The 56,409-nt window shown below is 38.7% G+C and overlaps 1 protein-coding gene across 1 annotated transcript; it reads left to right on the forward strand.

Moving 5' to 3' along the window:
- Nucleotides 1–21,888: 21,888 nt before the first annotated feature.
- On the forward strand, nt 21,889–41,709 carry LOC132001193 (vascular cell adhesion protein 1). The gene is made up of 9 exons (XM_059375517.1): nt 21,889–22,069; nt 22,597–22,872; nt 24,989–25,309; nt 26,826–27,092; nt 31,522–31,797; nt 33,590–33,910; nt 34,820–35,086; nt 36,562–36,828; nt 40,758–41,709. Exons 1-9 carry the CDS (start codon nt 22,006–22,008, stop codon nt 40,916–40,918), a joined length of 2,220 nt encoding a protein of 739 aa, XP_059231500.1. The 5' UTR covers nt 21,889–22,005; the 3' UTR covers nt 40,919–41,709.
- The last annotated feature ends 14,700 nt before the right edge of the window (nt 41,710–56,409 follow it).

A 56,409-nucleotide genomic window follows, 5' to 3' on the forward strand; every position in this document is an offset into this window, starting at 1 on the left:
CAACGGGTCCTGTCCCCGTGCTTTAATAAACCACCATTTTGCACCAATGACGTCTTAAGAATTCTTTCTTTAGTCGTCGGCTCCGAACCTCCTCACCCCACCGAACCTGACTTAGGTTCTGGGACTTCATCAAAGGGAAGGGGAAAGGGGGATTTCCCAGCGAGAAGATTCTGAATCTGGGATGGGGCTGGGGTCAAGGAAGAGGAACTTATGTAGCCCCCGTCACTGTTTTAACTCAGTTCTGCCTTTCACTAACACTGAGAAAAGACGCTTGGCAGAGGGAGATGCCTTGGGTATCTTCCAAGCAATTCCAACACTGAGACTCTTGTTATCTTCTTGTCTCCACTGCATACAGATTGTTCTTTCCTGCCTAGAAAGGGAGCAGGTTCCTGGAGGCTCTTGATAAATCAGAAAAGAACAGAGCCTGGATGATTCAGTTGGTTCCACCCCTGCTCAGAAAGGCCATTCCTTTGTTCGTGCATCAGGTTTCATTTTCTGCTCTCTGAGGAAACTCCAGGGCTGAGAGGAAAACGTTCCCATACGTTTCTTCGGAAACAGAGCGTTGTGTGGAGTGGTTGACTGTATGAGGCCTTTCTGGGCCATTCTTGGCTGCCATTGGCCGAAGACTCAGGAGCCGGACGCCTCATTGCATTTATGACACTGCAGTTGCTCTCACGCTCTGAGCTGCAATGAAAGCTGACTGCCTCTCGATTACTTCCTTATGCCCTCCACACCTCTTCAGGGATTAAGGAACTATTTCCTTCTCTAGTTATAACTCACTTCAGAGAGTTACTATTTGGTTAGAATGGTGAATGTTTTTTATGTATATCTTTCTGGGTAAATGTAGTGTTTTTTTGTTTTTTGGTTTTTCTTAACATTGGTGTCTGAAAGATACGAGTTCAACCAAAGTCTCCATAATTTCTTAACTGGGTGACTCTTGTCCAGTTCATGGCCTCTCTGACTTACAGTGCCATTGTCTCTACAATGGAGTTATCAGTACCTACGTCTTTGGGTGGTGAGAAATAATGGGGAAATATGTGTGTTCAGTGTACATGCATGACGGTATTATTTCACGGGTTGTTCTAATTTTTAGAACAGTACAGCTGAATGGATAGCCTTGCCACTGTAAGGATAAGAAAAACGACAATAATAACTTATAGAACATCACATTCTCCAAACACTTTGCATACATTTTAAATTTTAACCAAATAAATTCTTTTCTTTTTAAAAATTTTTAATTTAAATTCAATTTAGTTAACACACATCACCCAGTGACCCCATCCCCCACCCACCTCTCCTCCACCAACCCTCAGTTTGTTTCCTATAGTTAAGAGTCTCTTATGGTTTGCCTCCCTCTCTGTTTTTATTTTCTTTTTCCTTCCCTTTCCCTGTTCATCTGTTTTGTTTCTTAAATTCCACATGATCAAAATCACATGGTATTTGTCTTTCTCTCACTGACTTATTTCACTTAGCATAATACACTCTAGCTCCAGCTATGTTGTCGCAAATAGCAAGATTTCATTCTTTTTTTTTTTTTAAAGATTTTATTTATTTGACACAGAGAGATCACAAGTAGTCAGAGAGGCAAGGAGAGAGAGAGAGAGAGGAGGAAGCAGGCTCCCTGCCGAGAACATAGCCCGATGCGGGACTTGATCCCAGGACCCTGAGATCATGACCTGAGCTGAAGGCAGAGGCTTAACCCACTGAGCCACCCAGGTGCCCTGATTTCATTCTTTTTGATGGCTGAGTAATATTCCATTGTGTATATTTTCAAACTATTTACTTATTTATTATTTTGCTGACCTGGTGAGTTTGGCAAAGTAGGTATTTTTAAATCTCTACTTTAAAAATTAGAAGTTGAGAGAGAAGCAAATTTAAAACCTCCAGTAGGTTAGCTAGGTGTAGTATGTCCTATTTTTAAGAGGAGCATGCTGATGTTCAAAGATAAGCCCCTTGTTGAAAGGAGCAGGGCCAATAAATAGAGATAAGTAGAGATAAAAACTAGAACCCAATAGAAATGATATCATTTGGAATTGATATCAAATCCCATGCTCTTTTCATCACAGAAAGTTAATTATATTTAACCAGAATTTTCCGGGGGCTCCTGGGTGGCTCACTCAGTTGGGTGTGTCTGCCTTTGGGTCCTGGGTTCTGGCCTCGCATCAGAGAGCCTGCTTCTCCCTCTGCCTGCTGATCCCCCCTGCTTGTGCTCTCTCTCCCTCTTCCTCTCTGTCAAATAAATAAATAAAATATAAAAAAGAATTTTCTGCTTGTGTATCACTTTCTGGGAGGGAGTGTTAATATTTCCAGTTACGAATTGTGACTTCTTAAACTACTGTTCATCTTCTTGAATTATAAAACATCCCTTTTCAATTCTTATGATATTTTATTCTGATGCTAAAATTTCTACCCTGGTTTTCTTTTGATATATATTCTCCTTTTCTCTATTTATTTTAAACTCTCTTTATCATTTTTGAAGTAACTGTGTGATTCTTATAAACTACTTTCTCCTGGTCTTGGTTTTACAAACACAAACGGAGACTTTCCTCTTTGGGTCATTAAGTTTATCTATATATTCTTATTTTAATTACTCTTATATTACAACTTACTTCTAACCCATTTCATATCTTCCAATTATCATCTTTTCCCTAAAAGTAATCCCTTCCTGACTCTGTTTAGGTAGGCTAAATTCTGTTTTGGCCATCTAAAAGTTTTTATTCTATTTTTGGTTTTCGTGTGGCTTACTTACACACACTTATTTTTTCCTATCAATTTACTACCTTTTATATTTCCCCCCATGCAAGCAGACATGCATCAACCCATTTTCACATGCATCCCTTTAAAAAAAGAAAAAAATTCTCCTTTGTCCTCTATCTTTGGTTTCCCCCTACTTAAGGATCACTATTACTCACTCTCTGATTCCAGTGCCTCGGATTCCAGTGTCTATTACTCACTCTCTGATTCCAGTGTCATATATTTTGTCCAGTTTGCTTGTTTCAGATAAAAGAGTAAATCTGTTGCTTGTCACTCCATCTTTGTTGGAAGCACAAGTCCCTGCGGCTCAATCTTCCATCAGTAAATATTGATCCTTTGGACAAATAGAATGCCGTTGGAATGAAATTCCTGAAAGACAATTCTCCATGGATCTCTTGCATTTCATTATTTCTTCCAAACAGAGGCACTGACCACATTTGTCCTAGACTAATTTTTTAAAATTTAGATAGAGAGCATAGAGGGGAGAGGGAGGGGGAGAGGGAGAGAGAAAGAATCTCAAGTCAACTTCACGCTGAATGAGGAGCCCAATGTGGCACTTGATCCCAAGTGCATCCCAAGATCATGACCTGAGCCAAAATCAGGAGTTGGATGCTCAAATCACTTGTGCCACCCAGGCAAACCCCAGCCCCAAACCAAACTATTTTTTGAAGGGTGTTTGAATAATGAACCAACTTAGAAGATAGAAGAGTATTGTCTTCTGGAGGAAAGGGCAGGGGTATTTAAGGTCTTGGAGAGTAAGATAGCATCTCTCTCCGGAGCAAAGGACAAGAATGTTTCCTGTCCAGTAAAATCTATTTGAGTTTTTAAGCTCAGTGCTCTTCTGCAATACAACCCAGTGTGTAAGAAGTCGTCACTGTACCTCTTTGCATCACCCTGTGGGAACTGGAGCTCAAGGAGTCAGTGAAAGAAAAAGGTTTTTTCTCTGTCTATTGCTCTTGCTGCAAGTAATGAACTGTCTTTTGTCTCTGAGCCAGGAGTCTGGTGCCCCTGCCAATGATCCTGGAACTGTGGCAGCCTGACATGTTAGCTTGCAAGTAATGTGCAGTCTCATCCTCTTCATAGTTCTTGACAGACAAGATGGAACAGACTAGGTTAAAAAGCAATCCAACTTCTGTCTCACTTTCTCTCGAGGCAAATACCTCGGGAGTCCTAAGTCAATATGTTATTTGGCTACTTGAAAGCCACTTGGCTGCAAAGATCACCTGGAGTGTCTACATTACATTTGAGATACGGAAGGGGCTCCAACTGTTCCAATCCCCCGCTGAGTCTCCTTAGCCCAGATACCAGTCATACAAGGGACTGGGCTTTCAGATCATTCCTAACACCAGGTTTAGAGACATACAGCGAAGGAGACAGATAGAGCTGTCCCCGCAGCCCTGCCTAATTTGCAAATTAATGGTCAAAGAGATGCTACTGTTATTTTAAACCACTGAGTTTTGTGGAGACTAATCATGCAGGGCTGGATAACTGAAACACTGTTTATAACAACCTTCTGGATTTCTTGCTCTATTGGTTAGCATGCTTTTTCTGAAAGATGTTTAAAGAAATTCTTGTGTAGTGAATTTCTGAGATCTTATATGCCTAAGAAGATATTTTTCTATCACATTTAAATAATACTACCTGAGTTAGTTGTGAAAGTATAAACCTAAAATTCTTTTCCTTCAAAAAAGATCTATTGTTTTCTTGTATCCAGGTTACTGTTGTAAAATCTGACATTAGTTTTATACCTATTTTTTTAATGGGTGACCTGTAGTTTGTGCCAGCAATATTTGAGATTTTTTTGTGTTCTTTCATTTCTTTAGTATTTTATTATACTAAAAAAAAATACAAAAAACATATATATACAAAAAATATACAATATAGGATGTTTAAGTGCATGTTTTTCCTTATTTATATCTGTTTGTACTTTATGAGCCTTTTCATTTCAAGGTCTTATGCCTTTCTCTAATTCTGAGAAATTATCTTTATTCCCGCAAACATCCCTTTACTTTTTGTTTTTCTCTCTTATTCTGTGACTCTCATATAAATGTTGATTGTTCTAATTCTATCCATCGTGTCCCTTACTAATTTTTAAAAAACTGCTCTCCACATCTTTACTTCTTCTTAGTGCTCTCCTAGATTTCTTCACTCTCATCTTCCAGCTCAATAACTTGTTCCTTATCTGTATCTATTCTTTATTTTACCATGCACTGCGTCTTTTATTTCAAGTCTTATATTTTTATTACAATATTTCAAATTTTGCATTTCTACTACAGTATTTCCATGTGTTTATCACATATAACTGCTTGTTCTTTGTGTTATTAATATCTCCCTCATCTTTTTGAAGGTAATTCTAATACTTTAAATCATTTATCTCTCTGATTATTTTTAAGATATAGATCTTTCCGTTTGTTGCTTAATGCGAGTATCAGATGTCCTACAAGTGTGCCTGTGAGCTCATATTCTCCTGAGAGTATTAATCAACTTTCATGGAAAGGTGAAATTCTAGGTCAACTGTGATCTTTGCGGTACATTTCAGGAATAGGGGTTGGGTGGGAACATCATCCCAGGAGGTCTAACTGGAAATATGGGTAAATTAATTCTTAGAAATGTGGTTTATCCTGGGGCGCCTGGGTGGCTCAGTGGGTTAAGCCGCTGCCTTCGGCTCAGGTCATGATCTCAGGGTCCTGGGATCGAGTCCCGTATCGGGCTCTCTGCTCAGCAGGGATCCTGCTTCCTTCTCTCTCTCTCTGCCTGCCTCTCAGTGTACTTGTAATTTCTCTCTGTCAAATAAATAAATAAATAATCTTTAAAAAAAAAAAAAAAAGAAAGAAATGTGGTTTATCCTAGCCAAGCTGGCACGTTGCAAAGTCACCACGACCTCAGCTTATGGAAAGGGAGGAGCAGAAAGAGTAGAAGGAAGTCCCAGGAGGCCCTGTTCTGTCTGCATCTGTTGTTACTCATTTCTCTAGCTGGGCTCTGGCACTGCTCTCTTGTTTCTGGCCAGCACAGCATTGACCTGGCTGATTTTTTTGTCCTACATTGGCAATATAGCACACTGGAACAGCCCTTCTAATGCAACAAGGTGTGTGTGTGGGGGGGGAAGAACACGACTCCTAATGGCTCCCTCAGCTTCTTTCTCCCCACGTTTTCCAGCTTTCTTCAAGCCTTGATGGTTTCTCAATCTCTGCTCCTTATCATCTCCCTTAACTGCAACACAACTGCCTCCCAGTGGGGCCCTCACTCAGTTCTTACGCTAGTGTTTGGCTCCATCTTCTTCCCGATCACATGTGTGATGACATCAAGGCTGGTGGGGGAAAAGCTAGTGACCACGTGTTTGCCATCACATCAGCTGTAATAACATTTGAAATGTAGGTTTTGAATTTCCTTGTACAAAGTTATTAAAGTAATATGAAGAAATGATAAAAGAAACAATCAACTTTGTTTGTTATGTTGCTTAGTTTTACCAGAAAGCTGTTTACTATAGTTCTTTTCTGACAAATCTTTTTTAAGAGAAAGGGACAAACGGGATTTTGCTTTGAATTAGTAGAGTTTTTAGAGAATTGTATATTTTTGGCCCAGGTATCAGAGTAGAAATGCATTTAAGGAAAACTGTTTATCTCAATTGCTTCCAAAGATAATAAGGTAAGGGATACCATGACCAACACCTGCTCTTATTCTGCAATATTAGTCATCTAACTAATTCTTCCCTCTGGGTCCATAAATTGCAACAGTATTTCCTTAGAAACCAAAAGGAAAATAAATCCTTCCTGTATCTTTAATTTCTAATCTGGTCTTATGACTGGTTAGAATGCAGCATCCTGCTTGCCCAACACATTTCTGAGTGTGTTTGAGTTGGATTTTCCAGTGCCCCGAAATACTAAGCCACGTGAAATTTAGACAAATAATAGAGATGAAATTTTATTCTTATTTGACATCATAAGAGAATTTAAATTCCCTCAAATTACCAAAATTAAATTCAAGCACTTAACACAAAATGCCAGGATTAGAAGTGACTTCAAATTGTTTTTTTTTTTTAATTTAATTTTTTTTCAGTGTTCCATACTTCATCGTTTGCACATGCAGCTAACAACTCAGTATTTGGATCTTTCTCAGAAATCACAGAGCATGTGGGGCAAATAATTATTACAGAAATGCCCCTGAATCGATTAAAAAGAGAGGGAGAGAAAGAGTGAGAGGGAGGGAGAAGAGATGTCAATACTCTTACTTGTAAATCCTCTTATTATAATCTATTTTTGGAAGATAAACCTATTGAGGGCAGGCTGGATACTATGCTCCTTCGTTGCCTTAACACACCTGGAAGACTGAATCATCAAGATGGAGCAAAGGACAAGAAGAGCGTCCTAATACCTTAAACTTCACCGAGAAGTTATCAGGTAGAGGGGACAAAGGCAGTGACTGATCTTCCTGACAACATGACAGGGTCTTGACAATGGTTATGAAAGCTTGATGACCCTCAACATCTTGTGGAACAGAGGAGTCAGGAAAACACGGTGAAAATGTTAAAGGGGGAATATAAGAAACACAAAAGAAAGATGACAAGTTAAACATAATCCACAGAATAAGAAACGTCAGAAGCCTCCTCCGCAGTACACCTACAAACACCTGCCCTTTTGTTAATACATAAAAGAGAGCCTCTTGCTGTAACCCCTTCACGTCCTTGGTAGGGGGAATCCAGACACCTAGGCAGTGTGACATACTGTGGGGAGAAGATCTCACAGGACAGCGATCTGGACAATGCATCCAGCAAGCTGTGTTGGATCTTAATCAGTCTTTTATTTGTTATCCCCAAATCCTGGGGATAACTTTATTGCTCTACTTCAAAAGTCTCAAAGGCAATTAGTAGATTAAAGTAGACATATTCACTGAATGACCCATGTGTGTGCTGGGGAGGAATGCTGGGGGACCACCTTGACGTGAAAACGTCGACTCTGACCCAACTTGCAAAGAGAGAAAAAAAATAATCTGTCACTTATGAGATTCTTTTTTTAATCATATGAGATGTGATTCAAATTTTCAGTCTACACACACAGATCTCTGAAGACCTTTGATGTCTGTGACCTGCCTTCCATGAAGTACTCTCTATGGTCCCGAAGAGTTCACTCATTCATCTTGGCCTTAAATCCACTGTAAAGTGACGGGCCTTTTATTCAAGCATTTCTTTCTATCTAGGAGTATAATTGTATTCAGGTGAATAAGACAATGGGATACAAAAAACAATATGAAAGAGTTATTCATATTAGTTCTCTAATGGCAGAATTGCTCTTGTTGATGAATGAGGATCAGGGGAAAGGAGATTCCTCAAGGAGGAGTTGAAAGAAAGAGATAAAGAGTTTGAAGCAGACCTGAAACAAATTATACATTATCTGTTAACTAAAAAAAAAAAAAAAGAGTTTGGAGCAAGAGGGTAGCACTTACCTCAACAAACATCCTTTGTGTAATAATTGTTTTTCTTTTCCTGGATAGCAGATGCAAAAGATTGAATTAATGATTTCCTCCATTTATGGCATATGATCATCACTGGGCTAAGTAAGATTCCTCTTTTGTTTAAAAACTTGCTCCATTTTATTTCTATGCCTCATTCCTATTCCACCTTCCCACAGGTAGCCATTCTGATATATTAGATGTGTCTATGTTTTCCCCACATGTTCTTGCAGAATGGGTATTTTTTTGTATATTTAATTTACAAAAAATAACATCATGTTTTATATTTCTATTTAAAATTTTTCTTATACTCAGGATCATATACTTTAGATTTACCCATGTCACTTCGTATACATGTAGTGCTTTGATTCTAACCACCACACAATGTGTACATTTTCTCTATGATAAATTTACTTAACAATAAATAATTTTCCCTATGGACTCTCCCAGGTATGTGCATCCGGATTTCCTCTGGTTAGGTCACCCCAGGGGTTGCTGAAGTCCATATCCATGTAAATGACCCTTAAGGACCTGTGTGAGAATCTCTTTGGACTTTATAATTCTCTTCCAGCAGTAGAATTGTTTATGTTAAGGTTAGAGTATATTTGAAACACTCCTGGTTTTTTTGAGGAGGTGCCACTTTTTCTTGCAAATGAGGTTGGTAAGTAAATGGGGTGAGCAGACATTAAGAGAGATGCCAAAGTCACTAGTAAGAGCAGAACTTACTCTTCTGACTATAGGGATTTTCTCTGTTCTTTGCACCACATCACATTCCGTCCACAAACTTCTCCCGTCCTCACACTAGACAGTGGGTTAGAATCATTGTGTTATATTTTCTGTGAGCTGCCTAACCACTCTCTCCTTTGTGACTATAATGTAACTAGCAGCTCACAGAGCTATGTTAGTGATGTGGGATATACAAATTTCCTGTTGGCCAACAGCAATGCTTAGTGATCTCATTTAATTGTTTTCTGGTGTACTGGAAATAGTATTAAAATCAGGGACGATCAAATGCATACAACTTGCTGGCACAGGTCTTAGAGGTGAATTTCTAATAAGATGGCTGACTTTTCAAGATCTGCTAAGGATAAAAAGAACAGTGAAGCATTGAGTTAGTATCCTTTGTATGTGAAACACATGGAAAGCTTGACATCATGGGCTTGGTGAAAGAGAGACTGGTTTTAAATCTGCTGGGAAAAGAAATAGGGCAAAGCCAACTTACAATTGATTCCTCAAGATTAATTCATAAATACTTAATGATAAACAATCAGAGTGTTAGGGCAACTGTATTTTGTAATTCACTCAATTATGTATATATCGTTTTGTTTGTTTTTATGAGACTGACTCACTACCTACTGCGCTAACGAGGCACCTCATTTTGTTTGTTTTTAATGTTGTTTCACCCAATGCCCCCACATTCTTCTGTTACTGTCCCATGGCAGCTCCAATGACCACACTGCAGTACCTCTCTTATCAATGTGAAGTTCTCAGTCAAGAAAGCCTGATACAGTCATTCCAGACATTCTTACACAGACATTTCTATCTTTTACAGGGGCTTTGAACTTTGATGCTAAATCAGTGGCCTCTTACAAGGGAGAATGCATTCTATAATTCACAGTGGAAACTTACTCCACCAAGAGCAATGACCAAGGCTCAACTTGGGGGAAGGGAGAATGAGACTCCTCTTAGAGTCTCCTGGGATACAGGTACATGTTTGGGGAGTGGGAAGTTTTAAACACTGTAAGCCTTTACCTAGGAGATTCTCATCCCCCTCCCCCACCATTTTTGACCCATCTACTCACCACCTAACCTCATAACATTCAGGACAACTTTTTCCATGACTACTTGGACAATCACCCCCTTATAGACATAATGGTGCCATCGATCACTTGAGCAAATGTCTTTTGTCTGTAAGACAGGCATTAGGAAATTCGGTTAACTGATTGCCCAGATGATAATTTTTGAAGAAAAATTCTTTTATGTTCCTTCAGTTGCCGTGACATTTTTGTTTTTCAAAAAGTAGCACAGTATATTAATCCATTGGGAAACCCGCTAATTTTAGGCCAGAGGCCTGGGTATTAATTGTGCTCTCTGGTGCAAACAGCCTTATTTGGTAACATGATGGCTCTTTGAGGCTTTAGTTGGATTAGAGAAATGCCAAGATCTTGTCCAGTTCATAAGTTATTCAACTATTAAACCTATAGGAAAAGTAAACTACAACAGGAACTTAGAATATTATGACTCTTTTTTCCTTCATTTTTGAATTTTTTGGATCAAGAACACAAAGTACTCTTTCCTTTCATCTTAACACATTTTTCTGTGGTTAATCTTCTCCAAAACTATTAACTATTAACTATTAGCTCTATGCTAACAAGCAGTTGGCACAGCTATGTGTTTCTGGTCCCCTTTATTGGATAGCCTAAGCAGAAAAAGAGATCTCCTTGGGATAGTCTCTTTGGAGAGTAGTGGTTTTTATACTTTAGAGCATCAGAATCACACAGATTGCCTTTCCCCTCTGCCCTGCATTGTCACTAATTCAGTGGATATGGGGTGGGGTCTGAAAATTTGTATTTCTAACAAGTGTCCACCCAGGTGAAGTTGATGTTGCTGGTCAGGGACCATACTTGAAGAACCATTGTTCTAGAACACCATTTGCCCAGCATTGAGGCATTGATCTGAATCTCTCTCCATGTCAACCTCATACCCAGGTTGTAGTATGTGATGGGTAGCTTTGAGATGATGCCTCAACCTTTTGTTCTGGATTCCAGAAAATTCTGTTTTCCAAAAATAATCACCACACACACACATACACATCCCAGCAACACAGAAAATGGAGAGTGGGACAAACACATATAGCCACTCAATTTCTCTATTCTTCCTCTCTTCATGACCCAAACTGTAGACAGTCTGGTTCACATAATTGGTCTAAGATAATAAAAAGATCTGATGTTTTTTGAATGGTGCATCATCAGTTTTCAGCAGAATCCAATAGAGAAATATAATCAGAGTTCAGATATGATCTCCTTTTCTTTCTGGAAATCCGGTATTTGTATTGTTTACCATGAAATGTGTTATTCATTCTACCTGTGATCGCTCATGCAACCCTTGAGATAATCCCGTTGGGTAGGTAATACTTTTTATCCCCATTTTATAGATGGGGAAACCAAGACCTAGAGAGGCAAAGTAACTCACCTGAGGTTGCTCAAAAAAGACATGGTGGAATTAGTTTTCTGTTCTATACTGCCTCCAACTGTATAATACTGGAAAACCATGACACACTTTCTTTGCTGTTTACACAGTTTGTAAAATGGGCCTATCTCCCAGAGATAATGTGGAAATAAATAGGATAATAAATGTATTAAGTGCAACAGAGAAAGGATGTCTTGTGGCTGCTAGATACTAATTTTTGGAATATTTTAGATGTTACTTTCTTTTCCCCAAGAAATCAAGTTACATTATGTAAGTTTATTAACACCTGTTTTATTCTTTTGCATGTCTGATCCTTAAAGATTATTTTTACGCCCTTTCTCTCAAAATGGTCATGCATTTTGTTGCACTTCGGTGGCTTGGTGGGTTAGGTATCGGACTCTTGGTTTCTGCTCGGGTTATGATCTCTTGGATTGTGGGATCAAACCGGCTTGGAGTTCTGTGCTTCAACGAGAGTCTGCTTGGGGATTCTCACCCTCTGCCCCTCCCCCGAATTGCTCAGGTGCTTTCCCTTTCTCTCCCTCAACTAACTAACTAACTAAATTAATTAATTAATTAAATCTTTTTTTTAAATGGTCATGCATTCCTTTTTCCTGTTGACATTTAATGGAACAACTAAAAATTATTTTATTTTCCATATGTGACACTAAAGGCAGATGTTCTGATGTCATCAGCAGTTGGTGGAAAGAGAGGTCTCTCAGGATTTGAGTTCCAGCCCCAGCTCTGCAGCTACTCACCATGATTCTGGCAGTCCCTGAATCCTGCATTACATCTGATGGTGTTGGGTTTGATCAAAAGAACTTGAATTTTTCTCACCATAGTTTAGGATGGATGATGTTCACATTTACAGACCCAGGTAAGGGTGAAACCCATTAATACTTCACAGGGATGCAAAACAAAAATGATTGCAAACACTTTTTCCCCCCTAATTGCAACAACTAGAATAATTAGCACCATGTTGGTTATTTTACTCACCCTGTCCTAGCTGAGATAGACCAAGAGTTAGGAGCAATCCAAGGCAAGCTGGCTGTGATCCCACCTCTTTACTCCTAATCAGGAAAGCACTTCAGAATGTAAATGGGGAAGCAGGATGTGTTTGTCATGGGAATCACCTGCAATCTAATCTATTTTTTAAGAATAAATCATTTCCAAATGGCAACACATTATTATGAATGATTAATTACTGGTGTTAGCACTCGCACCTGCTCACCACTCTTCAGTTGAGAACCACAGGTTTAGATCATTTGCAGATCTCTTCCAGCATATACATGTCATTTATAGTCTTGGAACTTTCATCCAATAATAGACCGTCACAGTGGTCTTTCTGGATTCATTGCCTTGACGATGAGTTACACGGCACAATTACTTCTGAATTCTGTCCAGTTTGCTAATTCAAAAAAAAAAAAAAAAAAAAAGGAGGGGGGTGTTGTAGCAGTTCCTTGAAAAAAAAAAAAAAAAAATAAGAAAAGCCCTGAGAGGAAAATAAAATTTCTACCTGAATCATTTCTCCTGCAGAATCCTGAAAGTCATGGAAAATGTCAGGCTGCCCAGTGCCTGTTGGCTTCCGAAGATTCCTGTCGTCTGACACAAACAGGGCCTCAGCCTTGGAATGGAGGAAATATTGGAGTCCACTGACCTTAGGTGCCCAAATCCTCCTGATGGGAAATCTTTTAGGTCCATGCTGTCTACTTTTATTTTTACATTCAGCGTTTCTCCTCAATTATGTATTTATTCCCTTTGGGATTCATTAATTTTCCCTTTGGGAATTCCTGAAAGACTGCCTTGGGAATTTTTAGAAAGTGTTTTAATCTCCATAAGGACAATGCAATATTTGTGTTATAATTTCCCTTTTAAACATTCTAATCACTTCGTATTTACCCTATTTATCCTGGCACAAAGTCTTCAAAAACAGGATATTCTCCTCAAGTCCCATTTTAGTTATATTGTGGCAAATCACAAGCAAGCTTTTCTAATTTTTTTATATGGAAGTCTTGGAATTTCCACAGCTTGTGCTCTGAGCCAAAAATAATAGAGAGAGATCGAAAGCAGGGAATTTTTGAATTCAGCTGATTTACTTCAAATTACTTTTTGCAGATACATTTAGTTAACAGGGCTGTGAATTGTAAGTGTGATTAGGGAATGGAAAGTTTTGTGAAATCAAAAGAAAAAATGGTAAAAAATAGTTTGCATCTGACAATATCAATCCCAGGAAAAGGTGATGCCCAAGTTATTTACAAGATTCCCTGGACAACTACTAGATAGGAAGACCAAAAAAGGGCTGGGGTTGAGCTGAATTGAGACTGTTTTGAAACTAGGCAATGTGTTAGAGCAAAAAGAACACCATAGAATAAGGAAACTTAACTTCGAGCCCTGACTTTCCTATTACCTAGCTGTGTGATTTCAAGCAGATCAGCTAATCTCTCTGACCCTCAGTTTCCTTCTAGATCTAATGGGGGAAAAAATAAATAAATAAACTCGCCCTGTGTACTTAGAATTGTTAGGAAGCTCATGTGAGATATAGCATATTAAAGAATTTCAGAAATTATAGGAGCACTTGGATGGCTTGGTTGAGTGGCTGATGTCAGCTCAGGTCATGATCCCAGGGTCCTGGGATTGAACCTGGCATTGGGCTCCCTGCTCAGCGGGGAATCTGCTTCTCCCTCTGCTCCTCTCCCCTCCTTGTGTTCTTTTTCTCATTCAAATAAATAAAATATTTTTAAAAAAGAATTTTAGAAATTATAAAGTACTTTACAAATGTGACATGTCTTTATAACATCTTTCAACAATTCAGTTACTCTTTTGAACATGTGATATTTGAATTGGAAGAGATGATGAGATTAATGGGGCATTTTAGCAGGCCAGGACATGCTGTATTATCATCAGTACTTATACATACCCTCAGAAGTTTTTACAGACATCTCTCTTTGGAGCAGAGTCAGCAAATATTAATGATTCTTTTACAGGACTTCGGAGAAACCTACTGATTTCCTAGTATCCATTTCCAATGGATAGTGACCCCACATGCCACTGAGCCTGCAAGTTAGTTTAGGGGTCCTCCTTCTTCTCATTGCCAATTCCAAAACATAGCTCCGCTCTGCTACTGTCCAAAACCTGTCTTCTTTATCCTCCTGATATACCCGATCCTGCTTCATTCATTAGTGATTTTGATGGTTGCTTCCATCACTTCTTCTCCACTCTTATCTTTATTCTTAAGAATTTGAATATCTTCATGGACCTGGTCTCTGAATTCCTTGATTTTCTGGTTTGTAATAATCACTGCCTCTACCCAACCTTCACTATTCCCTCGTGTAGTCATTTTCTAGAACTTGTCATCACTCCTGATATTTATTCTTCTTATTATGTTCAGTTAGCCAACATATAGTACAACATTAGTTTTTGATGTAGTGTTCAAACTCCTAATATTGCTAATTGAAATCCTAATATCAAGATTTAATTGAAATCCTAGTATCAAGATTTTCACTCAGAAAATGAAGGAATTCAGAAACTAGGTCCATTTTCTGGTCACTCACTACCTCCTTATTTTTTTCTAATTTATTACTACAATCCCAAGTTAGCAGTTCTTCGTCTCTGTCTTATTGTTCCTAGATAGGATGTTCCAGACTCACCCTCACCTCCTGTGCCCCTCTTTTGTGCCATTGTCCTTGGTTGGGAAAATCCCAACTTGGTATCCAGCATTATACCATGTAGAACCTGCACTGCTCTAGCTAAAACTGACTGGGGCAAAACCAGTGACTTCTTAAGATATTTATTTAGGTGTGTCTTCTTAAGATATTTATTTCATGCCACTTTCCATATCTCAGGCCACTAACAACACTTTAAATGTCTATACACACACACATACAAGTACACACATTCACACACACACACACACACACTCATACTGAAGAAAGGGGAATGGAGAAGAGAAGCTTCTGAAAGAAATTCATTATCCTCTTGTTCAAACACTTTGTGCTTCTACCTGGTGTTTACTTTGCTTCCCTGCTGATAATTTCTTTGTCTCATTACTCTATAATAGAAACTCCGTGAGAGTAGGGATATTGTTTGCTTTGTCACCGTTGTATTCCTGAGTACCTGGAACGGCGCTTGGCACATAGAACAGCCAAAAAATACTCATTTTGTCACCAACCTTGGCTGTGGAGGGGAAATAGACATGTCCATGTCTAGGGTGCAAACACAAACATTGGGGAATGAGTAAATCCTGGAGCCCAGAGCCTCAGCCAACAGCAGAAGGTCTACCCAAAGCATAAAAAGCAATAGCAATGATCTAAAGCCATCAAGTAGGGTTTCCATGAAGTTTCTGCAAAGAGAACGTGCCTTGCAAGAGGGTCAGTGTTGGTTCTGCTTAGAGTCGTAGTAACTGACCAGGTGATATTTGGCCAATTTGTCTACAGTTCTTTAGTAATTATTATTAGCCCAGAAATCATACTGATGAAAGGGAAGAACTTCGCAGGTGAAAAAACTTGGACCTTAAAAGTTAAGACTCTTATCTTAGATTACCCTTTTATTTATAGAAGAGAAGCAAGAATCCAGGTGTCTCTGCTCCTGGCTACTTTTCTCTTCATGGTACCCTGTAAATGTCAAGATGTGTCTAAGCAGTTTAACAGTGCAGGGCTGCGTTACAGTTCTTGAAATGGCACTGGGTTCCAAAAGAAAATCTTATGCATTGTTTATGAAGACTGAGACTTTAATTTAGCACAGAAATTTAAAATATTTTAAAGGGAGATTTCCAAAGTGTTATGCTTTGGGAGAAAGTTTTCTGAGCTTTAGTTAAATGGAAGAAAAGTCTTCACTTCTTTTCCATACAAAACTCTGATCATTGTAAATGGTGAGATCATTCCCAAATTAAATGTTTAATTAATAGACCAAACACATTTTGGTTTAAAGTGATTTTCTCTTATGGTATCTGTCTCTTTTATCTTTTCCATGCATTTGTTTGTCTCTATTTACCCCAGTCTCATAAAATGTCCTCTCCAAGTCTCCTCTCACAGTGTAAATAGATGTTTCGCAATCATTCTGGAATGAGAGGAACCCTGAATATTTTCATCTCCTCTTTTCTTAGTGTGGCCCATGTTGCTAGTGAAGAATGGAGTTGGATTCTTTTGGGGCCAGAAGGTATGGTGGGCTGGTCTCACAGGCTGGCTGCCAAGAAAATCTCCCTTAGGGCTAACAGGAGACAGCTATAAGAACCTGGGTGGAAAGTGTGTTTTGATGCTCAGGGTTCCATTAAATTTTATTTTTTTTCCTAAGCTCTAACAAGAGACAAAGAGAATTCCTTTTTTGGAGTTAGACCGTGAGCCCCCAGGGAAGAATCCAGACAAGGTGCGCCCATACTGTCTGCTCATTCCTCTCCTTCTAGTACACTTGTCGCTGAAGGTGTGTTTAAACTTCAGAAATGGCCCAGAAAGCGGTATTGAAAAGCTTACACTCATCAGCTTGAGGAGAAGTGGGCACAGTCTCCTGGATCACGTGTCATATTCATTGTGTCAAACTGGAGTTAGACTGGGGTGCTTCTGGGTCCTCTAAATGACAACGTCAAGGGGAAGGTATGTCTTTCAACCAACACGGAGACGGAGGCGCCTGGGTGTAGGAGTGTAGGGAACGGACGGTGAAGGGGGCGAGCTTAAGACCCCATCCTCTGTCTGGGCAGTCTTGCTCCATCAAACTTCTCTGAGGCTCAATTTTCTGAGCAACACCATGAAGACAAAAAGAGTCACATCACTCCTCTCCTAGGGTTGCTGGGAGGCTCAGAACACTTTGGAAAACTCTTCAGGGAAAGAGTTACATAAATGGGAAGTGTTACTAATAACTGAATGAATTGTCCTGATTATTGCCTCGGCAATTAATTATCTCTGGATAGGATAACACCCAGCAGCCCAGAAGGCGTGCACTTTTTTATTTCTTTTCTCATCACAGACACTTACGTATCAGACCAGGTAATACGTAAAAAGGCAAGACTTCTACACCCTAAGTGTTAAAATTTGTTGGGAATGCAAAGCCCATGCTGGAAATAGTAAGTACGGGAACAATTTCAAGGCCAGGTGTGAAAGGCCAGAGATGGGGATTAGTAGAGAATAGAGGAGGGTCATCCCAACAGGAGAAATGGAAAACACAAAGGCACTTTTGTCCAGATGAAATGCTTGAAAACATGCAATAGTCAAAGCATAAAGGATTAACATTCTGAATTCTGCTAAATAAATTTACAAAAAGGGAAGGAGAAATAATTTCTATAATAGCAATCTTTTTTCTGTTATTATTTTATGTAATAATTCAGTGCTATATTAAAAATTTCCTAAGTCACTCATATCAGGTACATATGTAGTATTAAATATGCATTTTTCTACTCCCAATCATGAGTAATATTTTTCTCACAATTCCAGAATGCCACAATAAATCCACGGTGAATTAAGCTTTGAACCAATGATTCTTCCAGTAGCTTGTTTTCCAGAAAACTTCAAACTTCTGTTTGTTTGTTAAGATACAATTTATTCCCTAACTACAGACAAGAGGTAAATAAATGGCTCCTCTTCTGAGTCACAAGTTGAACTATGTGAAAGTTCTTTGCAGATACTATGCAGTTCTTCATTCTAATAAAACAGGAACTGAGTCCTTGTCTTCATTTGTATATTCCCAGGGCTGGCACAGTGTCCGTGCAATAGTTCCTCAATAAACACTTGTAACTTGAACTGAAGTAGGAAATTGTGACCAATACTGCTAGTCACCTAACCATCATCCATTCTTCCCTTTTTTTTTAAAATAAACAACATCCTTATTTATTTGGGAGCAACAATGTATTCAGTTAAAATATTCAGTCTCCCACCTTTTCAATGAGCTGTAAGAGGAAGCCACTCCCTGGAATTTATTGAAAGCTCTTTTAGAAGGGGATAAACTCCACTGGCTTTGTCCTCTTGTCCTACATTTTTCTCTAATTTTCCTGCTTGAGATACAGATGTAATGTTTGGAGATAGAGCAGCCATCCTAGGATCATGAGGATTAGCCCCATGCCAAGCATGACATACTTGATCCGATAAAGAAAATCTCAAAGGATGATGAGGTGAAATTTAATATTTTACATATTTGATTCGATAGTCATAAACATCACGTGAATCACTTCAGCTGGGACTCTTACCCCATCCGAGCATGTGTAAACAAGTGCAGAGATGCTAGCTACACTTGTGCAAGGATTTACAATTCCTGAGCAGAGGATCTGCATTTGAATTCAGGACTATCAGGCTGTGAATTAAGTTCTCTTTCATATTTAGTTATTTATCCATTAGATATTGATTTACTGAGCCCCTACTCTCTCCTGGTAAAAGGATACACATATTCCTGGCCCTCCCACAGTTAATAATCTAGTAACCACATACCAGTGTGTGCTACTTTTAGCTCTTGGTATAACACAGAGTAACAAGCGTATTCCTTCCTCTGCATGTCCGTCATTCGGTTATTACATAACTTATCGTTTTCTCTTATCCAAACAAAACATACTCATCCTTTAACAGCTGCCGAATCAAGGATTTTGGAGCTCTCTACCATCCTCATCACTTTCCTCTGAACACTCTCTACTTTTGTCTCAGTCATAAGAAATGGCATCCTGAATCAGACACCTTTGTTCCCCAGCATGGTCCTGGATGGCCTCAGGTGATCTATACTCTGAGTATAGATTGAGTTTACTGCATCTATTTTCATTTCTCATGGCAGTGTTGGCTCATGTTCGCTTTATGGATCACTGAAATCTGTCTTCCTATGGACCGTGGTCAATCAACTCTTCACTACCCTGCACTCAAGAATTTTATGTTTCACATTTAAATACTAGATTTTTAATGCATTCCTATTAAATTTCACTTCATCATCCTTTGAGATTTTCTTTATCTTGATTCTGTCATTTCTAAGGTTAACTATCTTTAACAGTCTTTTATTATGAATAAATTAGATAATCATGTCTTCTATGCTACTGATAAAAATGTTGAACTGAACAAATTTCAAAGACAAAACACAGTTAACACCCTTTCTAAGCAGAGTAGTCCCAATCCATTGTACTTACACTTGCAACTCTATTCATTCATTCCCTCCACAAAACTTAATGCTTTATCTGCCTTCAACTCAGGTCATGATCCCAGGGTCCTGGGACTGAGCCCCACATAGAAGCCTGCTTCTCCATATCTCTCCATCTCTCCATATCTCCATATCCCCTTGCTTGTGTTCTCTGTCAAATAAATAAATAAGATCCTGTCAAATAAATAAATAAGATCTCTGTCAAATAAATAAATAAGATCCTCAAAAAAAAAAAAAAAAGAGTGCAATAAATTCAATCTGGAAGAAGCAGATGGGACCTCAGCTGGTGTGCAACTCAAAGATATAATGAGGGACTTCAAATATCTTGCTGAAAGCATTATGAACTAATTTAATAGATCAGATATTTCTTCAATATTCAAAACTTGCAATCATATCCAAACTCAGAACTGAAGTTATTTGCCATAACTTGGTCTTTGGGATCCCATTAGATCCTATCTGTCTCTTGTTTTTGTACCTCAGAGAAATGCATTAAAAATCCTAATCCTTGCAAGATTTCTTCTAAAGTTAAGCAGTCAACATAAATGGTTTGGATCACCTTCCATGATGACTGCTTTGTGAAGGACCACTAGGTTACTAGTTTACCAGCCACTTTTGCCTGCAGCCACTCGGAATCACTTCTCTCACTTCTTTTTCTTTCCTTGTCCATTAGTGAGTCCATCCTCATCCGTATCCAGAAGGATGTCCGGAAGCCTCTCCAGCCATGCAGGGACAGGTGCAGTTTCCAAACCTTAGTTGTGGCCTTCGTTACATAGCTTGTTACCACCCCCACCATGAGTCAATGAGCTCGGGTATTTTCTGGTAGAATTCAATTTTTTCTCATGCAGTATTTACATATGATTGCTAGCATCTTGAAATTCTCCTTCCCAAATTTTAATTTACAGTATTTATTACTTTACTTTTGTTGTATCTACTAAGTGTAAAAGCATGGATTAGACACCAGAAAGGCAGAGATAGATACAAGGATGTATGAGAACTATTGTCCCAGTCATTTAGGGAACTGATGATGATCCAAAGGAGGAGGTAAACCAGCACGTGTGTAATACAAGGAAGTGGCTCTTCCATTCCGGTTTCTTTTTGATTAGCAAGCATTTTGCGAAGACTTGAGCTATGTGTGTGCAAGACTCAAACAATCATTTTTAAAACAGCTTTAAAAAAATAATTTCACTGGGCAGGGATGGTGTGGGGTGGGGTCAGAAGAGCAGATTGGTGAAGATAACCAATATATATATAACAAAACCAAATTATTTATCAATATTATATATTAATATTATAACCAATATATATAACAAAATCAAATTATCCCATATAACAAAGCCGAATTATTTTTCATGTTTTGACTATGTCTGTGGTCCAGTCCAAGAGAGTCACCACTTCAGATGAATTCCATACATTTACATTTAAGTCTGTGAAAGACTTTCAGTTCAACACGTAGCTGAACCAAAGGATTGGTAACTTTTCTGAAACAAAAGGGAAAAATTCTCTCTTGTTTTAGTACTGTTCCTTTATTTTCCACTCCAGAAATCATTTCAGAAAGTTGATGTTTGTTGTCAAAGGAATTAATTTTATTAATATTTTTATGACTAGAGGGGGCGCCTGGGTGGCTCAGTGGGTTAAAGCCTCTGCCTTCATCTCAGGTCATGATCCCAGGGTCCTGGGATCGAGCCCTGCATCAGGCTCTCTGCTCAGCAGGGAGCCTGCTTCCCCCTCTCTCTCTGCCTGCCTCTCTTGCCAACTTGTGATCTCTGTCTGTCAAATAAAAAAATAAAATCTTAAAAAAAAAATGTATGACTAGAGAGAATAAAATTAAGAGGTTATGTGGTCTCCCTTTTAAAAAATAACTCATCAAAAGATAAGGCCTTTTCCTTACTCTTGTAAGTGAAAAATTAGACCCAAGTTAAGAATTTGCAAATATGACTTAATGGAGAATAATCAGTTTGTATGACATAGTGGTTATTTAGCCGCTTCAAAATCCAGAGTATTATTTACTGTTCTTTCTCTCCTCCCTCCCTTTCTCTCTCTCTCTCTCTCTTCCCCCACCCCACCATCTCTCTCTCTCTCTGTTCCCTTTTTGTCTCTCTCTCCTCCTCTCTCTTTTTATTCTGAAATGAGCATTATTCTGAAATGAGAGCTCCCTTGTATTTTTTCTTGCAAAGATATCCCTTTAAAAAAAACCTTTAATTTTATCACCTTGGAAGTGTTTCGTGTTTCCAGGGCAGAGAGAGTGAGTGGTTTCTGAACTGAGAGCAAATGAAGGGGTTAATCCTGGGCTTGGCTGAGTGTCAGTGAAACTTTTTTTCTGGCTCTGCTCCGGGTTTCCCCTTGAAGGGATTTCCCTCCGCCTCCAGGCCTCTGCAAGGAGACCCTTTATAAAGAGCAGACTTTCCATTTCACTCCTCACTGAGCCTCCCTGGCTTTAGGGGCTAAAAGCTCTTTCAGGACACTTTCAGGTGGGACAGAAAGAAGGGGTTGGGGACCCCTGTGTTCTCATCACAGCAGAAACGAAAAATGCCTGGGAAGATGGTCGTGATCTTTGGAGCCTCAAATGTTCTTTGGATGGTGTTTACTGTTTGTAAGTTCTTTTCTTTGATCTGTTCCAAATGCTCACATTCCATTTCAGCTCTGATTTTGGCTTCAGTCAGTTGTGCAATGGGAGTGAAGAAAGGCACTAGGATTTTTAAGAAGTGGGAAAACCATTTACTGTAACATGTAATATGCTAGGGAACATGGCTCTGTACCATGGTATTATCATAGTTGGAGCTATAAAGAATGTTTTTCGGATACCTTTTTCCAGTGTCAAATAAATAATTGGATTCTATCTCTACTGAGGTCTATCGCTTCAGTTTCCTGTACTTGATAATGAGCTTAAACTTAGCAAATATCAAAACAACTTTCATAAACGGGCATCAAGGTCAGGACTGAGAGTTCTCCATGATTCCAACACCTTTGGCAGCGACGCCTATGTTTTTTGGCCGCCTTGTAGTTAGTTCAAAATTTAGGAAAGAGATCAGCCAGACTGTATTCTGGACATTATACTAGAACAGAGCAAAGGGAGTGGAATACTAAACAAAGTTCACTTTTCTCTTTTTGTCCTCACAGCTCAAGCTTTTAAAATGGAAATCTTCCCTGAACACAGAGTTATTGCTCAGATCGGTGATGTCATTTCACTGACTTGCCGTACAACGGGCTGTGAGCCCCCGTCTTTCTCCTGGAGAACCCAAATAGACAGTCCGCTGAATGGGAAGGTGAGAAATGAGGGGAACAACTCCACGTTGACCATGGATCCTGTTAGTTTCAACAATGAACATGCTTACGTGTGCACAGCAACTTGTGGATCTAAGAAACTGGAAAAAGGGATTCAGGTGGAGATCTACTGTGAGTACTTTGAAGGATCTTTGATTTTCCTCTTAATTTTGCTTTTAAAGTAAGTTTTTTTAGAAAGAATGTTTTTAAAAGAAAAAAAAATTAAAGGCTATTCATGTCCAGCTTCTTGACTAGAGGACATACTGCTCCGGGAGCGTTAAGACCACTAGCATTAGAAAAGGAATACAAACTTTGCCTTTGTTTCTAACTCTGCCACAAACATAGTGACCATAGGTAAGACTCAACCTCTCAAGGCTTTTCTTTTCTTGGCCATAAAATGAAGATCTCTGAAGTTTCTTAATCTTCTTTTCCAAAAATTTCTATTTGATTATATCCTTACATGTTTACTTTGTCATATGTCTAAATATTTTATGACTTCCATTCTTTGGGGATTTTCCACTTACTTATTCTTATGCAATTTCATATAAACAGCCTAAGTAGGAGATCTATAATTGAGTAATAGGCTTCTGTTGAAGAGTTTTCCCTTAGACAGAAGGAAAGTATCTACAAACATTCCACTCATTTGACTTTGGTACCGATAAATTTAGGAGGGTTGTTTTTGGTTTTGGTGCCATTAAGCCTTAATGCTCAACCACTCTTCCTCATGAATGTTCATGAACATCCCTAGTTTGCCATTCTACCAAAATGCATGCATTCTTGACCCAGCATATAAAGTTAGCAAGAGGAGTAAAGAACCACCTGAAATAAAAATCTTGCCTTTGGTTACTGATGACTACTCTTTCAGAAAAACAAAACAAAATGAAACAAACCCTGAAATCCTTTATGACCATCTCTTCATGAAGACCCCATTTGATTATCTTATAATTATTTTAGTTCCCATCTGCTATGGGGGAGCTCAGCTTTGCCCGGCATCCGTAATTGATTCTCCAATAAGCCCCATGTGCTGTTAATGCGTCCTGAGAAACCGTGCCTGGCCCGCTGCTTTCAATTATGCCGGTTGTATGTGCATAGTTCGTCTGTGCAGCCCCCTGAGCTCCTTGAAAGTCCCCTTATGTAAATACAGGGAAAAGTAGCAAGTTCTCATATTACCTTACAGCAAACTACGCAGATTATGGGCACATTTTTTACAGAATATGAGAGGTAGAAATTATTGGTGGAAAAATTAAAAATACTGTTTGTTTTTTGTTTCACGTAGCAAAGCATTTCCATTTCCTTTGCCTTTGCTTTCATGTATCAAACAGTTGAAGACTTAAAAAAAAGAGAAATAAAGACCCTTCTGGCTTTAATTATCTTTCCTGAGTTTTTTCTTTAAGAATATCTGTCTCTCGTTACGTTTAACGAGCCTGTCTCTGTTCCACATTTGATTGTAATATTCTTTAGAGCTGGGACTTTGTGTTATTATTGTGCAGAGTCCTGAGTCCAGCCAATATGTTACCATCTTGACAGTTTGTAGTGAAAAGGTAACCCTTGCAAAGGAAGCAATGGCTGACTTAGATCGAACGTTCCCTGTTCCTTTGGCACTGGAAGGTTCAAGTGGAGTGCTAGTTCAGACGCTGAGTCAGGCATTGCGGGAGTCAAATCTCCTTTCCAGAATTTGTAGATTGCGCAGGTGTACCCATGCAATGATATTCTGAGCCTCAGTTTCCTTATCTGTAAAGTGGATGTATCTCGCCCAAAGATTAGAGAATGTGATATAATGTAAATCTTCAGTGGCAGTACAAAATAATAGAAATCCTGAGTGAAATCCCGGACTTGCCATTTATTAGCTGTGTGACTTTGGCGAGTTATGCAAATGTGCTAATTCTATGTTTTCATATCTGTGAAATGTGCTATGTCTTAGAGTTACAATAAAATTATTTATATTTAAGGAATAGCACAGTGACAGGCACATATATGTATTTAATAAACATTAATTTCTTCTCCCTTCTTTTACTCTTAATATGCAAACCTTAGTACATGTAGGATCAGTGTTGAAGAACTCCCTTAAAGGTGATTGACTCTGATTGGTGAACCCACCCAAAACTATTAAAGGTTATTTGAACAGTGAATTAAGACTGTATCCACAGAAACATTAGACTTGGCTTGCATTGCATTGAATCAGTAAAAGACCTTGTGTTACATGAACAGAAAGCCTTCTCATGTGTATTTATTTGTTTGACCTTTGCAGCTTTCCCTAAGGACCCAGAGATCCATCTGAGTGGCCCCCTAGAACTTGGAAAGCCAGTCACAGTCACGTGTATGGTCCCTGATGTTTACCCATTTGACAGGCTGGAGGTAAATTTGATGAAGGACAATAAGCTCTTAAAGAATCAGGAATTCCTAGAGCCTATGGAAAGGAAGTCCCTGGACACCAAGAGTTTGGCGGTAACCTTCATTCCTACCAATGAGGATATTGGGAAAGCTCTTGTTTGCCAAGCGAAATTAAACATTGATGAATTTGACTTTGAACCCAAAGAAAGGGAGACTACAAAAAAACTGCAAGTCTACAGTAAGTATTTGTGTGATAGAGTCTAGTCTCTGTGGGAATTTAGCTAAAGCCAGGAAGGCATTTGTTTATAGTTTTTACTCCATTTTTATTCATCGAGAACATAGTATTTGTCAACAGCATAATTCAATGAAAAGAGCACAGCATTTGGGTTGAGAAGACTTCTGGCTCCATGTGAACTTGGGTCACTTAATTTCCTTATTTTCCAATCTATCAAAGGGGAATGCTAATACCAGCTGACTTGGTAGCAGGAAGTGGGCTCAAATGAGATGTTTTTAAACACCTCTTATTTTTGCAAACTCTTATAATATGCTGTGAAATATTAAGTTATAGAAATTTCACAAGGCGAGCACTTGTTCTCTGTGTGCGTGTGTTGTGTGTGCACACGCTCACGGGCTCATCTGCATGTACGTGTGCTCACGCATACCCATGTGCACTGGGAGGGAGAGTAGGGATGAGGCTTGATTACCTCCACATTCCCTGAGACTGCGGGGAGATTTGACGCAGGCTTGTAGTCCCAGAACTGTGTGGGAGTGGACACACTCTACTCCATTCTAGACCAAAACACTGTGTTCTGCTTTGGACACTACATTTCAAAGGAGTATTGCCAACTATATAGCATGTTTAGCTGAAACGGAATGAGATGGAAAGCCTTTAATCAATATTTTGAAAAGCATAGTCAAGATAAGGGGTATTTTTCCTGGAGAATACAAAACTTGGAAAAGAGAACTATCATTAAGTATTTGAAAGACAGTCATGTGGAGAAGGGATTTGATTTATTCTGTAACAGCAGAGGACTGAACTATGGCCAATGTGTGGAATTTGTTTACAAAGAGGAAGGTTTCAGTTCAATTGTTCTAATGATTAGAGCTGTCCCCAAATCAAATGGACTATTTTGTAAGGCAGCAATTCCCTCAACCAAAAGTGCTGAAGCCAACTTAAATGAGCACTTGGCAAGGGTGCTTCTCTTGGTAGAAGACGACTTCTACCTTATCTGGGAGATTGAACCACATTACTCTAAAGTAATGTAGCAATTTTCTTAATTTCTGAGTTTCTATGGCCATCTGAAAACACCAAACATCAAAAAAAGTATCTCTTGGGGCACCTGGGTGGCCCAGTGGGTTAAGCCTCTGCCTTTGGCTCAGGTCATGATCTCAGGGTCCTGGGATCCAGCCCCAGAGATCCCTGAGCAGGATCTCTGCTCAGCAGGGAGCCTACCCCAACCCACCCCACTCCACCCCCCACCTCCCCCCGCCTGCCTCTCTGCCTACTAGAGATCCCTGTCTGTCAAATAAATAACTGAAATCTTAAAAAAAAAAAAAAGTAACTCACTTAGATTAGTCAGAAATTGGATTAACTGATTTTTAGGACCCCACAATACTGATTTTATATTAATTTAACAGAGTAAGTTTGTCAACTTTGTGAAAGCATATGAATACAGCCTGCTAGAGAAATACCTTATCCTTGTTGGATCAAGATGATGTCTAGCAGTTACTAATCTTGGGTCCTGCCTTTTCAGTCTCACCCAAGAACACAGTTATCTCTGTGAGTCCCTCCACGAAGCTGCAAGAAGGTGGTTCTGTGACAATGACATGTTCCAGTGAGGGTTTCCCAGCCCCACAGATTTTCTGGAGCAAAAAATTAGATAATGGGAATGTACAGCTCCTTTCCGGGAATGCAACTCTGACTTTAATTGCCATGAGGATAGAAGATTCTGGAATTTATGTGTGTGAAGGAGTCAATCAGGTCGGAAAAGATGGGAAAGAGGTGGAATTAATTGTTCAAGGTAAGTAGACTGTGAGAAAGGAATGATAAAGGTGCTGTAACTGGGGTTTGCGCAGTAGGGAAACAACTTCAATGCCTACATTACTTCCTTAAGTTTTACTGATGACCCATGTGATGTCATTTCCTTTAGCACAATTGTATATTCATCTTACTCAGACCTCTCAGAAGTCTTTCCTCCCAGGGAATAAATGGCTCTGCATTTCTCTTTTCCATCTCTCACCATTCCTTCCCTGCTTCATCCTCTGGCTTTCTCTTTTCCTTCTACCCCCTGAATGTTAGTATTCTCAGGTTACCACATCTGTCCTCATCTCCACTCTGGACTCCCAGTATTTGGGCTACTATATGCTGCTTATCCCCAAATTCATGTTCTCCTTCCATATCACCAAACCTGTCATTTCTTCCTCAAAAAGATCCTTAGAATTTGTCCTCAGTTTTTCAACCCCCTTGCCATTGCCTTAGTTTATCATCTCTGACTTAAACTCTTGTAAGATGTTTTAAAATAACAGCATTCACTGACCACCAGCTATATGCCAGGCACTTTATATATGTTAGCTGTAATCTTCAAGAAATAACTAAAGAGTAAGTGTTTTATACTCATTTTACAGATGAGAGTGTATTGTCTCACGGAAATGAATAATGGCTCCTACAGATCTTATACCTCATACTTGCTTGGAATTCTACTTTCCACTTTATATATGTTGTCTTGTTAGTCTTTACCACTACCTTATGAGGTAAATAAAAACACGAGTTCAGCATCCTGCATACTTTTCCTAGAGTCAAGTCGCTCACTAGGGGTATTTACTATGATTTTAAAACAGGCACATTTTAATCAAAACTCTATGACTTTTCAACTAAATAACTAATTGTCTTCAAAGGGTCATCCTGCTCTCATTCTATCCGCAAGATAATCAATCTTACGCAATGCTATCAGAGTATATACCTTAAACAAAAAAGTGCTCATTATATATGACTTCAACCAAACCCTAATTGCATGTAATTTAAAATGTGCATTTCTTAAAATAACTCTTCATGATTTGGTCAGAAACTACTTTTGTAGCTTTGTTGGTGTCCCTGTACCTCTGTCCATGTTGCTCCTTCTGCCTGGAGTGCCCTTCCTTTACCTGGTAAAGCCTTAGCCATCCCTCAAGACAAAGCTCATGTTAGCCTTCCAATTCCAGATTGTATTAAGCAAAGCTGGGCATTCCTCCCTTTGTCTACACTCAACCCTTCTTATCGAAGTTTGTGTACTTCTGTTTAGTTCAACACATATTAATCAAGAGCCCTTGTCCAAGAATCCAAGAATTATGTTTGGCACTATGGAGGCAGACATGAAAAGTTATGGCGACTACCCTTTAAGAGTTTACAATATAGGGAGGAAGGACAGACGTGTAAGCAGATAATTTAAATATACTTTAGTAAGAACCAAAATAATGTATCTATTTAAATATGTCTTTTCATTAACTTACAAGTGCCTTAAAGTCAAGAACTGTGCATATGTGTGCTTTAATATTTGGGTGTTTACCACAAAAATAGGTGCCCAGTAAATACTGATTGCATAAATTGCAAACATGAGCAACACAAAATTTTAGAATACAAAAACATAGGGCTTAAATTTAGATGGTTAAAACAATAAAAGTGAGACTCACCATCAGTAGATTAACTCAGATGGGTGTTAGCTTACCATTCTCAAGAGACCAGGAAAGTATTAACCTAATAAAGGCATGGGAGACTAATCACCCATCCTGGATAACTTCACCCCATAATAAAATAGATCCCAGTTCAGTGTGGAAAGGAAATGCATTCTGGGATTCAAGAGGGCTGTTTTGAATTTTGCATCATGGGACACTAACAACCTTAGGTACTGAAGAGAGAATTGAACTTTGAAAGGACCTTTCAGGTACTTAAGAATTACTTTACAGGGACCTCGGGTTTGCCTGGTAACACACGCAGCCATTGGAAAATATGATTTGAGGGCTCTTCACAGGCAGGAATTGGGTCTGTTTTCAAGTTCCCCATTCCCACACTAGCATATAGGAAATGATCTCTCTTTTTCAATAAGAGCATATCGGTTCATTGAGATAATTTGAGGAAAGCCTTCTTTGGAACATTCTACAATGTCACAGTGAGACAAACCAAAGAGAAAAACAACTTCTCCTGGCACAGATGAGAAACCTGTAAAATGTGATGTACTTGCATTTCTTATATGTGGAGATTTCTTTCCTCCACCTCAAGTCTGCTATTTGGGGGAACGATTTTAGTGATTTTCTGTGACGTCTCATCTGTCCCTTTCAGGGTTGCCCAATCATTCCCAGTTTCTTCAGGGAACAGGGAGTGGAGATTTGAAATTCCCTTTTTTCCCCAGACAGAAAGCATCCCGAAGCAGCCTGTGGGTCCAGCAAGGACGGCCTTGGCAGCCAAAGAGCTCCTCTGGATAATTTGAGACTTAGCAGTTTGCTCTCCTATCTCAGTTTTCAACCCATGAATTAATTGAAAGTATTTTTGTATTGCATCAGACAAATTTCAGGGGTGACTTGTGTATCATTTTCATGTTTAGATTTTGACTTTACTTTCGGTGTGATTCTGTGTGCTTTCAATGGCATAACTTTATATTTTTGGCCCAGAGACTCTAAGCTCTGGTCCATTATGGGTATTGGATCTAATCGGAAGATATATTTCTGTAACTTTTTTCACAACCTCTCTTAGATCTTCCTTTATCTCCACATGAGGATGACTTGATTTAGTTGTTCAAGCAACTGAAAAGCTGGGATCACAAATCAGACCCACCTGGCTTCAAGTCCTAATATTGCCACTTGCAAACTAGATAAAATTATTAGCATTTCTGAGCCTAAATTTCCATAAGGAGAAAGAGGCCAAGGAGGGTGATGGGAGAAGAAGGAAGAGGATGAGGAAAACAAAAAGAAGAAGCAGGAGAAAGTAAAAGAGAAGAATTAAGTTATGAGGATTAGATGAGATAATTAATACATGCAAACTGGTTTACATAATGCTTACACACTGGAACCTCTTTTTTTTTTTAATATAATTTTTTATTTTTTATAAACATATATTTTTATCCCCAGGGGTACAGGTCTGTGAATCACCAGGTTTACACACTTCACAGCACTCACCAAAACACATACCCTCCCCAATGTCCATAATCCCACCCCCTTCTCCCAAACCCCCTCCCCCCAACAACCCTCAGTTTGTTTTGTGAGATTAAGAGTCACTTATGGTTTGTCTCCCTCCCAATCCCATCTTGTTTCATTTATTCTTCTCCTACCCACTTAAGCCCCCATGCTGCATCACCACTTCCTCATATCAGGGAGATCATATGATAGTTGTCTTTCTCTGCTTGACTTATTTCGCTAAGCATGATATGCTCTAGTTCCATCCATGTTGTCGCAAATGGCAAGATTTCATTTCTTTTGATGGCTGCATAGTATTCCATTGTGTATATATACCACATCTTCTTGATCCATTCATCTGTTGATGGACATCTAGGTTCTTTCCATAGTTTGGCTATTGTGGACATTGCTGCTATAAACATTCGAGTACACGTGCCCCTTCGGATCACTATGTTTGTATCTTTAGGGTAAATGCCCAATAGTGCAATTGCTGGGTCATAGGGCAGTTCTATTTTCAACATTTTGAGGAACCTCCATGCTGTTTTCCAGAGAGGTTGCACCAGCTTGCATTCCCACCAACAGTGTAGGAGGGTTCCCCTTTCTCCGCATCCTCGCCAGCATCTGTCATTTCCTGACTTGTTGATTTTAGCCATTCTGACTGGTGTGAGGTGATATCGCATTGTGGTTTTGATTTGTATTTCCCTGATGCCGAGTGATATGGAGCACTTTTTCATGTGTCTATTGGCCATCTGGATGTCTTCTTTGCAGAAATGTCTGCTCATGTCCTCTGCCCATTTCTTGATTGGATTATTTGTTCTTTGGGTGTTGAGTTTGCTAAGTTCTTTATAGATTCTGGACACTAGTCCTTTATCTGATATGTCGATTGCAAATATCTTCTCCCATTCTGTCAGTTGTCTTTTGATTTTGTGAACTGTTTCCTTTGCTGTGCAAAAGCTTTTGATCACACTGGAACCTCTTAAGTTGTTGGAGCTGTTTCCACTCTTAGAGGGATTTGATAAACTACCGTTGAGCAGAGACTGAATTATTGTCATGAAAAGATGCCAGCTTCTGTCCTGACAGGTTTTGATCCACATTCATTCTGTTAAATGAATGAGTCAATGAACTCTTGTGGGTTTGTTCCTTAAAAACATCTCTCTGGGCAGTCCCAAGGTGGAAAGGAGTAATTTCTTCTTGGCACAGATGTTAGCTTGAAAAGAGATGGGGGTGGGGAGGAAGACCATATATTGCAATGTGGTGAAGGAAGAAAAAAAAACTCATCTTCTCTTTGTCTTGTTCTTTTTCCTCCAGAGAAACCATTCATTGTTGAGATCTCCCCCGGACCCCAAGTTATCGCTCAGATTGGAGACTCAGTTGTGTTGACATGTGGTGTCACAGGCTGCGAGTCCCCATCTTTCTCTTGGAGAACGCAGATAGACAGCCCTCTGAGTGGGCAGGTGAAGACTGAAGGGAGCAAGTCCACGCTGACACTGAGCCCTGTGAGTTTTGAGAATGAACATTCTTACCTGTGCACTGTGACCTGTGGCCGGAAGAAACTGGAAAAGAGAATTAGTGTGGACCTCTACTGTAAGTGCTCTCCAGAATTGTTTGCTGTTTTTATCCCCTCGGTTTTATTGAAAGAAACAGAATGCAAGTCTGTGATACACGGTGATATCCATGTTTTTAGAAAGGGAAGTTTGCCTTGGGAATTGTTCCTGAATATTTGAACCAGAATTTTCTGATACAAATTAATGGACCCAAATCTTAAGTATATATTACATACATACACAGCACCCACAGTCCTTAGTTTGCATCTTGTCCATGCTCTGCCATCATGCACTTGAACACACTACACGTTCACTGCTTCCCATCCCTCTGTGTGTACAGGGGCTGTTCAGAAGTAGTAGTGAGCAAGGAAAGGGAGTCAGTGCCCGTTCGATGACTGGAGAGGGATTACTACCGCTCAGCTATTTGAACAGAGGGTGAGGCCCCAGGCTACTGTTTTGAAGGTACATTTGGGAAGCTGATTGGCAGGATGGGGGGGAAAAATGAGGCAAAAATGAAAACAGGTAGTTATATTGGCCCCAGGGGATGGACAGTGACAGCTTCTCAGGTGGAAAGCAGAACCAGACATCAGTACTAGACCTTCACCTTGATGACGCTGCATACACCTGCTGTACTTTTTCTTGCTGTGCCTGTCACCTTAATAAAAATCATTTACAACCTCGAATCTATATGAATTTGACATTGCTGGAATTCCTCTGCTGTGATGAATGAATGACAAAATATGCAAAGTGACCTGAAAATGGATTACTTTAGAAGGCTACTCTGCCTTGTTTTAGTCAGCAGATTTCAAGAGAAAATAGAACATTTGCTACCAGAAAACCTGCCCAAACTTGTGTTACCCATCAGGATTTTGTTCAGCATGAGTTAGAGTATGTCTGTGGAGGGATTTGAATCTCTCAAAGTAAGGGTAAATTTTATTGTGTTAACATATTACCCAGAATCCAGCATCTGCTGATGTAGGCACATTCCCAACAGAAATGAGAACCAGAGGTACAGCCTTATTGCAATATGGAAATATTTGAAAATTTAACAACATTTTGTTGAAGGAGAAAAAATTTTGGCATTGCTTTTATTCTTGATAACCATTTTAGTCTTATCTTTATTGGTTTGCATAAGACATACTATAATTATTTAGAATCTAAATCTCACAGTTTCTTGTTAACTACAAATATTGTCTGAGAAATATTTAAGATTTTCTGTCTAAGCCTGGCCATTGGAAACTAAAATGTCTAAATTGAGAACTGCCCTATGGCTCTTATTTGAAACCATGCCTGGGTTCTGAGCTCAGAGAAATATGGGTTCTAATCGCAACTGATCAGTCACTTGATAGATACAATACCTAATGAGAGTCTCTGAGCTTCTATAAGGTTTATAAGTTTTTCTACCTACAAAGTAAGTTAAATGAAACCCATTTTATCAGGCTGATTAGAAGACTGAGATAATGCATATTAAAAGAGCAATACATCATGGGAAATATTTAAAACATTTGAAATATATAGTTGCTAAATAAGATTGTGGAAACTCATGTTCTTTCCATAAGACCAGTTCATGGGTGTCAGACTGCATCACTAAGAAGAGAAAAATAGGAAGTATATTTATTTCTTGAATGATTCATGATTAAGTATTTTTGTTGATAGCATTTATATTTAGTATCATAAATATGTAGGCTTAATTTCATTATTTATGTATTGGTGATCATTCTATCCCAAGTGAGTTAAAACTATCATTTTGAGGCCTTTGCATTTAATAGAGATTAGTTCCATTTTTCCTTTGAATGTTTACATATAAACATCATTTATCATGATATTTGCAGCATTCCCTAGAGATCCAGAGATTGAGATGAGTGGTCTACTAGTGAGTGGAAATCCAGTCACTGTGAGCTGTGAGGTTCCTAATGTGTATCCTTCTGACCGGCTGGAGATTGAATTATTTAAGGGGGAGAGTGTCATAGAGAGTAAAACCTTTCTGGAGGACATGGACAGGAAATCTCTGGAGACTAAGAGTTTGGATATGACCTTCATCCCCACCACTGAAGATACTGGAAAAGTTCTTGTTTGTCTGGCTCAGTTACGCGTTGGTGAAATGGAATTTGAACCCAAACAAAGGCAGAGTACACAGATGCTTCATGTTAACGGTAAGTACATGAGTGATGTAGCCACAACTTAATATGGATTTCTTAGGTTTGTCAGGCTATAGTTAAAATGAGGTTAAGAGCTAAAACTTCTGTGGAAAAAAAAAAGTAACTTGGGAGGAAATTTTAAAATAATTATTATAGTAAACCACTCCTAACACTTAAAACAATAATCATCTACTAGCTGATGATTCCATGAATTGGCAATTCTAGAAGGGGTCAGATGGGCAGTTCATCTCCTCACTGTGGTATCAGATGAACTCACCCATTCATTTTCAGTCAATTGGCAGGTTAGGGGGGGATGACTTGTCACAGATGGACTCATTCCTATATCTGGAACATTCTTGGGGGTTTCTGGGCCTCCCTTTCTCCATGTGTTGTTTCCCCCTGAAGGAAGGTGGAATAGGTTTTGTCACCAGAGTGCAGCATTTCAGAGAGGTGACAATGAAAGCAGGCTCGAGCTTGGAAGTCCTACAGCGTTACTTCTTTCATATTATATTGGTCACAATGAGTCAACAGACCAGCCAAGATTAGAGAGCTGGAAAAATAAACTCCACCTTCTCACAGGGGGTTCAAATAATTTTTGGTCATGTTTAATGTACCATAAATGTCTATGTATACTATCAATGATCATCCATTCTTTGGTAGTAAAAGACTCTCTACAGAACTTATTTCTATTAGAAAACATCCATGATGTGTTCGCATTCTACTCTCTATCATTCTGTCTGCTTAAGTAAATGGGGACAGAAGCCTTCCTTTGGTAAAGCTAATAAACTGTTAATAAGTTTATTAATAAACATTAATAAACTGTTCTAATCCATTGATTTCATAGTTCAGTTCTGGAACATTATTAAGACTTTTGGAACTCAGGGTATAAAGGGTCAAACTTAACAAGTGTTCCTACTTTTTCAGTTGCACCCAGGGATACAACCATCTTGGTCAGCCCCTCCTCCATCCTGGAGGAAGGTAGTTCTGTGAATATGACGTGCTCTAGCAATGGCCTCCCAGCTCCAAAAATCCTGTGGAGCAGGCAGCTAAGTAATGGGGATCTACAGCCTCTTTCTGAGAATTCAACTCTTACCTTAACTTCTACCAAAATGGACGATTCTGGTATTTATGTGTGTGAAGGGATTAACCAGGCTGGCATAAGCAGAAAAGAAGTCGAATTAATTATCCAAGGTAAGTAAAATGTGATTAATGAGTTACTATTGCCAGTATTATTTTAGTTGTTGCTGGGTTTGAACAAAGTCCTCCGTGGAACTAAAATTTTTATTAAAAACATAGATTGAGGGTTTTGAAGAGCTCCTGATGTTTCCTACACTTGGAAAGTTCCTGGAATGGTGCTTCTTCATAAACCATTCCACATCTCTTATCCTGAAATTCTTTAACCTCCAGTGGAATGCTAGCTGTGGGAACGGTGCCAGCAACTCGAGTTACACTTATGAGACTTGTGATTATGGTGTTGAAATAGGGATAGGATGAGAAATATATGTATATGGAAATTAGTCAGGATTAAAGCCACAATATCTGGCACAAGTGGACTCTGAGTGGTACTCTCACAAGCTACATGCTAGAATTTGCTTAGAAGCCTAAGAAGACATGGAAACCTTTTGTAAATTCTGAGGTTAAAAGTAGCAGTGTCTGTGCCTCAGGTTCATCAACTTGATGTCATCGAACCACTAGCATGGCTTCAGTTGTAAGATCCATACCCCTCTCCCCAGGACGGAGAGCCAAGACTGAAAACAAAACAATTTCTAGGTGACAAGTTAAATCCATAGGCTGTTTTGGGCAAAAGCATGAAGTGATATATTTGGATTTCTCCACCCTTGCCCTTTGGAGATTAAAAAAAAGTCCCCCCTCCCCCGGCCCTAGAGCTGTCCTATCCTCTCTTACCCCCTGGTATTATTTCCACTAAGGTATTAGTGATTTTCTTGCTACCTCATTTTAGTGATATTCGTATTTTCAGGAAACAACCTTGGAAGGGCAATGCACAACCTTAAAGAAATGTATATCATGGTTCTATAGCTGTGTTTGAGGGAAGAATCTCAAATCAAGTCACAAAAATAGATGAACTTAATGGGAATCTCACTTATAAAATGGCAATATGATACCTTCTGCCATGGGCGGTGTATTAATAGAGATGTTGCATATCAAATACTTAGCCCAGGGCCCACCGCTTAACAAATGGTAGTTATGGTTGTTAAGAATAGTAAGAAGGGGAAAAAAAGAAAAGAATAGTAAGAAAGCCATCTCTGCATAACTTGATCCAGGAAAATCCAACTCAAAACTCCGAAGCCTGTAAAGACCTTTATGCTTCAAAGAAAAACTTTGCACAACACTGTGACAGAAAGAAATGTTTTCTTTTTCCACATTTGAATTCTATTACTGTTTATCAACACGATTTTTTGATGAGTCTAGATAAAGAATTAGATTAGGGACATGAGAGAAATATAGACATATCTTCTCTTATTAAAAACACAATCATTTATAACAAACCAGTCAATCCTTGACTTCTTTACTTGCTCCTGTAAACATTTAATGCAAACAGTAAGCACAGATAGGTTCCTGACAGCTAATTGTTGCTGTCATTAAATTAATATGAAAGTGGTTTATATTTCACCCAATCAGAGGTGCCTTTTAAATTCTCTTTACAGTTGCTCCGAAAGACATACAACTTACAGCTTTTCCTTCTGAGAGTGTCAAGGAAGGAGACACTGTCATTATCTCCTGTACATGTGGAAATGTTCCAAAAACTTGGATAATCCTGAAGAAAAAAGCAGAGACGGGAGACACAGTGCTAAAGTCGAGAGATGGTGCATATACCATCCACAAGGTCCAGTTAGAGGATGCGGGAGTGTACGAATGTGAATCTAAAAATGAGGTTGGCTTGCAATTAAGAAGTTTAACCCTCGATGTTAAAGGTTAGTTAGTTTTTTTATTTTGTTTTTGATTATTTTTTTCTAATAGTCAGAGGTTTGATGGAATGTAAAGATTTTCTAGGATCAGGTGAGTGAGTTGGCAAAATGGAGTTGAATTCCATGTTGACTGTGGTTATTTCTCAGTGTTTCTTAAAATAATCATGCACAGCTGCCCTATCCCGTGGAGGTTAGCCAGGAAGTTGACATTAATCACTGGTGAGTACAGGATTCCCATTTGCTTTTCTTAAAGTTGACAATTCATCATCGGTCTCCGAAGTCTTGCATTTCCTAAGCGTTTAAACATACATTCAAGACCTTTCTCTGGAGGTTATAAGGAAACTAAAGAAGTAGGATTAACCCAAAGAAGAAAAAAGGCTTTACCCAGGCTCTTGTCCCTCCTACCACAAGAGAATTCTATTCTCTGAACATGGAGTAATTGCCTATTTTCCGGATTGACTCCTTTCAAGATGATAATTAGGAGAGACAATCTTGAAGCTGAACAACACTGAAGAATGTTTAGACTACAAAATTGCCTTCTTAAAATTCCAGACCCCTTGTCCATCCTACCCTATTCTGAGCAGGGGGTGGGTTGAGCAATGACATCAGCAAAGAAACTTTAGGGGCCCTTTATCTTCCTAACTCCTTTTGTGAATGCACAGTAGGATCTGTTGCTCTTATTGGTGTAAGCAGAGTATGTTAGCCTTCACTAATCAGTCTCCACACCTTGTGTGCTGATGAGTTCTCACTGTGTGTTGGGAACTACACCTGGAATGCAAACAAATGCAACTCTTGGAGCCCATGAACTTGGCTATCAGAGTTTGCAACCATGTGTCGGTGTAAAGAAAATCTGAACTCAGAAAACACGCAATTTTACTCATTTGGCCAAATTTCTCAACACTGCAAGCCTTACCATATGTTTTCTGTCTTCACAGTACCTCCTCAAAACATGACAATATTAATACACCCATCTAGAAATGTTAAGAAGGGGGAAATATCATGATTATATGTGAAACTTTTAGTCCACCCGTAGTGATTATCCTGAGAAGAGTTGATCTGGCCAATGAAATTACTGTGTTCAAAGAATGGAACACTTACCTTGTTTCATGCCACTCAAAATGATACTGGGGTGTCTATAATCACTGCTTCTAATGAGGTTGGGGATGAGATTGAGATCTCAGTTATGACTAGGCTGAAATTCATTCATTCCTAGTTCTTTCAATCTTTGATGCCTCTAGTCCCCTTTTAATTAAGTCTAGGCCGAGGAAATTGGACATCTAACATTTTTGTAATTCTGTTTGTAGTTAATGATTCTCTTTTAAAGATATATCAAAGCTTCTCTACTTTTTAAACTCTATCTCACACATTGCTATTTTTTAGTTACTTTATTAAATGAATAACTTACATATTTGCCATTTTCATTCATTACTTACATGAACTCTCAAAGCATTTTAGGCACTCCACTAAGAAATTCAGGCCCCCAAACTATGGCTTAAAATAATAGTAAATGAATGGAGACAAAAATTTACCATTTTTCCTTGCTTTTTTGAACTAGCTTACTTTGCTATTTAGCTGTGATTTTTTTTAATTATTTATTTTTAAAGATTTTTATTTATTAATTTGACAGAGAGAAATCACAAGTAGACGGAGAGGCAGCCAGAGAGAGAGAGGGAAGCAGGCTCCCTGCTGAGCAGAGAGCCTGATGCGGGACTTGATCCCAGGACCCTGAGATCATGACCTGAGCCAAAGGCAGCGGCTTAACCCACCGAGCCACCCAGGCGCCCTGATTTTTTTTTTTTTTTAAGATTTTTTAATTTATTTGACAGACAGAGATCACAAGTAGGCAGAGAGGCAGGCAGAGAGAGAAGGGAAGCAGGTTCCCTGCTAAGCAGAGATCCTGATGTGGGGCTCGATCCCAAGACCCTGAGATCATGACCTACGCCAAAGGCAGAGGTTTAACCCACTGAGCCACCCAGGCAACCTTATTTAGCTGAGTTTCAAAATTACTTTTATTTTTCTTTGTTTTGGCTTGAAAGTATTCCAATGATAGGAATGACTAGGAGTCTAGGATTTTCAGTGTTTATACAGCTAATAAAAAAATAGTGTTTGAAGATTGCCCTGGTAACCGACTCAGCAGCAAATTTGTGTTTGACTGCAGATGCCTGAAGGAAAAACTGAAGACAAAAGATAACATTTATTAAATTGAAAAGAAAACAATAGGAGTAGAAATACCATTGTCCAACATGTTGTCAATATTGATGCCTAATTGTAATTATGATAATGGACATCCATTAAAATATTATGTTTATACATTGACTAGTTCTACTCTGCTGAAGAAAGTAGAAAGATGAGGCAGTTATCATTATGTTTAGGGTTAAGTGTTTTTTTATTTTAATAATTTGAAAAAATTGACTTCCTCTCATCTTACCATCATGATCCTTTTCTATTTGGTTGATCTCCAGTGATTAGAAACTTCTAGATGGAATGTAGTCATTCCCAAAATCGATTTCTTCAAAAACAGAAAACATACATGCTACTTTAAGAAATTTAATACTTGTGAGGTCATACGATGCTGGGCAAACACAAATATAAATAGAGATGAGCCTCCAGTAAATGCCATGTTATCTTCCCCAGATCGTCTTATAAGGTTAAGATGGGTTTTTTTTTGTTGTTTTTTTAAATTTTTTTTTAAGGTTTTATTTATTTATTTGACAGAGAGAGATCACAAGTAGGCAGAGAGGCAGGCAGAGAGAGAGGAGGAAGCAGGCTCCCTGCAGAGCAGAGAGCCTCATGTGGGGCTCAATCCCAGGACCCTGGGATCATGACCTGAGCCGAAGGCAGAGGCTTTAACCCATTGAGCCACCCAGGTGCCCTAAGGTTAAAATGTTAAGTAATAGTGCACCTGTCAGATGATTTTTAGTAGATTGGAAAAATACTAATTTTAGTTCTGTAAACTTTTACCTTCTGTACCCAATTTACAGCTAAATGACAAAGTGACAGGATGCAGAAAGAAAACAAATGCATTACTTTTCAAAAAATATTTACTGGGGGTCAACTACTCCAAGCAATGAATCAGGTACTAGCTATTTGGTGGTGGACCAAAAAGAAAATTGATATATCATCTAATGTAATTTGTAGTCTGGAAGAGGAAAGAAAAGTTAATAGATAACCATACAAATAAATGTTTAATTACAAGCAGTGATAAGAGTTATGAGAAGAAAGTGTAGTGAGTTATGAAAGTATATCAGGGTTCCTAATTTAAGCTGGGAAAGATGTGGGTCAGAGAATGCCTCTGAGTAAGCAACACTTGAACTAAAATGTACTATCCAAAAAAACTTCAGTTTATCAAGAGATGATATAAATGCTGAAGAGACACCCTACTTCAGGGATACAAAATGTAAAATTTTGTATTTATCTCTGAAAGAGCTGTCAGCAAGAATTCTTTTTCTTACTATCCTATATGGTGTTTGACTATAATGGTTACACTGCAGGATTTTCTTGGAGAACTAATTAGTCATTTCAGTTCATGGTCAGCAGAGCCCTAGCTCTTTAGTGGATTTTTATATATTTATATATATATTTATATATATTATAAGACAGAGCAAATACTTTTCCCCAATTCTTGCTTTTGTAAATGAGCTCCAGAAAGTTGTGTCCTTGCTTCCATTCAACAATTGAACCTGATTCTATTTGGACCCAACTTTATGTAAGTCAACAGCTGTCATCTTTAGACTCATCATGACCATGGCAACTGCCAACTGATTATTTGGGTAATTCAGAGAAATATGCATTTTGGTTCTTGCTGGCCCTTATCACTGCTTTGATTCACTCCAATTTAGAGAAGTAGTTGTACTGTTAAAATAAAACATGTAACTATTACTATCAAAACACTTTTTGTACTAGACATTAATTACAACCGTTTTGTTGTTTTCCAGGAAGAGAAAATAACAAGGATTATTTTTCTCCTGAACTTCTTGTGCTCTATTGTGCATCTTCCTTAATAATACCGGCCATTGGAATGATCATCTACTTTGCTAGAAGAGCCAACATGAAGGGATCATATAGTCTCGTAGAGGCACAGAAATCAAAAGTGTAGCTAATGTTTGAAACGTTCAACTAGAGACACTATTTATCCATCCAAATGCTTAATACTGCTCATCATTCCACGAGGAAAACTAACTAAGAGTACAGACTTCCCTGAATGTAGTGAATGCTTGGAAAGAAATGGCTTCTTATGCCCCATGCTGGGAGCAAGAGGCCAAAGGAACACCTTCTGCCTGAAAAATAGGCACTACCATTGAGATGTGTTGACTGGAGCAGTTCCTTGATGTGTATATACAATAACATGATCTGTACATATGTAAAATAAAATTACGCCATTGCAAGATCACTTGGAATAGCAGCGTTCTGTAGTCAGATCTTCAAAATAATTCAACAGTGTTGCCTCGGCTGATATAAATGAATGCATCTTAAGAAAGATCATCATCTTAATATTGACTGGCAGCTAAACCTATGTCAACTTTTTAATATTTTATTTTCTTTAACAAAAATTTTATTTCTCTAAAGTTCATTGACAATAACTTCATGTTTTATATAGATGCTAAAGTTTATCTTTTTATAGGCAAGTAATAAACCAAGAAGGCACTGGGTTCACATTCAGGTACTACACACCTCAACCTATGGTATAAGGGTTGACTGGAATTCTCTGGATGGTACTAACATGGTACGGAGATGTTTTATGATTTTGTTTATCAGACATTTTTGTAGCTTTTCCAATGTGATCTAAAAATGCAACTTCTTTTGATTTTCTTTTGTAAATGTTTAGGTTTTGGTTTCGGTTTTTTGTTTTGTTTTGTTTTTTGTATAGTAAAGTGATAATACCTGGAATTGGAAGAATTGTGTGTTTATTTATTATAAACTGCCTCCTTTCACTGTGGTGTTTGAAATGCCAAGTTCCACAAGTAAAGAATTCAGGCCCGTAGAAATAATAAGCAGATACTTGAAGTGCGAACCTCAGAGTACTTTGATCAGAATCGACTTATGAGAACTTGATAAAAATTCAGATTTTTTAAGGCTACACTAACCTATTGAACTTAGATATCTTGTTTTGTGTCCTTGGCCTATGCAATTAAATTTATTTGCAATTAAATTTAAAAAATAGAAAACACAAGAGTGAAGGCAGATGAGTGTGTATACATCAAAGGGTTACAAATCAACACCTGTGTACATACCACTAAGATTGAAAGGTAAAGCATTTTTGCTTCCATCAGAGCCCGTCTTATCATCTTTGCAGAGAAGTCAAGTCAGTCTTTATCACTGCCAAGACAGGGCCTTCTGATTAATAAACAGCTATCTGTAAACCTTTTTCATTTTCCAGAATGTTGCCTGTTCATGACCTAAAATCTCACTGATCCCCAGCCTTTGTCAAAGTGGCCCAGGCCACTGATAAAATCCCTTTAGGAAGAGCTGGATTCTCTACTCCAGAAGTTCAATAATGATGTGGGGGAAAAGAGTGATTCTTTCTCCCCTAGAGACAGGAAGTTTTCCACCTCATTTCCTGATCTTGTTTAAAGGGAAGTAGCAAAATGAGATTGAAGACAGGTAAAGAAGACAGATCTTCTACCTGAGAGTAGGTGCCAGATCTTGGGGAAGAAGGGAATTTTCTGCCCTGGTTCCTGGTCTCTGAAGTGGGTATGATTTGTCTTGGACACTACTGCCAAATTTTTTTCTGATTGACTAGTGTTACAGTAAAGCATAGAAGCCACATACCAGAGCTTTCCGCCTCAAGTAGAAATCCTTCAGATTGTCTATAAATCTGAATGTGAAACCAACTCTTTCACTGGCCTAATATTCTAGGGGGAAAGAAGCAAACAGCTGATTTGGAGAGGTACATAAGCACTTTCAGGATCTTAGTAAACTTTCATTTCCCTCATAATGTTTCATAGTCTGATTGTTTCAGAAATAGGTTCAAATCTTGCTACTGACCTTTGGTAGTATTGGTTCTCAGCTACGTGTACACTTTTTTAATTTCGGAGACTGGCAAGTTGGCCATCTCTCTCTGACACTGTGATAATTAAGCCAAGACTAATTAACAGGTTGAAAAAAAAATCACAACAGTCCACATCTTCTGACCATACTATCATCTTTCCTGCTCTGGGTGAAGGGTATGGGGAAATTATGAATATGAGAATGACTGGGGAAGGTAACAGCTGGGGTCAATTACCTTATGCACTAAGGAGCTTTAGTTTCCTTAAACATAAAAAGAAGATTTTCTACCAGTAAATTTTAGGGTCCTTCTAGCTCTCAAGCACAATGGTTCTTTGAAAATTTACCCATGTCCTTTAGGTAATTTTTTTGTCACTTATTTTAGAGCATCCTTTCGCATTAAGTCAAACACAGATCTAGGGATCTTCTCACTATCTTTCACTTACTCAACTTTAACAGAACTGGAAAACCAAAAAAATCAAACGTTTAAATTAATCCCAACAATAGGAAGTAGTTTCTGCAAAGATTTCATAATAGCCACTCTTCCCTGCAAAGAGGAAAGGGACATTTATAATGTCTTTTGAAATACCTTTTATTTAGCTATAATGGTAATGAAAATTTCACTTCTGAAAAAAAAAATGTATGCAGTGGCTTTTCAAGCTTTGTTGCTATTAAAGAACCTGGTTTCTCTCAAAAGACTAATCTGTAAGACTTGTTTGAGAAAAGTGCGATGAATTGAATGGAATCAAACGTCTGGGTTTTTGAGTGAAGGACAATGCTATCTGGAGACAGTATGTTAATTGTTTTTAGTTCTTTTGTCACTAGTTAGGACTCTTGGGGGCTTTGTGAAGGAGAGCAGAAGTTGATTCAGTGGCTGAAAAAGCAAGGGTTCAGTCCTGAAAATGAATAAGAAGATGGCACTGACTTTGTGGGGCTAAGGGTAGAGGATGAATCGTTCCTATAATAAATTGTGTCGTGAAGAATTTCAACTAGCTTCCTCGAATGAAAGTTTCGGTCTGTGAAAAAGATGTTTAAAGTCACAGTTTGTAATTAAGAATGTTATTGCTGTCTCTCTTTAGTCCAAAAATGTGTGCAATTAATATTTATTCAATTACCAGGACGTTGAATACTATCAGGCTGAAAACCCAAAAGAAGTGGTATTAAATGCAGAACTTTGAATGCACGATAAAAATGAACGTTATCACTCTTGCTGGAGGCCATATTTACTAGTTAGAAATTTAAGAATAGTCACATGAAACCCACTGAAAAAGTAGCAGACTCAAGGAGTTGCTTTTTATGGGAGTTTCTATCACTGCTTTGTCAAGGTTTGTAGACATTTTCTATATTGTCATGAAAATCATTTTATGTTCCCAGGCAGAAAACTGAACTAACAAGTTCATTTTCCCTTGTGACAATCTCATAAGGGCCAGCTTCTCCTTATTGGTTTGAGTTCCTCTTATGGAAGCGGTCAAATCATCATAGAGTTAACCCTTAGTGTTACTCACTTGCATATTCTCTGTCAGTGTCCTGGCAGCATTTCCCAAACTCTCTTCATCATGGGAAGTCCATAAGGAACTCTTAAAATACACAGAGTCATGGACTCTATCCCAGACCGACTGCAATCAGAATCTCCAAGGACCTGAAAAATCCTAATTTTTAATGAATATCCCTGATGATTCTTATTTGGGAAATAGTCTTCCAATAAAACTATTTAGCTATTCAGTAGGTTTTCATCCCCAGAAAGCATTAACTGAGACTCGAATTTTGGAAGGGTTTCTGCTGTCTGCAACCATCTCTTCTCAGCTTTTTTGGAAAATTGGTCTATCATTCAAACACGTTTTCCCGTCTTCAGCCTCCTATCTCTACGAGCTTTTACTAGAGTCTACTCTCTTCCACCTTAAAACAAAACAAAACCTAACAAAAACTTTTTCTCAAGCCTGCACTTCCTGCTAGATACAGCCTTATTTCGCCTCTCTTTTCACAGCTAGATTCTAGAAGGAATAACCATTGAATGTACTGCTTCTCAATCACTGTGCGACAAACTCTTATCTAGCTTCTAAATCGGCCCCTACTAAAGTCAGTACTAATCCCTTAACTGATATAATGGAGATAATTTTGAAATATGAAGTCAGCATGTTTCCATTTCTGATGTTCTCTAATCAAAAGGAATTATCTCCTGCTTGTTTCAAGGCTTCCTCACTCACCCTTTCATTATCTGTGGAGGCAGTGAGAACCTAGGTGAGAAAGAAAGAAAAGAATCAAGGCTCAGTTTCACATTTCAAGCCAGGTTTATTTGAATCCATAGGAAGACCCTGGTTTTAGAAGTCAGGCTATGTAGAGAAAATAGAGTGCTTTCCTGCATTCCAAAAATTCCCCCTAACGCAGCAAGAGCTCACAGTGTGGAGAAGTCAGAAGTTGTGTGGTAAGCCCCATACACACAGTTGGGGAGAAAGCTGTCCTAGATTGAGAGAAGGAGCCAAGAAAGACAAAGGAATAGCAAGATCTTAGACATGAATGTCCTTGCCACTCTCTGCTGTGAGATCAAATGCAGGAGGATCACTGCTGCAGAATCACTCAAATAGGTGTGGGGGAACCAGGAAAGCATAGGACTATGATCTCCCTTCCCTGGAGATTGAAGCTTCTCAGAGAAGACCTGGGTTCAGCATTCTTTCATAAGGTGTGGTAGCAGAAGAGCAGCATTGGAAGAGAGGGCTGAGGAAATTAGTGAACCAGAAGTGGCCTAGAACCATAATTAAGGAGACACAATGTGTGGGGACATTAGGGCCAGACACAACAGTGGGTCTACAAGTCTCAGCAGTTAATAACACGATGCCTAAAAATGACAAGCAGAACTAGCAACACCAGCTACACAGAGAAGGGTAAAGTACATTCAGCAGACCTCTGGCCAGAAAGAACCAGCCAATGGCATGGGGACCACAAAACTCCCTATTGCCCCCATATGACATCTGAGAGGAGAACAAAGGGCAGCCTGAAAGGTTGAGTAAATATAAAACAATTTAAATTAAAAGGAAATGGTTTCAGTTATTAAACAAGTTTTTTATTTTCTGATATCAGGAGAAATGGTCACTCAAGGGCAAGAGTAAATCAGTATTAGATAATAAAGTTACTTTTTAAAATTTTTATGTTTATTTATTTATTTATTTATTTATTGACATATAATGTATTATTTGTCCCAGGGGTATAGATCTGTGAATCATCAGGCTTACACATTTCACAGCACTCACCCTAGCACATTTCCTCTGCAATGTCCAACACCCAGCCACCCTATCACTACCCCCTCACCCCCCAGCAACCCTCAGTTTGTTTCGTGAGATTAAGAGTTTCTTATGGTTTGTCTCCCTCCCGATCCCACCTTGTTTCATTTTTTCCCTTCCTACCCCCCATGATCATTGCCCTGCCTCTCAAATTCCTCACATCAGAGAGATAATATGATAATATTATCTGATTATCTGATTGACTTATTTCACTTAGCATAATACCTTCTAGTTCCATCCACATCATTGTAAATGGCAAGATTTTGGTTTTTTGATGGCTACATAGTATTCCATTGTATATATATACCATTTCTTCTTTATCCATTCATCTGTTGATGGACATCTAGGTTCTTTCCATAGTTCTGCTACTGTGGACATTGCTGCTTTAAACATTCTGGTACAGGTATTTTAAATACCTCATATAAGTGGAGTCATGTAGAATGTCTTTCTGTGATTGGCTTATTTCACTTCATACAATATTGCCAAGGCTCACTCATGTTGTCACCTATTGCAGGATTTCCTTCATTTTTAAGATTGAATAATATTGCAGTGCATGCATAAACCGCATTTTCCATATCCATACGTCTAGATAGTTTTGAAGATGCATGCATAGCCTCATTCAAAAACAGGAAGTTTAATGATTAACAGATTGGAAATTCTGGGAGATCTCTGAAAGACAAAAAACAAATAGACTTTAAAAAAATGTAATTTGGGCTGCTTATAATTATGCTATAGAAGGTTGAAGGAAACACGAAGGCCAGTAAAGGTAAAAATGTAAAATCTCAAATCTAAATACATATAGTAAAATTTTAGAACATTGTAATAGAAGGAAAATCCTCAGACCTTCCTTACAATGTTCTAAAATTTTACTATTTGAAGCATTCCACCCTCATTTAATTAGCACAATGCTATTATTTAAGTGTTATTATTATTCTCATTTTACAGATGAGGAGCTAAAGCACAGAGAACTCAGGGCACCTGGGTGGCTCAGTCTTTAAGCATCTGCCTTTGGCTCAGGTCATGATCCCAGGGGCTGGGATAGAGTCCCACATTAGGCTCCTCAGCAAAGAGCCCGCTTCTCCCTCTGCCTGAAGCTCCCCCTACTTGTGTTCTCTCTCTGACAAATAATTTTTTTTTAAAGTCTTTTAAAAAAATTCTCTCTCCCTCTCCCTCTACCCCCTCCACATTCTCTCTCTCTATAATAAATAAATAAATCTTAAAAAAAAAAAAAAAAAGCACAGAAAAGTCAAGTAACTTCCCCAAGATCACATAGCTAGCAGATGACAAGGCACAGAGTGGACAAAAGTGTGCCATGCTGAGTCAGAATCATGAATATATGTTCTTGCTGGTAATAGCTAACATTTCTTCCAGTTCTAATAATCCATAATTATGTAATCCTGCTACATTTAAGGTGCCGTGAAGGAATTAAAACGAATCACACACCAATCTGGACTCGGAAAATTAAAAACTCCAGTCAAGGTCTCCCAAGTCTGTAGTCAGGATGTGGTACATGAAAACACATTTCTAAAAAACTTCAATAGTTCATGATTTATTTTCACCTTCTACTTTGGGGAGTCATAGTGACTTTTTACTTTTGAGAGGGATATCATGTTCCATTAACATGAGTTTATTTGAGGGACGCCTGGGTGGCTCAGTTGGTTAAACCGCTGCTTTCTGCTCAGGTCATGATCCCAGATTCCTGGGATCGAGTCCCACATCAGGCTCCTTGCTCAGCGGGGAGCCTGCTTCTCTCTCACCCTCTCCCTGCCACTCTGCCTGCTTGTGCGCTCGCACTCACTCTGTCTCTCTCTCTGACAAATAAATGAATAAATAAAATCTTTTTAAAAAAATGAGTTTGTTTGAGTAAAAACAATGTAGATGATCTTACATTGAGTATGAAGGTGTGCCCCAAATCATGCAGATGGTATGTAAAAACGGACTTGGAAAAGCTGAATTTGGGGGTGATTCTCCCTAGTACTTATATGGAACACTAATATATGCAATGCACGCTTTGCTGTTGGACCGCTAGATTTTGATCAACACATAATATTTATTTTTATTTACTGTTATTATTACTTACTATTATGGTGATACATTTCAACCATTCTTTGCCAAGTGGATTCTGAGACAGGAAGGTTATAACCTGGGGCTCTTGGGTGGCTCAACTGATTGAGCAACTGTCTTCTGCTCAGGTCATGATCCTGGAGTCCCAGGATCAAGTCCCACATCGGGTTCCCTGCTCAGCAAGGAGTCTGCTTCTCCCTCTGATCCCCCCCTTTTTCATGCTTGTGTGCTCTCTCTCTCTCTCTCTCTCACTCACTCTTTCTCTCTCAAATAAATAAAATCTTAAAAAAAAATAAAGTTATAACTGGCATAGAATAAGAGCTAAGATGGACAGAGTAATACTGAAGCATTATTTGTATTAAGTTGAATGACATGAAATTGCTCTTCAAAAACTGTCCAATATCAATAATCTGCATGGTTTAACTTGTATGTTGCTGCTGGATTTATCTGCAGTGTGATACACCCCCAAATTCTGTGGTTTAACAACAATCATTTGATTATGTCTACTGATTCTTGGGCTGCCTAGGGTCAGCTTCATGGATTTGGATTCTTCTGCTCAAGACACCACTGTTGGCAGGTCAGTCTTCTAGGGGCTGCACTGGATGTGAATATTCAAGCTAATTCACATGGGTGGTGGTTAGTGTCAGCTGTCAGCCCCCAGCTCGGCTATAGCTGTCAGCTCCCAGCTCGGCTGTAGCTGTCAGACACAGAACTCTGGTTCTTCCCTGTGTAGTGTGGGTTTCCCACAGCACAGCCTGGACTTGGAAGCCCCAGACTATTATTTCCACTGCATTAGATTTGTCAAAGCCAATTTACAAAGCCAGCCCAGTTACTGAGGATTGGAAGTGGGAGGTAGCGCTGTTTCTTGAGGCGTGTGGGAGTACGTGTCTATAGAGTGAAGAGAAAATATTGAGGAGCATCCTTTTGGAGACTATTTACCACAAAGAAAAAAAAAAATTCTCTGAGTAAAATGAGAGAGATGTGTCTGGGCAGTTTTTTTTCAAACAAGGACGCACGATGTGACAAGTGAGTAATATAACTGGATGCTGTTATTCCTTAGTGTGTGCAGACAGGAATTATAATGCTCAAAAGGATACCGTGACACAAAAATGTCCAAAAGCCTTGACCCAGAAGCTAAGAGGGTGGTAAGATGTGTATCCACACAGTCACAGTTCAAATTAATTTGTCGCCGAGGTAGAGATGAGAACTGAGAGGAAGAGAATACTCGTTCTGACCAGGAGAAACTGAAGGATGCACGTGTAGCTCCATGGTGCTATTTGAGCTGTGTCATGAATCAATGGATAAGAGGTAGACTAGTGGCTACAAGAGTGGACATTCAGGGGAAAAGAGTGAGCATAGGGAGGGAGGGAGCAAAAGCCTGAGACTTCCATGCAGCTAAGAGAATATTGGTCCATTGGGCAGAAATATGGAGGAGTGTAAATGCAAGCTGAGAACTAAGGTTGGGGAAGTGAGTTGTAACTGTGGAAGGCCTTGAAGGTCAGAATTGGGAGTTCGGGCTTTGTTCAGGAGTAGGAGTCATTGAAAGGGACTAACAGGATCAGGAAGTTGGCACTTCATGTTTGTTTGGTGTTTTCTCTCTCTACCTTTATCCCTTGATTATTCCCAGAGACTCTCTTTCCAACTTGCTGCCTGTAGGGGTAATTTCCTTTCTGATGCTTAGTTCCAAGGTCGCTACATTAGCGAGAGATGGAAGGACCCCTTCGCTTATGCTATGCATGGATACAACACACTATTATTTAGCTATTTAAATAAAATTTTCAAAAAATATTATTTAGCTAGTAAAATAACATATTCAAAAAATATTTATTGGCATGAGGAAATGCCCATATCCCCCATTATGAAATAATAAAGAACATATTAAAAAATGAGAAAAAAAGATACATAAAATTTGGAAGCATCATAAAAATCTGAACGTTGTGTGTGCACATACATGTATGCATACAGAGAGGAAACAAAATCAAAGTTGGCCTGGATAGTGGTATGATAGCTGTCCTTATTTTCTTATTTGCACCATTCTCCCTTTTCCAAATTAGAAGGTATTACAGCTTGTATCAGAAAAGTTATTGTCCAGTGTGTTAACCATAGCAATTAACCCACTGAGCCATCCAGGCGCCCCCCCCCCCCCCCAGCAATTAAATCTTCAAACAGCAACCAAGTAAAAATAGCCTTCTACCTGAACTTGAGACTTGGAATTATCAAAGACCTATAAATATTCAGGACTTTGAGAGCCAGACATGGGGTGAGGAAGCCGCTTTGGCCTTCTAAGTATGTGAATGTTCATTCCTAAGAGAATAAAAAGGTGAGGAAAGTGCTTGACCAACCCTTTGCTATGAAGCCACCTCTGGAATTTCTAAATAAGGCCACGAGCTCCTGGAGGGAGGGGGGAATGACATGAGGAGCCTGCACACCATCACTCTGCTGTCATGGGGCTTGGAATCAGGAAGAACCCAGCCGTCGCTGTGGGTAAAAATGCCACAGTGAAGTGAGACATTGAGGTTTAAACCTCCAGGTACAGGGACGATTTCACTAGTTATGCAGCCCAGTACCAGTGCCTCCTGCAAATGTTGACTTTCTGTCCCAAGAATCAGTTGTTCACTCTTTTCCGGTCTTGCACAGTTTACTACTGTGGACATCTAATAACTCACTTAAACAGATAAAGAAGGACTTTAGGAAATCCTGAGAAAAGAGGAAAACTGTCACGTCATTACTTTAAGTTACTGTTTGAGCAACTAGATTTATTCATTCATTTGATTTGCTCAGAAATGTCCAGCCAAATAGCTATGGAATTTTGTTTATGTATCTGATATAAGAAAATTACCCTGTGTCTCTTTTGGGTTTACCCTTACTATCAAAGTCTGGCTTTTGACCCTTCTTTCTGCCAGGCACATCCTCCAGGATCTAGCTGAATAGCTAGTCCTAATTTTCAGGCTCTCCAAACAAGGCAGAGAAACTTTAGCTGTCTTTCAACAGCAACAACAACAACAAATTTTCAAGATTTATTTATTTATTATTTTCAAGATTTATTTATTAATGTATTTATTTATTTATTTATTTGAAAGAGAGAGAGAGCAAGCAGGAGTAGGGGAGGCAGAGGGAGAGGGAGAAGCTGCCTCCTGCTGAACAGGGAGCCCAATGTGGGACTTGATCCCAGGACACTGGGATTATGACCTGAGCTGAAGGCAGACACTTAACTGACTAATCCATCCAGGTGCCCTCAACAAAATTCTTATAGTTTTACCAGGAAGAGAAAGGAGAAGCATGGATAATAGTAACAGAGAAAATCTAAAGGAATAAGTCTTTTTTTTTTTTTTTCCCTACTGTTTCCTTTTGAAGAAATATATTCTCAGGATCTTAGGATAATGATAACATAAACCATCTTGTTTCTTCTTAATCAATAAAAGAGCCAATATTAATGAAATGCATCAGGGAGTCTGGGCCCTGGCCAGTGGTCGCACTACATCGTTCCAGGGTATATCTGTTTTTCAGGCTGAACAAAGCTAGAGAACAAACCTGGTTGATGTGTCTGGCACATTTTTAATGGGAACTGATAAAAAGAACTGATGGCTAGTATTTATTGGGAATTTACTACATGCATGTTCTGGATTAAGTACTTTGTATGAATTATTTTATTTAATACTCACTCACCACCATCCAACTAAGTACTGCTATTTGGACAACAGATAAACTAAACTAGAATACTTGAATAATTTGTCCCAAGGTCAGTATTAAATGAAGCTATGGTGACCACAGTTTGATTCCAGAACCTGTTCTATTATTCTGTGTGGTGCTACCTCTCATTGGTGGACATAAAATAGTCTTCCACAGGCTTAGACATCTTTGAAGGACAGACAGCAAGTAATCTAAAAAGGGGAAATTTATCTTAGGTCCTTGGTTTGTTATGCGAAGGAAGAAGGGCTGATAATATTGCCCAGATAAATTTTTACCTCATGTTTGTCTGAAGAGCATAAGAATCCCAGATTACTTATGTTAAATATCCAGCTTTGTTCACTGGACACTTACTTCTTTCTGTTGAATTTAAAAGAAACATATGGGTTACTATGTTTAAACGGCCATCTGCCATCATAAGCAAATTCTTGAGGAAATTGTTTTGGACCTAAAGTACAGGACATGTTTGATCTTTATGTCTATTTGTACTTTTGAATTTGGAAACTTTTAGATAAGGAGGTACAAAGGTAGCAGGAAAGAAAATGAAAAAGCAAAAAAAAAAATTATTTTAAAAAGCAAAATGAGTGCTCTGTGGTGTTCTATACCAGTAAGAGAGAAAGAATTAAAACTGCCCAAATAGACACAGCCTGATACCAAATTGGTGGTATTGCATCAAATAGAAAAGGCTATAAGGTGCAGTTAGTAACAATATCTAGTTAACATGTGCTGAGCTGAACTGATCATTTTGGAAAAGACTCTTGGTCCAAATTTCTGTGTGGTAGGCTGAATAATGACAACCCCCGCTCCTCCAAAATGTCCATGTCCTAATTCCTGGAACGGGTGAATACGTTACCTTACATGGTAAAAGGCATTATTCAGATACAATTAAGGATCTTGAGATATGAAGGTTATACTGGATTACTGAAGTGGGTCTAATATAATCACAAGGATCCTTCCAAGGGGGAGACAGAAGGAACATGGAGGGAGGAGCCACAAGGCAAGGAATACAGGTGTCCTGTAGAAGCTGTAAAAGATAAGAACATGGTTCCTCCCCTGGAGCTCCAGGATGCAAGCAGATACCTTGATTTTAAACCTGTAGGACCCATTTTGCATTTCTCAGCTCTAGATCTGCAAAATAATAAATTTCTGCTGTTTTCAGTCATGTAGTCTATCATAGTTCACTCTAGTACCGATAGAAAATGGTTATATATGACTCAGAGAATTCTAAGGAAGTGGCAAATGGGAAATGCAGAAAAGATCAAGAACTCCTTAGTCATCTCTCTCACCCTTCCTATCTAGTCCACCACTGAAGTCCACTCCCTCTTTCTCCCCTTCTGAGCATTTCTCTTTCCCATTCTAGCCCTGTTGGTCCCTGTCCCTCCCTCTCAAAGGACTGAAGACAGCAGTCTCTTGATTCTTGCCCCCACTCCTTCCAGGGTAATTGGAGTGTGCCCCACACCTACCATCAGACTCACATTTATAAAGGTCTCAGCCCCAACCTTGGTTGGATCCACATGATCTATAGATAAAAGGCCCAGGCTCTTCACAGTGGCATCCCAGACCTTCTACCCCTCCATATTTTCTATCTTCTCCCACTGTGACACACACATGCAGCCTCTGTGCCTATGCTCAGACTTGGAACTCTGCCTGGAATGCTTTCCTCCCTCTTTGTCATCCCAACATCCTACTGGGGAAGGAGGAAGTGTGGGAACATGGAGAATAGTGTTCTGGTAGAAGGATCCTTGTTTGGGGAAAAAGTCGACATCTTTTTTTCATATAAATAGTAAATTAACACATGCCTCATACCTTGAATAAGGGAAAGAAATGTAACCATTAATGAAAGGTAAAATGCAGTAGAATTCCAAATTAAAAGGGAAGAAATCAGAAAAGGGAATGAAAAAAAATCACTCTATACACTAAATAGCCACAAATAAGAGGGACAGGTCAGAGTTAAGTTATGCCTTTCATTACTCTAATGTTCCAGACTGCTTAAGCTAAATGAACAATATGTAGCAATATACCGTTTATAAAAAACAAATTTAAAACAGAAATGAAAAGAGGTTGAAAAAAAAAAAGAGCTGAATGGGTAGTTCACAGAAGAGCGAAATGACAAACATTTATGAAAAGATGCTCAAACTGTTGTAGTCAGAGAAATACTAAATAAATAACTGAGATATCACAACATTCCTATTGGATGGTAATAGTTGAAAATAGCTCTAAAGCTATTTTGTTGTAAAGGATGTTGAAGCAACAGGAACACTCTTCCTTTGCTGATCAAAATGTAATACAACCCTTTAGATGGTGAACTACATATATCTATTAAAATTTTAAAAATATGTATTCTTCAACCCAACAATCCTATTCTTGGGAATCTATCTCATAGAATTAAAAGTCTCTGGATACAAAGTCATGTGACTAATGATCCTTTATGGCAGCAATGTTCATAACAACAGAACACTGAAAATAAACTGAATGACCATCAATAGGGGATGAAAAATAATAAAACATCCTGAGGGAATATGTTGTAGTCATTAAAAAGAAGAAATTAGAAATTAGAAATTCAAAAAGAACATGATAAAAATACAATTACAGTGGAAGACATGAATATACCACTGTCAGAACTGGTCATTTATAATAGACAAAAGATTAGCAAAGTCATAGAGGAATTGAATAATTTTGTTGAGATAGGTACAAATAAAGAAACTTATAAGTACAGAGTATACATTTAGTAGAATAGAAAGGATACATTTAGTAGGGTACTTATAAGCTTGCCATATATGTTTCCAAAATAACTTCTTCTGGGACTCTCTACCATTTAAAAAAAAAAAAAAAAGCATCAGTCCGTGAGGACATATATGTTAGAATATTGGTTGCAACAGCATTCATGGTGGAAAAAGCAATATATATACATATGCAAAATATATGTGTGTGTGCATTCTCATTCATCCATTCAGAAAATGTGTCTTTATTAAACTTCTGCTACATGCTTTGTTCTGCTCTAGACACCATGAAGTTTAATAAAGGACCCCCACCTTCAGGAGAACTCTGGTTGTAGCTGAGGAGCCGAAGCATACAGACACAGTTACATAAAGGCACCAAACAGGGTATTTTAGACAGGGGACCCTATAAGCAAAGGCCAGAGCAGGAGGCAGAAAAAGCAGGATGTATTCTGGAGATGAGGAAATGTTATCTCATCGGAGAAAAGAATAACATCCCACTTACTAATAAAAGAAAGATATGTAGAAAGAAATCACTAATTACCACGAATTCTTAACGAATTCTAGTGAATGGAGGCAGATTGCCAAACAGCATTGAATAGGGAGCTTGACATGGACCTTGTTAAGATTCTAAAGCTTTTAAAATAAAAATGGAGCAATAATAACTAGGATTTGAAAGGGCAGATAAAGTTATGCCAAACTAAGTTAGTTTTCATTTTTCATGAAGCTTCTAAATAAGAATGTAATAGACATGAAGAAATCAGAGTTTTGGCAAGGGTTTGATAGTTCTTTTTAATCTTTGGGGGCAGATGTAGGACAGTTAAACTGACTGAATGACTCTAGAAAACATGTCGTGGGTGAATGACTCTGTTACCTACAGGAAGTTTCATAATGTGGGAGAATCTCTTTTGTGACCGACACACTGATGGGTCTCAATCAGTGTGTGTGAAAAGGAATCTGCTACTAATACTGAAAAGTAAACTGACATGGATTCAAGGTTTCCCCTCGAATAATTTTGTTTACGGGTATTCAGATGGTCTAAGTGAACAGGAGAGAAGTGGATGTTAAAATGAGCTGGAGAGCAGCGTGCATAACCCTAAAACCCTCCAACCCTCAGAACATATCTGGACATACCTCCAGCAATGGCACAGATACACTGCCTCAGAGAGTAATGGAAGCTGCAGCTCTTGGGGGTAAGAGGCATGTACTCTCTGATCCCAACTTTGATTTGGATCTGAGATGAGGCTGAGGCTGAAGCAGGAAGTAGCTAATACATTGATTCACAATCTGCGTCATGGGAAAGATTAGGTAAAAGTTGATAGTAATAATATGAAACATGGTTCTAGTCCAAATTGGACAGAACATAATTGGGGCATTGTTTTAAAATTTTGTCCACCATCCTTTATTTTTAAAGGCAGTAATTAAATTAAGCTAATTAAAAGGAAATCAATCAGGTTGGAGACAGTGACTAAAGGAACTGAGATGTTTAGATTAGAAGGACTCAGGGACATTAAATCTTCCATCAAATATTTGAAATCCTATTATAAAGAACAGCAAAATAATGGAAAGAACATAGGGCTTTTTAACTCAGATAGAGGTTGTACTATTAGAGACTTCAGAATTCCTTTGAAACCTCAGATTCTAGGAAATCTATAATAAGATTTTATAGTAAATTAGGAGGGCTAGGTTCAAAACACGCTGGGCACACCCCTCTGGTATCAAAGCCAAAGAACAGAGTAGAGCCCAAACTGCTGGGGTCAGTGCCAGCAGGGTTTCCTGGAGTGGTAATTCTAACGAGGGCATCCAGAGGACAAGCCAAAGGGTTAGTTAACAAACAGGAAGACTGGGCAAATGTCATG

This window comes from Mustela nigripes, chromosome 14 (assembly GCF_022355385.1).
Source record: "Mustela nigripes isolate SB6536 chromosome 14, MUSNIG.SB6536, whole genome shotgun sequence".
In the NCBI taxonomy this organism is placed as follows: domain Eukaryota; kingdom Metazoa; phylum Chordata; class Mammalia; order Carnivora; family Mustelidae; genus Mustela; species Mustela nigripes.

Excerpts from the sequence above, each read along its gene's own strand:
- LOC132001193 (XM_059375517.1), top strand. The coding sequence starts at position 22,006 with ATGCCTGGGAAGATGGTCGTGATCTTTGGAGCCTCAAATGTTCTTTGG. Across the intron at positions 27,093-31,521 it reads GGTGGAATTAATTGTTCAAG|AGAAACCATTCATTGTTGAG; the intron begins GTAAGTAGACTG and ends TTTTTCCTCCAG. Across the intron at positions 31,798-33,589 it reads AATTAGTGTGGACCTCTACT|CATTCCCTAGAGATCCAGAG; the intron begins GTAAGTGCTCTC and ends TGATATTTGCAG.